This window comes from Scyliorhinus torazame, chromosome 5, assembly GCF_047496885.1.
Source record: "Scyliorhinus torazame isolate Kashiwa2021f chromosome 5, sScyTor2.1, whole genome shotgun sequence".
In the NCBI taxonomy this organism is placed as follows: Eukaryota; Metazoa; Chordata; class Chondrichthyes; order Carcharhiniformes; family Scyliorhinidae; genus Scyliorhinus; species Scyliorhinus torazame.
Window position 1 is genome coordinate 93264810 of NC_092711.1, and position 72089 is coordinate 93336898.

At 48.3% G+C, this 72089-nt stretch overlaps 2 protein-coding genes across 10 annotated transcripts; one reads left to right on the plus strand and one right to left on the minus strand.

The window, feature by feature from the left end:
• Positions 1-9355: 9355 nt before the first annotated feature.
• Positions 9356-51790, minus strand: LOC140418952 (uncharacterized). Of its 8 annotated transcripts, none has more exons than XM_072502636.1 (2): positions 51357-51770; positions 9356-13305 (listed from the first exon to the last, which is right to left on the minus strand). In XM_072502636.1, exon 2 carries the CDS (start codon positions 13132-13134, stop codon positions 11794-11796), a length of 1341 nt encoding a protein of 446 aa, XP_072358737.1. In that variant the 5' UTR covers positions 13135-13305; positions 51357-51770; the 3' UTR covers positions 9356-11793. The 8 variants fall into 8 exon arrangements, 5 of the variants coding, with proteins under 5 accessions (XP_072358737.1, XP_072358733.1, XP_072358736.1 ...); XM_072502632.1 differs by lacking the exon at positions 51357-51770 and adding an exon at positions 18953-19011; XM_072502635.1 differs by lacking the exon at positions 51357-51770 and adding an exon at positions 18272-18946.
• LOC140418963 (uncharacterized) lies at positions 19191-38226 on the plus strand. Of its 2 annotated transcripts, none has more exons than XM_072502661.1 (2): positions 19191-19564; positions 35408-38226. In XM_072502661.1, exon 2 carries the CDS (start codon positions 35837-35839, stop codon positions 36608-36610), a length of 774 nt encoding a protein of 257 aa, XP_072358762.1. In that variant the 5' UTR covers positions 19191-19564; positions 35408-35836; the 3' UTR covers positions 36611-38226. The 2 variants fall into 2 exon arrangements, with proteins under 2 accessions (XP_072358762.1, XP_072358761.1); XM_072502660.1 differs by lacking the exon at positions 19191-19564 and adding an exon at positions 21037-21121.
• Positions 51791-72089: the final 20299 nt, after the last annotated feature.

The following is a 72089-nucleotide window of genomic DNA, read 5'->3' on the forward strand; positions in this document are numbered from 1 at the left end:
ATAGCAAGAAATACAAGTAAATCACTGTCACCTGGAAAGTGTGTTTGGAATCCTGGATTATGGGAAGGATGGCGATGAACTGGTGGTTGTTGCATCTGTTGTGTCTGCATGGAAATGATTTACAGTGATGTTCATAACACAAGAAATGGAAGCGGGTGGAAACCATATGGCTCATCGAGCCTCTGCATTTCTCGCTGTCTGTAACCTGCTCGTTCAGGCATCATTCTGGTACACTTTCCTGTATCTTCCCCAGTCCTTCTAGATCCATCTTATGATATGGATACATTAGCTCAACAATCCTGTGCACTAATTTAGTCTGGCCTAGTGTCACCGAGCTGAAATCCAGTCTTTCACACTATTCTTAATGCCATAACTGACTGGTTAAGAGTGGAAAAAGTCAACTGTTTAGCAGTAAGGGGAAGAGGCAAATTTGTAGATGCTCCACAGTGTTACAGACTCACTGGATCTGCTTCTTTCCCATCTTATATTCAGCTAATAGTAAAATTATTAAAATACTGCAACATACAGGCATTTGGGGGCAATTGTGAGTTTGCTGCTCAGATTAGTTAAAGTCTCTATATTGTAAAATGGATCTGGAATGATTAGAGAAGATTCAGGAAAAGATATTTAAATTATGCCTGAACTGGCAGGTTATACCTGGCAAGAGGGATTGGACAGGATGTAAACCTTTTCTCTGGAAAAAGGAAATGAAGGATGGCCTGATCCTTTAAGATTATAAAAAGGTTTGACATGATCGACAAGTGGAAGATGTTTCCATTGGAAGAGAATAAATATGAGTTAGTCATTAGTTAATGTAATGTGCAGTTCAGAGGGAGATCACTCTCACACTTCATGTGTGCAAAGGGATTTCCTCAGTTTTCCCACCAGTTAACAACTTTAAAAGCTCAAACTATTTGACCCAATTTGACCCATCCCTAATTGCCCTTGAACTGAGTATATCTCAGAGAGAATTTTAAGAGTCAACCAGCTGACTGGATCTGGAATCACATGTAGGCCAGACCAGGTAAGGATAGAAGATTTCCTTCACTGAAGGACATGAGTGAACCAGATGGGTCTTTACAACAATCAGCAATGGTTTCATGGTCATCAGTAGACTTTCAATGAATTCAAATTTTACCTTCTACCTTGATGAGATTCATGTCTGGGAAATCATTAGGACAGTAAAAAAGATTTCTTGAGTCCTTTTGCTTCCCAATTGGCCGAGGAAGGCAGAGTGTCACTCGGAAGGATGTGTTGGCCGATTAATGGCTGGAGGATGGGGGCTGGGTCATGTGATCAAACCTCCAGGAATACATTTAATCAAAGTTGGTGAGGAGAGAATGTTCTGAATTTCTATCCTAAACTGACAGTGAGGTTTCTGTAAATTTACAGGATACTGGAAGTGGAGGTTTAACAGACGGGGAACACAAACCAAACGTCACATCGCGATCTGACAGTCACTCGATTCATTAGAAACTGAATTTCAGCAGCATCTGGGTGTGGAAGGTAAAAGGTTTGTCTGTTCTGTCTGTGAGGGAAGATTTCAGGTCTCAGTGTGACTGGAAAAGCCCCAAGATTCACAAACCCTGGTTTGGCCAAACCTGGAGAACTGTGTTCAGTTCTGGGCAACAAACCCGAGAAAGGATAGAATGGCCTCGGAGGGAGTGTAGCACAGATTTACCTGAGTGATATCTGAACCTCTAGGGTTAAATTGCAAGGTGAGATTACACAAAAAAGTTAGAGTCAGCTGACACAAAAAAGGGCATTCGGCTCATTGAGTCCATGATAGCTCGGTAGCACAGTGGTTAGGACTATTGCTCACAGCGCCAGAGACCCAAGTTCGATTCCCAGGTTGGGTCACTGTCTGTGCGGAGTCTGCACCTTCTCCGTGTCTGCGCGGTTTCCTCCGGGTGCTCCAGTTTCCTCCCACAATTCCACTCCACCCGATCAAAGGCCTTCTCATTCTGAGGGCATCATGATAACTTTTAAGAGCCTTCTAACATTAGCCGTGAGTACCTAGCCCGTTACAAATCCCGTCTGGTCTTCCCCTACCACCCCCGGGACACAGTCTTCTGTCTATTGGCCAATATCTTAGCCAGCAGTTTGGCGTCCACATTCAATAGAGAGATTGGTCTGTATGACCCGCATAGCTCAGGGTCCTTCTCCCGTTTCAGAATCAATGAGATTGAGGCCTGCGACATTGTTGGGGGAAGGACTCCCTCTCCCTTGCCTCATTAAATGCCCTCACCAGCTGTGGGCCCAATATCTCCGAGAACTTCATGTAGAATTCCACCGGGTAGCTGTCAGGCCTTGCCCGACTGCATGACCTCCAGCCCCTCCATTATGTCCTCAATTTCAATTGGGGCTCCCAGCCCTTCCACCAGATCCTCATCAACCCTCGGGAACCTCAACTGCCTCATCCCCTCCACCCCAGCCGGGGTTCTGACTCGTATAAACTTGCTATAAAAGTCCTTAAACACCTCATTCACCCCCACTGGGTCCAGGGCCACATTCCTACCTCTGTTCTTTACTCTCCCTATCTCCCTGGCTGCCTCCCTTTTCCTCAGCTGGTGCGCTAACATTCTGTTGGCCTTTTCCCCAAACTCATACACCGCTCCCCTTGCCTTTCTCAGTTGTTCCACCGGTTTCCCTGTAGATAACAGCCCAAACTCCATCTGTAACCTCCGCCGCTCCTTCAATAACCCCCCGTCCGGGGCTTCCGCATAAATCCTATCCACCTGGAGTATCTCCCTAACCAACTTATCCCTCTCTGCTCGTTCCACCTTTTCTCTATGGGCCTGTATCAAAATGAATTCCCACTAACCACTGCCTTCAGAGCTTCCCACACCGCTGCTGCCGAAACTTCCCCTGTATCGTTTATTTCCAGATCGACTTGCTCACCCGCCCACAGACTTCCTCATCTGCGAATAGTCCCACATCCAACCTCCGTAATGGACGCTGCCCTCTCTCCATACTAACCCGTAGATCCAGCCAATGTGGGGCTGATCTTACAGAGCAGAAGGAGGCCATTCGGCCCATCACATCTGCACTGATTCTCTGAAAGGGCACCCTGCCTAGGCCCACACCCCAACCCTGTCCCTGTAACCCCATAGCCCCACCGAACCTGCACATCCCTGGACACTAAGGGGCAATTTATCAAGGCCAATCCACCTAACCTGCTCTTCTTTGGACTGTTGGAGGAAACCGGAGCACCGGGTGGAAACCCACACAGACACGGGAAGAAAGTGCAAACTCCACACAGACAGTCACCAAGGCCGGAATTGAACCCGGGTCCCTGGCGCTGTGAGGCAGCAGTGCTAATCACTGTGCCACCAGAAGCATAGTTTCAGTATCAATATTACTGTTTATGAAGCTCAAGATCGAATTTGCTTTGCCTACTACTCTCTTAATATGTCTTGTAGATATACAAAATCCCTCTTCACCTCTTTCTCTCTCCTCCCAAAGACGCCAGTTGGGTTTTTGTGACAATCCGGCAGTTTTCATGGTCACTTCTTCCCAGTGCCGGTCCCACAAATGACCAGAATAATTCAGCTCAATTTCACAACCTGCCTTTGTATTTTTGTGGGTTCTCTCTCACTCCCTATTTTCTGTTTTCAATCAGTTTCACAGGGTGTTCGAAGGGGAGGCTTCAAAATCCGGGAACTCAAACCAAGCATCACATCAGGATCTGACAGAGCCCTCAATTTATCATATCCTGAATATCAGCAGATTTTGAACATGGAAGGAAAAAGCATCGTTCAAAGTGGGGAGAAACCGTACACGTGTTGTGTGTGTGGACGAGGATTCAGTCGATCATCAGGCCTCCGAAGCCACAAATGCAGTCACACTGAAGGGAAACCGTGGAAATGTGCAGACTGTGGCAAAGGATTCACTTCCCCATCCCAGCTGGAAACTCATCGACGCGTTCACACTGGGGAGAGACCATTCACGTGCTCCGAGTGTGGCAAGGGATTCACTCAATTATCCGACCTGCTGAGACACCAGCAAGTTCACACTGATGAGAGACTGTTTCAATGTCCAGACTGCGGGAAGTGCTATAAACGTTCTGGGGATCTGATGAGCCATCAACGTGTTCACACTGAGGAGAGACCGTTCAGGTGCTCTCACTGTGGGACTGGGTTCAGACACTCATCTTACCTCACTGTACATCAGCGAATTCACACTGGGGAGAGACCATTCACCTGCGCCCAGTGTGGGAAGGGATTCACTCAGTCATCCGACCTGCGGAAGCACCAGCGAATTCACACTGGGGAGAAGCCATTCGCATGCTCCAAGTGTGGGAAGGGATTCACCACTTCATCCCACCTGCTGAGACACCAACGAGGCCACAAGTAACCATAGTGATTGGATTTTGCTGTTACTCACATTCAGGACTGAACCATGTTCATTTGGGTCTCTTTCTGCTGATAACAAACTCCAGCCCATTTACAGGGGCTAATATTCTGGCTAAAAGTCTAATAAATCAGATTTGTGTGAAATACGCAGTGTGTTGAAACTTTTTAATATCTCTGACACAGGTTAGATCCTTTTGAAGTTCTCTCGCTCTCCCCTGTCTCTTCCATCCTCACCTCCAACAAGACATGTGAGGAGCTTGTGGAGCTTCTTTGTGACTGAGATTGAGTAAATCCAATTGGCTGCATCTGCTGCTTCCCTCCCTTCCACGAGCCCACCAGACCAAACTGTCTCTAAATGTCATCCTTTCCCGAGCCCTGAACCCACATCTTTCTCTAGTTTCTCTCCCCTCTCCCCTCATGCCCTCTCAGAGCTCATCTTGTCCATGAGACCCAGCTCCTGCTCCATCGACCCTATTCCCACTGAGCTACTGATCAGCCAACTACCCTGTGTCCATGGATATTGTCAACATTTCTCTCTCTTCAAGTACTGTCCCTCTGTCCTTCAAATCTGCCATCATCACCCCCTCCTCAATAAAACAAACCCTTGATCCTGCCATCCTTACAAATTTTTGCCCCATCTTCAACCTCCCTCTCCTCTCAACTTTTTGAACATGTTGTCACCTCCCAAATCATTGCCCATCTTTTCCAGGCCTCCCAAGGGCAGCACAGTGGTTAGCACAGTTGCTTCACAGCTCCAGGGGCTCAGGTTAGATTCCCGACTTGGGTCACCGTGTGGAGTCAGCACGTTCTCCCAGTGTCTGCTTGAGTTTCCTCCCACAGTCCAAAAATGTGCAGGTCAGGTAGATTGGCCATGTTAAATTTCCCTTAGTGTCCAAAAAGGTGGGGTAGGGTTAACTGGGTTACGGAAATTGGGTGGAAGTTTGGGCTTGGGTATGCTGCTCTTTCTCGGGGTGTTGCAGACTTGATGGGCTGAATGGCCTCCTTCTGCACTGTAAATTCTATGAATCCCTTCAATCAGGTCTCTGCCCTGTCACAGTGAAATACAAGGGACAAACAGAATCTTACCTGGAGAGAAAGACAGACAATCTGGGAGCTTGGATGCAACACGGATATGTTCATAAGACCAGAAGACAAGGGTAGCAGCACAGTCATTATCGATAGACAACTATACCTGCTGGAGACAGACAGACAATAGAACAACACTAATCACAACACCAAGCTACCTCGACCCATCTACCCAAGACAGGAAGGAAATTTGGAGATGGGCTGGAAGAACTCAGACTCCAGACACATAAAACAGATGGAATATATGAGGGGACAACAGTTAGAACCAAGGAAATTCTACCTGCTCCTTAAAATACCCACACACATAATAATCTTTATTATTGTCACAAGTAGGCTTACATTAGCACTGCAATGAATTTACTGTGAAAATCTCCTAGTCGCCATATTCTGGCGCCTGAGCGGGTACACAAGAGGGAGAATTCAGAATGTCCAATTCACCTGACAAGCTCGTCTTTCAGGACTTGTGGGAGGTAACCCACGCAGACATGGGGAGAATGTGCAGACTCTGCGTAGACAGTAACCCAAATGGGAATTGAACTGGGGACCCAGGTACTGTGAAGCAACAGTGCTAACCACTGTGCTACCGTCACGGAATTACCACCAGACAGAGCAATCGGATGAGAATGTGAGATAGAAAATTCGACTGAATGATACAACTAACAGTGCAAAAGGAGATTATTCAGCCCATTAAGCCTGCACTAGCCCTTGGAAAGAGCCCCCCACTCAAACCCATGACTCCACCCTATCCCCATAATACAGTAACCCCACCGATCCTTTTTTTGGACACTAAGGGCAACTTAGCATGGTCAATCCACCTAACCTGCACATCTTTGGACGGTGGGAGAAAACTAGAGCACCCAGAAGGAACCCACACAGGCACGGGGAGAATGTGCAAACTCCACACAGTCACCCAAGGTCAGAATAGCTGAAACATCAACACACTGCTCCTGGTAGCGATGGTACAGTGGTTCAATAAATATAATTAGTGGATTAAAAAGGTGTGTTATGTAGAGTAAAAACAGAAAATGGGAGATTAACTAAACAGAAAATGGGAGATTAACTTAACAGATCTGGCAGCATCACAGAATCCCTACAGTGCAGAAGGAGGAATCGTCCCATCGAGTTTGCACCAACCCGACAAAAGCGCACCCCACCCAGGGCACCTCCCCCGCCCTCTCCCCCTAATCCAACTTCACCTTTGGTCACTAAGGGGCAATTTAGCTTGGCCAATCCACCAAACCTGTATATCTTTGGATGGTGGGAGAAAACTGGAGCATCCGGAGGGAACCCACGCAGACATGGGGAGAATGTGCAAACTCCACAGTTACACCAGGCTGGAATTGAACCCAGGTCGCTAGTGCGGCAGTGCTAACCACTGTGTGATGCAGCAGTGCTAACCACTGTGCCACCATGCCACATCTATGGCAAGTGAAACAGAGTTAACGTTTGTTGTTCCTTGTTGTGACAGTTCTGTAGAAGGCTCAATGGACTCTTAAAAACGTCCACTGAAGTGGAAAGAAATTATTCAAGTTTGACTCAGGAAGCAGTTTCAGTCTGTGTGAAGCTCAATCTTCAATCACACAAAACCTGCAGTCTGATTGGCTGGAGGACCAGAGTCCACCCGGTCCTCCCACGTCTTCCAGTTGGTCAACAATTCTCAGGCAGGAAATGAGAATCTGGAAACCACACCCACGTGGCCAATGGGAAGATAAAATGATCCAGAATCTCAGCCAATGAGGGAGATCCACAATCAGGGCCGCCCCTCATTCACTCCGAATGGTTGGCGAACCGGCCTCGCCCGCTCGGTCCTCCCCCTCTTTCCATTGGTCCAGAACTGCCGTCAATCACTCCCCGAGCATTGTGATGTGGCGCATGCGCAGTGCGGCTCATGTCCAGGGACAGACACTTGTTTGTCTCATCTTCCCGTAACAGCCTCCCCGAACAGGCGCCGGAATGTAGCGACTAGGGGCTTTTCACAGTAACTTCATTGAAGTCTACTTGTGACAATAAGCGATTTTCATTTCATTCATTCAGGCGGGAAGGAGGTGGATAAGCGGAGGCAGCGTTAGATGCAGTGGGTGGGAGGGGAGGCTTCACAAAGACCCAGTGGAGGCCTCAAAGCTAAAACAAGAAATTACCGCTCCCGAGTTTGCACCGAGTGGGAAGGTTTTACTGCAGAGCCTTTCCCCAGTTAACCACCAGCATCCTCATAGGGGGCAGTGTGCAGCAGGGCGCATGCGCGGTGAGCCCTGTCCACTCAGCAGGACTGACAGTGATGGATTCTGGAAACTCCTTTTACAGGGGGTTACAAGGAGAGGATTTAAACACAGCAAAGTGAAATCAAATGAGACATTAAGACCTGAACTTCTGCTTTGAACCAGATGTATTGACAATTTTCATATGATGCAGTGCAAGGCCAGCAGTGTGGGCAGCGTGGTAGCACAGTGGTTAGCATTGTTGCTTCACAGCGCCTGGCTTGGGTCACTGTCTGTGCAGTGTCTTCATATTCTCCCTGTGTCTGTGTGGGTTTCCTCCGGGTGCTCCGGTTTCCTCCACAAGCCCCAAAAGATATGCTGTTAGGTAATTTGGACATTCTGCATTCTCCCTCAGTGTACCCGAACAGGCCCGGAATGTGGCGGATTAGGGGCTTTTCACAGTAAACTCATGTAAGCCGACTTGTGACAATAAAGATTATTATTATAAATAAATCAAATCCTGGGTGACGGTCACATTCAGGAGAAGTTATTAAAATGGAACCACATACAGATAAACTATATCAGGATTTACTGATATTTCCATTTTAATCACTGCTCCTGGTACCTGACACCGCTTAATCCATCACATCAACACTTGGCGGAACTGATTGCGCCGAGGTCTGTCTTGGATAAAAACCCGAGGATCACTTGTCATCACAGAATCCTAGACATTTACAGCACAGAGGCCATTCAGCCCATTGTGTCTGTGTTGGCTGAAAATTCCTTATCCAGTCTAATCCCACTTTCCACTTCTTGGTCTGTAGCCTGCAGGTCACAGAAACTCCACATCAGGGTGTCTTTAAATGTGATGAGGGTTTCTGTCTCTACCTCCCTTTCATTCAGAGTTCCAGATCCCCACCACACCCCTGGGTGAAGAAAATCCTCAATTCCCCTCTAATCCTTCCTACAGATACTTAAATCGCTGCCTCCAGGTTACTGATCTGTCTGTTAATGAAATAGGTCCTTCTGCCGTCTGATCCACTATATCTGGGACCCTCATAATTTTATGCACCTCAATTAAATGCCCACTCAGCCTCCTCTGTTCCACAGAAAACAATCCCAGTCAATCCAATCTTTCCTCAGTTAAAATTCCCCAATCCTGGAAACATCCAGATAAATCTCTTCCGTACTCTCTCCAGTACAATCACATTCTTCCTGTAATGTGGTGACCAGAACTGTACTCAGTAGTCTAGCTGTGATATAACTCGTGTTTTTTAGTTCCAGAATAACCATTCTCTAACCTTTCATTGGCATCAATGTGATGGAAACTGACAGCTGCAACCTGTCAGCATTTGAAAGATATTTACAAATGATTTGAGTTACTTACAGCTGGGATCTTAGCACAGGGCTAAATTGCTGGCTTTGAAAGCAGACCAAGGCAGGCCAGCAGCACGGTTCAATTCCCGTAACAGCCTCCCCGAACAGGCGCTGGAATGTGGCGACTAGGGGCTTTTCACAGTAACTTCATTTGAAGCCTACTTGTGACAATAAGCGATTTTCATTTCATTTCATTCATTCGAGGTGTTTGATAACAGACTTTCTCCTGTGAATATCCAGCTGGAGTTTTGCGCCTTGATGTGTTTCCTTGTTCATCTTGTTGCCTCTAAACATTGAATCTTGTGGTTTCAGACACCAGAGAATCAAACTCCCAACAACAGATTGTCTTTTACTGATTTTATTAATAGCTCTGCAATAAAACAGACAGAGTCAAATCCTTACATAGTTCCTGGTCCTCAGTGAAATACTTAAATAATGAGTTTTACATGTACTTCATATGTTCCACAGGAAACTAAGGACATTTGGTATGTCCACATTGACTCTTGCCAATTTTTACAGATGCACCATAGAAAGCTTTCTGCTGCATCACAGCTTGGTATGGTAACTGATCGGCCCAAGACCGTTCCTTCATAGGTGGATTAACCATGCTCAATTGTCCCTCAGTTTCCAGAAAAGATGCTTAGGTTAGGAGTTATTAAGATAGAGAAGGGGAGTGGGCTTGGGCTGAGTGTTATTCCAGAGGGTCGGTGCAAACTCGATGGGCTGAATGGCCTCCATTTGCACTGGAGCGATTTTAACTAGAGAGAGACGTGAACACAGCCCAGGACGTCACGTGAACCTGCCTCCCACCCACTGACTCTGTCTACACCTCCCGCTGCCTTGGGAAAGTGGGCAGCATAGGGGCTTTTCACAGTAAGTTCATACTTGTGACAATAAAGGATCATAATCAAAGACCCCTCCCATCTGGGATATTCTCTCTTCCATCAGGCAGAAGATACAAAAGTTTGAGATCACGCACCAACAGATTCATAAACAGCTTCTTACCCGCTGCTGCCAGACTCCTAAACGACCCTCTTACGGACTGAACTCATCTCTTCACACATCTTCTCTGGTGTAGCACCATACTCTATACGGTTCACCCGATGTCTGTGTATTTACATTGTATCTATTGTATGCCCAACGTTTTTCATGTATGGACGATCTGACTGGACTGTATGCAGAACAATAATTTTCATTGTACCTTGGTACATGTGACAATAAATGTAAATCTATTTCTGAGCCTGTAATATAGGAATGGTGTATAGGTCTGTAACTGTAATATAATTTTCTTTTTTTAAATTTAGAGTACCCAATTCATTTTTTCCAATTAAGGGGCAATTTTGCGTTGCCAATCCACCTACCTTGAGCATCTTTGGGTTGTGGGGGTGAGACGCATGCAAACACAGGGAGAATGTACAAACTCCAATTGTAATATAATTTTAATTCAATATTCCTTCTTTTAATATCCCGTCCACCATTTCCCTGTCACCTAATTAATTTATTAACTGTTGTTATCACAGGATTGTCTCAGATTTCCATTGTTTTAGCTGGATTCCTTCGTCCAAATCTGAATTTTATGTACCTTACACTGCAATTCTGCCTTTAGGCTGTGAACTCGATGCCCCATCCAATGAAGGTAAGCATTATATATGTTTTCTTGACTACCTTGTCCACTTGTGTTGCCACCTTCAAAGATTTTAAGGTGATTGGAGGAAGGTATAGGGGAGATGTCAGAGGTAGGTTCTTTACGCAGAGAGTGGTGGGTGTGTGGAGTGCACTGCCAGCAGAGGTGGTAGTCAGAGTCATTAGGGACATTTAAGGGACTCTTAGACAGGCACATGGACAGCAGTAAATTGAAGGGGTAAAGGTTAGGATAAATGGGCGGCACAACATCGTGAGCTGAAGGGCCTGTATTGTCCTGTACTGTTCTATGTTCTATCTGTGGACCTGCACGCCCAGATCTCTCTGACTTTCTATATTCCTAAGAGTTTTGCAATTTACGGTCCCCTCGATGTTAGACTTACCAAAATGCATTACCTGACATTTGTCCAGATTAAATTCCATTTGCCATTTCTCTGCGAGATGCTCTGAGACACCAGTCAGTCTTACAACACCAAATTGAAGCCTACTTGTGACAATAAGCGATTATTGAAAGAGGCCCCTTCGGCCCATCGTGCCTGTGCCAGCCATCAAGCACCGATTATTCTAATCCCATTTTCCAGCACTTGATCCATAGTATTGTATGTGCTGACGTTTTAAGTGCTGACCTAAATGCTTCTTAAATGTTGTGAGGGTTCCCGCCTCGAGCACCCTTTCAGGTAGTGAGTTCCAGATTCCCACCACCCTCTGTGTGAAAACGTTTCTCCTCAAATCCCCTCAATCTCCTGCTCCTTACCATAAAAATCTGCTTCGTGGTTACTGACTCCTCTATTAAGGGAAAAGGTTTCTTTCTATCCACTCTATGTTCCTCATAATTTTGGACACTTTAATAAAATTCCCCCCCCCAGTCGCACAGCCTTCTCTGCTGTAAGGAAAACAACCCCAACCTGACCAGCCTCTCTTCACAGCTGAAGCGCTCCAGTCCATGCAATGAGTTCAGTATCTGAAAGTGATTAACAGACAGGGTTTTGTTTTATTGATCACTGGGAATGTTAGTGATACTTCTGTGGATCCCAAGGCCAGGAGAGGCACTCTGGAAGGTATGGGGAGCTGGGACTTATCCATGAGAGTAACTGGAAGATTGAGACTGAAATAATCTAGAGTTAGAAAGTAGAAAAGGTTCAATCCTGGGTGTGATTCGCAACAGGAACAACAGAATTCAACTTTTCTGGTAACGTGTGAAGTTTCTGGTGTCTCAGCAGGTTGGATGACTGAGTAAATCTCTTCTCACACACAGAGCAGGTGAGCAGCTTCTTCCTGGTGTGAACTCTCCGGTGTTTCAGCAGATCGAATGACTGAATAAATCTCTTCCCACAAACAGAGCAGGTGAACGGCCTCTTCCCAGTGTGGATGTGGTCGTGTCTCCGGAGGCTGGACAACTCAGGGAAAGCCTTCCCACACACGGAGCAGATAAACGGCTTCTCCCCGGTGTGAACAAGCTGGTGTCTCTGCAGGTGGTGTAAACTAGTAAATCCCTTCCCACATACGTGACAAAGATACCGCCTCTCCCCGGTGTGAACTTGCTCATGTATCAAAACCTGGGACAAACGAGAGAAACTCTTCCCACACACAAAGCAGGTGAATGGCCTCTCCCCGGTGTGAACTCGCTTGTGTGCGCGCAGGGCAGCTGACTGAGTAAATCTCTTCGCACACACAGAGCAAGAGAATGGCCTCTCCCCGGTGTGAACCGTTTTGTGCATCAAAAGGTAGGCTGAACGAGTGAATCCCTTCCCACACTCGGAGCAGGTGTATGGCCTCTCTCCAGTGTGAGTCCTTTTGTGTATCACAAGGTCAGATGAGCAACTGTATGCCTTCCCACACATGGAACAGGTGAATGGTCTCTCCCCAGTGTGAACTTGCTTGTGTCTCCGAAGGTGGAATGAATGAGCAAATCTCTTCCCACACACAGAGCAGGGAAACGGCCTCTCCCCGGTGTGAGTGCGCTGGTGTCTCAGCAGATTAAAGTTTCTTTTAAAAGTCTTCTCACACTCTGAGCATTTCAAAGGTCTCTTGTTGGAGTGAATGAGCTGGTGCTCAGTGTAGTGGGAGGACTGAGTGAATCTCTTTCCATACTGAGAGCTGCTGAATGGCCTGTCCTTGTTGTGAACTTGCTGGTGCTCAATGAGATGCACTGACTCAGTGAATAACTCCCCACAGTGGGAGCAGCTGAATGGTCTCTCATGTGTGTGAAGGAGCTGGTGCTCCGCGAGGCGGGAGGACTGGCTGAATCTCTTCTGACAGTGTGAGCAGCTGAATGGTCTGGCATCAGTGTGAACTCGCTGGTATTGGACCAGTTCCTTGGAGGTATCAGAGCCATCCCCAGAATCAGAGCTTTGAAGAGGCTCCTCATCAATATGATCGAGTTGGTGAGCCAGCAGGTTGGACGAACACATGAATTTCTTCCCACACACGGAGCAGGTGAACGGACTCTCGCTATTGCGAGCTCGCTGTCGTGTCAGCATGTTTACAGCTGTATCAATCCCTTCCCACACACGGAGCAGGCGAACGGACTCTTACCAATTTCCAGCTGAGACATCAATTAAATTCCTTCAGATCCCGATGAATCGATTGACTCCGTCAGACCTGACAACTGGTTTGATTTTCCGGACTGCAAATCCTCCTCTTCTATTACCCTGTAAAATAATTTACAATTAATTACAAAGAATATATGATACATAATTGGCCATTCGGCCCATCTGGTATGTACTAGTTTCTGCTCCACACAAGACTCCCCTCATTCTGCTGACCTCATCTCAGCTTGAGAGTTTCGCATTCTGATCCCATTTCTCTCTCAGGTCCTCATTTAGTTTCCTGGTAAAAGCAACTCAGTTATTTATGTCAACCACTTCCAGCCTTAGTGAACTACACATTTTAGCAACTGTTTGAAGAAAGGATTATTTCCTATTTTTCTTTGGGATTTATTAGTCTCTATTGTGTTCCAGAGACGTTGTAGTGCAGCAGTAGATTACCCTGACTCTGAACCAGAAGCTCTGGGTTCCAGTCCCACTCTAGGAGTTGATGACCAAGGAAAGCGTGTTCATAACTTGGCCAAACAGACTGAATATCAAGAAAAGTAAAATCCTGTGGATGCTGGAATCTGAAACAGAGACAGAGAATACTGGAAAACTCAACAGGTCTGGCAGCATCTGTGGAGAGTGAAAATAGAGTTATCGTTTTGAGTCTGTATGACTCTTCTTCATAGCATCAGCCTGTAAATCTTTCCAACAGACACCAACAGCAGATGACAGGAGTGAGAGAGGTTCCTGGTCAGCCACATGATGGAATGAAGTTGGAGCCTCCCCATCTCAATCCTCAGCTCCAACCCAGTTAAAGACCTATATCAGAAGAGACAAACAATTCTCTTGGTTTCAGTTTGCTGTGTTTAAATCCTCCCCTTCTAACCCCCTGCAAAAGGAGTTTCCAGAATCCATCCCTGTTCATCCAGGATAGAAATTCACAACATTCTCTCCTCCTGATGACAGGACAGAGAGCACCACACATGCGCCCTGCTGCACATTGCCCCCTATAAAGATGGCGGCTGTGCATGCACACGATTATCATTGCCTCCCATAAAGATGGTGGCCGTTCACTCGGGCCTGGTGAATCGCTATTTGTTCTCAGACATGTTGGGCCAAAGGGCCTCTTTCTGTGCTGTAAAACTCTATCACTCTCTGATGTTGCCTGGGCAGTGGCGGTCCCAGCACTGATCCTTATGGCGCATCACTCAATAAATCTTGCCAATCTCAAAAAGACGCATTGTGCCTAATCTCTGCTTTCTGTCATAGTGTCAGAGTTTTACAGCATACGAAGAGGCTCTTCAGCCCATTGTGTCTGTGCTGGCCATCAAACACCTATTTATTCCAATCCCATTTTCCTGTACTTCGTCCGCAGCCTTGTAGCTACGGCATTTCAAGTGCTCATTTAAACACTTCTTAAATGTGGAGGGTTCCTGTCTCTATCACCCTTTCACACAGAGTTCCAGATTCCCACATTCCTCTGGGTGATAAAGATTTTCCTCAAATCCCCACAAAATGTTCTGCACCTGACCTTAAATCTGTGCCGCTGGCTATTGATCCCTCTAAGGGGAAAATGTTCTTATTATTCTCATAATATGGTATTTTCACATCAGTGACAGAAGTCAATGCTCAGTTTGGAGATAACTCCCATATCTCCGGTTCTCAAACACTTGGTTAACAAATGAGATAAAGCCAAATCTTTAAACGGCAAAGTCGTTAATTCAAATTGTCACCGTGCCATCTGTGGGCTAACTTACGTCTTCTACATAATTTATATTCCTGCCTATCTTTGTGTCATCAGCAAATTTGATAACCATCCCAGCCGTCCAAGTCATTTGTTAGTTTTCTAACACGATACTCTGATTGTTCGTGATGATTTCATGGTTCTCACCGTTACCCGGGTTCATTTTGTACCCATTCCCGTCCATCACTGACCTTGAGGCACTTTACCCCCACCCTGATTCTCCATCCCATCAGAGAGAACTTAGTGACAGACTTCAGATTCAGTCATTCAATGTCAGGTCTGACGGGCCAACATGTACCAAGAGGCACAATCAACCCCATCTAATAAACGTTATGTAATAAGCATTGATGTTAATAACTGGGAAGAGTTTTCTCCTAATCAGTTACTATAGCAACAACTTGTCCATCGAGCTTGAACACATTTGAGTTCCAAAACCTTAATGAAGAGGCAAAGAGGGAGCAAATCCAGTTCACTGAATCCCACTGTGCATGGGTCATCCTGCCCCACAGTTCCAAGATCTGTGGGTTGAGAATCACCTTCTCCAGTCACATGAAGACAAATAAGAGAAATACGTGACTCTCAGCAGTTATCACCCTCGAAAGGAGGAGCAGCCGACAACCTCACAACAGAGACGGAGGCAGTCAGGAAGGTGTGACAGTCGATGGGACTTTGTGTTTGAACAGTTCAACTGGAATTCCATCCTTGCCGGGTGCCTTTCTGCTTGCTCAGCAAACAATGGGCTTTTCCAACTCAAATGATGAGGGTTCCTTGTGCAACTCAACCATGACGGGAAGCTGTAGGAGAATCAAACAGAGACTGGGAGATGTCTGTCTCACAGGGATACAGCTCACAGTCATGTTCAACCCAGTGGGACATCTGTTTACTTCTGTCAGTAAGAACTTCACAATCTGACAATTTCAGGGCAGCAACTTTGGTGACTGTAGGACAAAGCGCCCTTAGTCACATCAGACTCAGCACATCTATTTCCATTGTCACAGGCAGTTTGGAATTATTGATGTCGGCTGATCCAATGTTTATTTCCACAGTATCCCCCTGCTTTTTACACATCCATCCTGGTTATTTTCAAGTGTTCTAGCTGTCGGGTTTATGTTGTACATCAGGTACAGATGTCATCTCTGCTGAGTACGTCTCAAAACCGGTCTTTGTTGTGGGTTCCACCTTTACCAAATGTTGCTGCTGCTGTGTCAGAAATGATTCAACTCAGCGACTTCCAAACTTCATCAGTAACAATGTTGATGTGCCTGTTCGGAATTTCATTGCATAATGGATATGCCACTCTGAAGAAGGCAGTAAGAATGATCAGGAAAGATTAATCAAGAGTTTCCCATCGGAGATGTTAATTAGCAGAACATTTCAGAAACTGAACTGTAGATTTTGCATCACAGACAAATTTAGGATTCAAGTAAAAAGTTGATATTTATTCTCAACAAGTTTCTGTTGAGAGTTCTTGAATGAAAAAGAAAGATCACAGGTGGTGCTTTTAAAAAGGGGCATTGCAGCCCAAACATCTCTAGAATATAAAACTGCAGCCAGTTAAAGGGATAGTCAACATCAACAGAATCAAACCAGATATTGTCAGACTATCAATCCTGGATGTGATTAGCAGCAGCAAAACAGCAGATTCCAGTCCCTGCACTCACTTGTGAACTCGCTGGTGTCTCAGCAGGTGTTGTGACTGAGAGAATCCTGCTCCACACAAGGAGCAGGTGAACCGTCTCCCTCTAGTGTGATCCCACTGATGTGTCAGCAGTTGGGATGACCAAGGGAATCCCTTCCCACACACGGAGCAGGTGAACGGCTTCTCCCCAGTGTGAGTACGTTGGTGCTCACTGAGGTCAGCTGACTGACTGAAACCTTCTCCACAGGTGGTGCACCTGAATGGATCCTCATTTGTGTGCATTTGGTGGTGTGACTGGAGGGTGAATATCTGAGTGAATCCCTCCCCACACACAAAGCAAATGAATGGTTTCTGACCCGTGTGAATTCGCTGGTGTTCAGTGAGCATGGATAAGGACTTGAATTTCTCTTCACAGGTTGTGCAGCTGAATGGCTTCTTCTCAGTGTGAATGCGCTGGTGTAACCGAACATAAGAACTAGGAACAGGAGTAGGCCATCTTGCCCCTCGAGCCTGCTCCGCCATTTAATGAGATCATGGCTGATCTTTGTGGACTCAGTTCCACTCTCCGGCCCGTACACCATATCCCTGAATCCCTTTATTCTTTAGAAAGGTATCTATCTTTTTCTTAAAAACGTTTAAAGAAGGAGCCTCCACTGCTTCACTGGGCAAGGAATTCCAGAGATTCACAACTCTTTGGGTGAAGAAGTTCCTCCTACACTCTGTCCTAAAGGCCAGATAACCGGCCAGATAACTGAGTGAATCCTCTCTCACATATTGAACAGCTGAATGGCCTTTCCCTAGTGTGAACGCATCGATGGATTTCCAACCGGGATGAAGAATCAAATCCTCTATCACATTTCCACGGTTTCTCCATGTACCAGTTTCCCTGTTTCTCTCAAGTTTGGACAATCAGTTGAAGCTTTGTCCACACACACAGAACATGTGCACGGTTTGTCCCTGCTGTGATGTTTTTTTTTTTTAAAAACAGGCTGTTTCACTGGTTAAAGCTCTTTCTACAGCCAGTGTACTGGAACACTCCCACTCCAGTGTGTGTCTTGATGTTTTTCCAGTCACACTGATGGTTGAAAATGAAATGAAAGAAATGAAAATCGCTTATTGTCACAAGTAGGCTTCAATGAAGTTACTGTGAAAAGCCCCTAGTCACCACATTCCGGCGCCTGTTCGGGGAGGCTGTTACAGGAATTGAACCGTGCTGCTGGCCTACCTTGGTCTGCTTTCAAAACCAGTGATTTAGCCCAGTGTGCTAAACAGCCCTATTGAATTGGTGTTACACTGACACAACATGCAAACATTTCTCCTTCCAAATTCAAAGACTGATGATATTCACACCGTGGTGAATCAGTGACTCTGTAAGATCATGCTGTGATGTTCAGTTTGAGCTTCCTGTTTGTAAATCCACCCATTATAATGCCCCGGAAAAGGAGTTTACAAAACTTTAAATACAGGAAAGAAATTCTGAACATGCAATTTTATTTTCCATGAAGCATGTTTTCCTCACTTGTGCCTGCAAAATAATAAATCCTAATCCCATGCATTCTCCCGGTGCTGGAATGCAGATCTCCGGGTGATTAATCATACCATATTTTAGACGATAGTCCTGTATTTGAGTCCACTGTCCCAGGCTGCTTGGATGCTATTTGTCCAACACATTGGACCTTTGTCAAGGCATAGAAATTTACCCTTTACTGTTTGTGTTTCAGCAGGTCTGGCCTCCGCTCTGGCAGAATCCCATCCGCCACTCACATGGTCTTCCAGGACAGGTTGTGCCTTCATTTTCACCATGAGATTGGACAGCCCACCAAACCCAGCACACCATGGTCTCTATTCCAATCCTTACAATTTATCCCCTTCATTCTGGCTGGGTTCAGTTCTCAACTCCCTCTGTGCAGAGTGCGGATAAAACCAATTCATCACCATTTTCCCTCCTGGTCATTGGAACCCTGAAACCCCGCCCACTCCGGGCTGTTCCACCAAGAAGATCGCATGTGAAGCAAACAAGGGTTCTGAAGGGTTTACTCCAGCTCACAATGCCCAAGGACTGATTGACGGCAGGTACCGACCAATAGGAAGAGGGGGCGGATCTGGAGGACCGAACACGAGCGGCTGATCCTCCAACCAATCAGAGTGAATGGATGGGGCAGAGCCTTGGGCTCTGTCTGCGCATGCGCCAGGCTAAACACATGCTCCCGAGAAAATGGCGGCCGTTAAGTCGGGCCTGTTTCGGGGAAAAGCCCGAGCAGCTTTCGCCGGTTCAAATGCCGTATCTGAGCTTCGTAAATGGGGGTTTCAGGCCTATGCGGTGTGTTTATGAAGCCGCCGGAACAACCCACCGCCGGCTTTAATCATCCCTCAGGACTCACCCGGCGGTACCGCACAGCCAAAACTTTCAACACAACCTCTTCAATGCTGAGCAATGAACGAAACTGCGCATGCTCCAGTTTATAATGAGGGACGTCCGTGTCTAGCCCCGCCCCTCACTTACTCCGATTGGTTGGAGGTGTAGCCGCTCCACTAGGTCCTCCAGACTCGCCCATTGCACCCTATTGGTCTAGAGCTACCGTCAATCATTCTCGGCCATTGTGAATTGGAGCATGCGCAGTGCTGATGCTGGACTAGGTCAGGAGGTTTCACTGAAACCCGGTGGAGGCCCAAACTCCGAGAAGTTTCCGGGCCCGGGTTTGCATCGAGTGCCCCGGGTCAACAGCTGCGGGGTGCTCCTGGTGACAGGCCTGAGCTAACGGCCGCTGCAAACCCGCAGGGGAATATAATCAGAGATAGAGTTTGTTGTGAAACCAATCGATTATTGTAAAACAGGAGGTCAGGGTTACAGTCAACAACAACAACTCTTTATATAACACCTTTAACATCATAAATCATCCCAGTCAACTTTACAGGAACATTATAAAACACAGTGAGACACCGAGACACAAAAGGAGATATTAGGGCAGGTGACCAAAAACCTGATTAAAGAGGTAACTTTTAAGTTGAGTATTAAAATAGGGACATGAGGTGGAGGCGGCAAGGTTCAGGGAGGGAATCCAGTGCTTGGGGCCCAGGGAACTGAAAACATATTTGTTCCTTTTCACCTTGTCCTCCTTTCATTGTCTAATAATAATAGTAAAAGAGTAACACACCCAGAATTGGAATCACAGACAGGTTATTGTCTAATTGTAATTGTGACAGAGTAACACACACCAGAATTGGAATAACACAGGTTAGTGTCTAGTAATAACAGTGACAGAGTAACACACACCGGAATTGGAATAACAGGCAGGTTATTGTCCAATAATAACTGACAGAATAACGCATAACAGAATTGGAATAACAGGCAGGTTATTGTCTAATAACTGACAAAGTAACAGGGTGGCACAGTGGTTAGCCTCACAGCACCAGGGACCTGGGTTCAATTCTGACCTTGGGTCACTGTGTGGAGTTTGTACATTCTTCCTGTGTCTGCACAGATTTCCTGTTGGTGCTCTTGTTTCCTCCCACACAGTCCAAAGATGTGCAGGCTAGATGGATTGGCTATGCTAAATTTGTCCCTGGGAGGGGTTATGAGGATAGGGTGGGGCATTGAATTCAATGATCATAGAATTGTGGGCAGCATGGTAGCATAGTGGTTAGCACAATTGCTTCACAGCTCCAGGATCCCAGGTTCGATTCCCGGCTTGGGTCATTTTCTGTGCAGAGTCTGCACGTTGACCTGTGTGCGCATGGGTTTCCTCCGGGTGCTCCGGTTTCCTCCCACAGTCCAAAGATGTGCAGGTTAGGTAGATTGGCCATGCTAAATTGCCCTTGGTGTCCAAAATTGCCCTTAGTGTTGGGTGGGGTTACTGGGTGATGGGGATAGTGTGGAGGTATGGGCTTGGGTAGGGTGCTCTTTCAAAGAGCTGGTGCAGACTCGATGGGCTGAATGGCCTCCTTCTGCACTGTAAATTCTATGACACTATGACTAATTGCTACAGTGCAGAAGGAGGCCATTCGTCCCATGAGTCTGCACCGTCCCTCTGAAAGATCACACTGCCTGGGCCAATCTCCCACCCTATCCTCATAACCCCTCCCAGGGACAATTTAGCATAGCCAATCCACCTAACCTGCACATCTTTGTGTGGGCGGAAACAAGAGCACCAACAGGAAATCTGTGCAGACACAGATGTGTTCACTCACACACACTTTTATTATTGGAACAGACACTTTGTTTGTTACTCTCAAAGTGAGTGAACACTTTGCTGTTTATCCTCTGGGCCCCATCTCCACTATTATTGTCTCATTGTCCCACTGAGACTCTCACTTATTGGGCAATCAGCGAGTCAGCCTGAACCTGTGGCCGCTCTCACCAACTGTCCCGTCACAATGCCCGGGTGATTGACGGCGACTCCCGACCAATAGGAAGCGAGGGGCGGGACCGTAGCACTGGCAGCGGCTGATCCTCCAACGAAGAGAATAAGGGGCGGGGCCCGCTGTGATTGAAGCATGCGCAGTGTGGGTAATGGCGATGTAGAAACACGTTTTCTTCAGATCTGACATTGGTAAGAGGCGTTTATCAATATGGAGGGAGCGAGAGATCGCGGGAGTGGACGGAAACGTTGTGTAAAGCTGTTGCAATCGCAAACCTCGGAAAAGTTTACGGGACCCAGTTTGCACTGAGCGGAGCTGCAGCTCCTCATATTGGGCTCGGATTAACGGCCGCCATCTTTATTGGATGTGCATCAGGGCGCATGCGCGTTTGTCATCTTTGTTTCAATGAGTGGGAGGAGCTTGTTTCCCATTGTTCAGATTGGAGACAACTTGTCCATCAAACTGGATTAGTCTTTGAGTCCCAATGTCTTATTAAAAATTTTTTTTTTTAATTTAGAGTACCCAATTCATTTTTTCCAATTAAGGGGCAATTTAGTGTGTCCAATCCACCTAATCTGCACATCTTTTGGGTTGTGGGGGCGAAACCCACGCAAACACGGGAGAATGTGCAAACTCCACACGGACAGTGACCCAGAGCCGGGATCGAACCTGGGACCTAGGCGCCGTGTGACTGCAGTGCTACCACTGCTCTACCGTGCTGCCCTCTCAATGTCTTATTGATGATGCAAAGCGGTGGCAGAGATGGGAAGAAAAGGAAGCAAATCCTGCTCTCCAGATTTCACTGCCTTATGAGATATCCTGTCCCATGTGTCCAAAGCTCTGCGGCTCTGTTCAGTCACATGAAGACCCGGGGCAGAAGCTCACAACCCTGAGTCAACATCACCCTCAAATCGAGGGACTGCTGATGACAACGAGGGTCAGTGCAGCGGGGGGCATGAGCGGTCATCCTGGATCAGGGAGCAGGAGGAGGACTGACTGCGATGGATTTTGGAAACTCCTTTTACAGGATTAGACCTAAAGACATTGGAGCAGAATTAGACCATTCGGGATCATTCTTGTGAACCTCCTCTAGACCCTTTCCAAGACCAGCACATCCTTCCTTAGGTACGGGGCCCAAAACTGCTCACAAAACTCCAAATGGTGTCTGACCAGAGCCATTTGTATTAGTGAGAGGCAGCACGGTTTTGTGAAGGGGAGGTCGTGTCTCACTAACTTGATAGAGTTTTTCGAGGAGGTCACTAAGATGATTGATGCAGGTAGGGCAGTAGATGTTGTCTATATGGACTTCAGTAAGGCCTTTGACAAGGTCCCTCATGGTAGACTAGTACAAAAGGTGAAGTCACACGGGATCAGGGGTGAACTGGCAAGGTGGATACAGAACTGGCTAGGCCATAGAAGGCAGAGGGTAGCAATGGAGGGATGCTTTTCTAATTGGAGGGCTGTGACCAGTGGTGTTCCACAGGGATCAGTGCTGGGACCTTTGCTCTTTGTAGTATATATAAATGATTTGGAGGAAAATGTAACTGGTCTGATTAGTAAGTTTGCAGACGACACAAAGGTTGGTGGAATTGCGGATAGCGATGAGGACTGTCTGAGGATACAGCAGGATTTAGATTGTCTGGAGACTTGGGCGGAGAGATGGCAGATTGAGTTTAACCTGGACAAATGTGAGGTAATGCATTTTGGAAGGGCTAATGCAGGTAGGGAATATACGGTGAATGGTAGAACCCTCAAGAGTATTGAAAGTCAAAGAGATCTAGGAGTACAGGTCCACAGATCACTGAAAGGGGCTACACAGGTGGAGAAGGTAGTCAAGAAGGCATACGGCATGCTTGCCTTCATTGGCCGGGGCATTGAGTATAAGAATTGGCAAGTCATGTTGCAGCTGTATAGAACCTTAGTTAGGCCACACTTGGAGTATAGTGTTCAATTCTGGTCGCCACACTACCAGAAGGATATGGAGGCTTTAGAGAGGGTGCAGAAGAGATTTACCAGAATGTTGCCTGGTATGGAGGGCATAAGCTATGAGGAGCGATTGAATAAACTCGGTTTGTTCTCACTGGAACGAAGGAGGTTGAGGGGCGACCTGATAGAGGTATACAAAATTATGAGGGGCATAGACAGAGTGGATAGTCAGAGGCTTTTCCCCAGGGTAGAGGGGTCAATTACTAGGGGGCATAGGTTTAAGGTGAGAGGGGCAAAGTTTAGAGTAGATGTACGAGGCAAGTTTTTTACGCAGAGGGTAGTGGGTGCCTGGAACTCACTACCGGAGGAGGTAGTGGAGGCAGGGACGATAGGGACATTTAAGGGGCATCTTGACAAATATATGAATAGGATGGGAATAGAAGGATACGGACCCAGGAAGTGTAGAAGATTGTAGTTTAGTCGGGCAGTATGGTCGGCACGGGCTTGGAGGGCCGAAGGGCCTGTTCCTGTGCTGTACATTTCTTTGTTCTTTGTTCTTATACAGCCTCTGAAGCACATCCCTGGTCTTGCATTCGAGCCCTCTTGACATGAATGCTAACATTGCATTTGCCTTCTTAACTGCCGCATGAACTTGCACATTAACCTTAAGAGAATCATGAACTAGGATTCCCAAGTCCTTTTGTGCTTTTGATTTCCGAAGCATTTCCCCACTTAGAAAATAGTCTGTGCCTAAATTCCTCCTTCCAAAGTGCACAACCTCACACTTTTCCACATTGTATTTATTGTATTTTATGGAGTTTAATCCGGACAAATGTGAGGTAATGTATTTTGGAAGGTATAATGCAGGTAGGGAATATACAGTGAATGGTAGAACCCTCAAGAGTATTGTTAGTCAGAGAGATCTAGGTATACAGGTCCACAGGTCACTGAACCGGGCAACACAGGTGGAGGAGGTTGTCAAGAAGGCATAAGGCATGCTTGACTTCATTGGACGGGGCATTGAGTATAAGAATTGGCAGGTCATGTTGCAGCTGCATAGAACCTTAGTTAGGCCACACTTGGAGTATAGTGTTCAATTCTGGTCGCCACACTACCAGAAGGATGTGGAGGCTTTAGAGAGGGTGCAGAAGAGATTTACCAGGATGTTGCCTGGTATGGAGGGCATTAGCTATGAGGAGCGGTTGAATAAACTTGGTTTGTTCTCACTGGAACGACGGAGGTTGAGGGGTGACCAGATAGTGATCTACAAAATTATGAGGGGCATAGACAGAGTGGATTTTCCCCAGAGTCGAAGGGTCAACTACTCGGGGGCATTGGTTTAAGGTGCGAGGGGCAAGGTTTAGAGGAGATCTACGAGGCAAGTTTTTTTACACAGTGGGTAGTGGGTGCCTGGAACTCGCTGCCGGAGGAGGTGGTGGAAGTAGGGACGATAGTGACATTTAAGGGGCATAGAACATATAGAACATAGAACAATACAGCGCAGTACAGGCCCTTCGGCCCACGATGTTGCACCGAAACAAAAGCCATCTAACCTACACTATGCCATTATCATCCATATGTTTATCCAATAAACTTTTAAATGCCCTCAATGTTGGCGAGTTCACTACTGTAGCAGGTAGGGCATTCCACGGCCTCACTACTCTTTGCGTAAAGAACCTACCTCTGACCTCTGTCCTATATCTATTACCCCTCAGTTTAAAGTTATGTCCCCTCGTGCCAGCCATATCCATCCGCGGGAGAAGGCTCTCACTGTCCACCCTATCCAACCCCCTGATCATTTTGTATGCCTCTATTAAGTCTCCTCTTAACCTTCTTCTCTCCAACGAAAACAACCTCAAGTCCGTCAGCCTTTCCTCATAAGATTTTCCCTCCATACCAGGCAACATCCTGGTAAATCTCCTCTGCACCCGCTCCAAAGCCTCCACGTCCTTCCTATAATGCGGTGACCAGAACTGTACGCAATACTCCAAATGCGGCCGGACCAGAGTTCTGTACAGCTGCAACATGACCTCTCGACTCCGGAACTCAATCCCTCTACCAATAAAGGCCAACACTCCATAGGCCTTCTTCACAACCCTATCAACCTGGGTGGCCACTTTCAGGGATCTATGTACATGGACACCTAGATCCCTCTGCTCAGCCACACTTTCAAGAACTTTACCATTAGCCAAATATTCCGCATTCCTGTTATTCCTTCCAAAGTGAATCACCTCACACTTCTCTACATTAAACTCCATTTGCCACCTCTCAGCCCAGCTCTGCAGCTTATCTATATCCCTCTGTAACCTGCTACATCCTTCCACACTATCGACAACACCACCGACTTTAGTATCATCTGCAAATTTACTCACCCACCCTTCTGTGCCTTCCTCTAGGTCATTGATAAAAATGACAAACAGCAACGGCCCCAGAACAGATCCTTGTGGTACTCCACTTGTGACTGTACTCCATTCTGAACATTTCCCATCAACCACCACCCTCTGTCTTCTTTCAGCTAGCCAATTTCTGATCCACATCTCTAAATCACCCTCAATCCCCAGCCTCCGTATTTTTTGCAATAGCCTACCGTGGGGAACCTTATCAAACGCTTGGCTGAAATCCATATACACCACATCAACTGCTCTACCCTCGTCTACCTGTTCAGTCACCTTCTCAAAGAACTCAATAAGGTTTGTGAGGCATGACCTACCCTTCACAAAGCCATGCTGACTATCCCTGATCATATCATTCCTATCTAGATGATTATAAATCTTGTCCCTTATAATCCCCTCCAAGACTTTACCCACTACAGACGTGAGGCTCACCGGTCTATAGTTGCCGGGGTTGTCTCTGCTCCCCTTTTTGAACAAAGGGACCACATTTGCTGTCCTCCAGTCCTCTGGCACTATTCCTGTAGCCAATGATGACATAAAAATCAAAGCCAAAGGTCCAGAAATCTCTTCCCTGGCCTCCCAGAGAATCCTAGGATAAATCCCATCAGGTCCCGGGGACTTATCTATTTTCAGCCTGTCCAGAATTGCCAACACCTCTTCCCTACGTACCTCAATGCCATCTATTCTATTAGCCTGGGACTCAGCATTCTCCTCCACAACATTATCTTTTTCCTGAGTGAATACTGACGAAAAATATTCATTTAGTATCTCGCCTATCTCTTCAGACTCCACACACAATTTCCCATCCCTGTCCTTGACTGGTCCTACTCTTTCCCTAGTCATTCGCTTATTCCTGACATACCTATAGAAAGCTTTTGGGTTTTCCTTGATCCTTCCTGCCAAATACTTCTCATGTCCCCTCCTTGCTCGTCTTAGCTCTCTCTTTAGATCCTTCCTCGCTACCTTGTAACTATCCATCGCCCCAACCGAAACTTCACACTTCATCTTCACATAGGCCTCCTTCTTCCTCTTAACAAGAGATTCCACTTCCCTGGTAAACCACGGTTCCCTCGCTCGACGCCTTCCTCCCTGTCTGACCGGTACATACTTATCAAGAACACGCAGTAGCTGATCCTTGAACAAGCCCCACTTATCCAGTGTGCCCAACACTTGCAGCCTACTTCTCCACCTTATCCCCCCCAAGTCACGTCTAATGGCATCATAATTGCCCTTCCCCCAGCTATAACTCTTGCCCTGCGGTGTATACTTATCCCTTTCCATCATTAACGTAAACGTCACCGAATTGTGGTCACTGTCCCCAAAGTGCTCTCCTACCTCCAAATCCAACACCTGGCCTGGTTCATTACCCAAAACCAAATCCAACGTGGCCTTGCATCTTGTTGGCCTGTCAACATATTGTTTCAGGAAACCCTCCTGCACACACTGTACAAAAAACGACCCATCTATTGTACTCGAACTATATCTTTTCCATTCAATATTTGGAAAGTTAAAGTCTCCCATAATAACTACCCTGTTACTTTCGCTCATATCCAGAATCATCTTCGCCATCCTTTCCTCTACATCCCTAGAACTATTAGGAGGCCTATAAAAAACTCCCAACAGGGTGACCTCTCCTTTCCTGTTTCTAACTTCAGCCAATACTACCTCGGAAGAAGAGTCCCCATCTAGCATCCTCTCCGCCACCGTAATACTGCTCTTGACTAGCAGCGCCACACCTGCCCCTCTTTTGCCTCCTTCTCTGAGCTTACTAAAACACCTAAACCCCGGAACCTGCAACATCCATTCCTGTCCCTGCTCTATCCATGTCTCCGAAATGGCCACAACATCGAAGTCCCAGGTACCAACCCACGCTGCCAGTTCCCCTACCTTGTTTCGTATACTCCTGGCATTGAAGTAGACACACTTCAAACCACCTACCTGAACGCTGGCCCCCTCCTGCGACGTCAAATCTGTGCTCCTGACCTCTATACTCTCATTCTCCCTTACCCTAAAACTACAATCCAGGTTCCCATGCCCCTGCTGCATTAGTTTAAACCCCCCCAAAGAGCACTAACAAATCTCCCCCCCAGGATATTTGTGCCCCTCAGGTTCAGATGTAGACCATCCTGTCTGTAGAGGTCCCACCTTCCCCAGAAAGAGCCCCAGTTATCCAAAAATCTGAAACCCTCCCTCCTGCACCATCCCTGTAGCCACGTGTTTAAATGCTCTCTCTCCCTATTCCTCATGTCACTTATCACGTGGCACGGGCAACAACCCAGAGATAACAACTCTGTTTGTTCTAGTTCTGAGCTTCCATCCTAGCTCCCTGAAAGCCTGCCTGACATCCTTGTCCCCTTTCCTACCTATGTCGTTGGTGCCAATGTGGACCACGACTTGGGGCTGCTCCCCCTCCCCCCTAAGGACCCGGAAAACACGATCGAGACATCACGTACCCTTGCACCTGGGAGGCAACATACCAAACGTGAGTCTCTCACGCTCCCACAAAATCTCCTATCTGTGCCCCTGACTATAGAGTCCCCAATTACTAATGCTCTGCTCCTCTCCCCCCTTCCCTTCTGAGCAACAGGGACAGACTCCGTGCCAGAGGCCCGTACCCCATGGCTTACCCCTGGTAAGTCCCCCCCCCCACAAGTATCCAAAGCGGTATACTTGTTTCTCAGGGGAACGACCGCAGGGGATCCCTGCACTGACTGTTTTTTCCCAGTCCCTCTTACAGTTACCCACCTATCTCCAATCTTTGGTGTAACTAATTCCCTGAAGCTGCTATCTATGACCCCTTCTGCCTCCCGAATGATCCGAAGTTCTTCCAACTCCAGCTCCAGTTCCCTAACTCGGTCTTGGAGGAGCTGGAGATGGCAGCACTTCCTGCAGGTAAAATCAGCAGGGACACTAACTGCATCCCTCACCTCAAACATCCTGCAGGAGGAACATTGTACTCCCTTCCCTGCCATTCCTCTAACTTTCTACCAAGATCTGGCTAACAACTAAATTAAATTTTTATAAAAAATAATAATAATATAATAAAAATATGGTACTTACCTCAGACCAATGGGTTTTATTATTAGGTTAGAGGAGGAGGGCGGGTGGGAGACACTACACGTGTAGTGTCTCGGGTTTCCTCTCCACCAGAATTTATTGGTGAGGGTCTTCCCAGACGTCCGCGGGTCGACTTCCTGATCCCGCCTAAAAAACTAATTTAAAGAAAAGAGAAAAAGTCTCAGCTCCTGCTGAAACTGACTCACCACTCACCAGCTGCTCTCACGCCGCCGAAATCGACTGGCCTGCCCCTGCAAAGAGAAGTGCTTTTAAAGGTTGACTTACCTCCCAGCACCCTCCTTCCGCAATGCTCCCGCTGAAACTGACTAACCAGCTGCTCTCACGCCGCCGAAATCGACTGGCCTGCCCCTGCAAAGAGAAGTGCTTTTAAAGGTTGACTTACCTCCCAGCACCCTCCTTCCGCAATGCTCCCGCTGAAACTGACTAACCAGCTGCTCTCACGCCACCGAAATCGACTGGCCTGCCCCTGCAAAGAGAAGTGCTTTTAAAGGTTGACTTACCTCCCAGCACCCTCCTTCCGCAATGCTCCCGCTGAAACTGACTAACCAGCTGCTCTCACGCCGCCGAAATCGACTGGCCTGCCCCTGCAAAGAGAAGTACTTTTAAAGGTTGACTTACCTCCCAGCACCCTCCTTCCGCAATGCTCCCGCTGAAACTGACTAACCAGCTGCTCTCACGCCGCCGAAATCGACTGGCCTGCCCCTGCAAAGAGAAGTGCTTTTAAAGGTTGACTTACCTCCCAGCACCCTCCTTCCGCAATGCTCCCGCTGAAACTGACTAACCAGCTGCTCTCACGCCGCCGAAATCGACTGGCCTGCCCCTGCAAAGAGAAGTACTTTTAAAGGTTGACTTACCTCCCAGCACCCTCCTTCCGCAATGCTCCCGCTGAAACTGACTAACCAGCTGCTCTCACGCCACCGAAATCGACTGGCCTGCCCCTGCAAAGAGAAGTGCTTTTAAAGGTTGACTTACCTCCCAGCACCCTCCTTCCGCAATGCTCCCGCTGAAACTGACTAACCAGCTGCTCTCACGCCGCCGAAATCGACTGGCCTGCCCCTGCAAAGAGAAGTGCTTTTAAAGGTTGACTTACCTCCCAGCACCCTCCTTCCGCAATGCTCCCGCTGAAACTGACTAACCAGCTGCTCTCACGCCACCGAAATCGACTGGCCTGCCCCTGCAAAGAGAAGTGCTTTTAAAGGTTGACTTACCTCCCAGCACCCTCCTTCCGCAATGCTCCCGCTGAAACTGACTAACCAGCTGCTCTCACGCCGCCGAAATCGACTGGCCTGCCCCTGCAAAGAGAAGTGCTTTTAAAGGTTGACTTACCTCCCAGCACCCTCCTTCCGCAATGCTCCCGCTGAAACTGACTAACCAGCTGCTCTCACGCCACCGAAATCGACTGGCCTGCCCCTGCAAAGAGAAGTGCTTTTAAAGGTTGACTTACCTCCCAGCACCCTCCTTCCGCAATGCTCCCGCTGAAACTGACTAACCAGCTGCTCTCACGCCGCCGAAATCGACTGGCCTGCCCCTGCAAAGAGAAGTACTTTTAAAGGTTGACTTACCTCCCAGCACCCTCCTTCCGCAATGCTCCCGCTGAAACTGACTAACCAGCTGCTCTCACGCCACCGAAATCGACTGGCCTGCCCCTGCAAAGAGAAGTGCTTTTAAAGGTTGACTTACCTCCCAGCACCCTCCTTCCGCAATGCTCCCGCTGAAACTGACTAACCAGCTGCTCTCACGCCGCCGAAATCGACTGGCCTGCCCCTGCAAAGAGAAGTACTTTTAAAGGTTGACTTACCTCCCAGCACCCTCCTTCCGCAATGCTCCCGCTGAAACTGACTAACCAGCTGCTCTCACGCCACCGAAATCGACTGGCCTGCCCCTGCAAAGAGAAGTGCTTTTAAAGGTTGACTTACCTCCCAGCACCCTCCTTCCGCAATGCTCCCGCAGAAACTGACTAACCAGCTGCTCTAACGCCGCCGAAATCGACTCAAATACATGAATAGGATGGGAATAGAGGGATACGGACTCAGAAAGTGTAGAAGATTTTAGTTTAGACAGGCAGCATGTTTGGCACAGGCTTGGATGGCCGAAGGGCCTGTTCCTGTGCTGTACTTTTCTTTGTTCTTTATTTCATTTGCCACTTCATTGCCCACTCTCCTAGCTTGTCCAAGTCCTTCTGCAGCCCTCTTGCTTCCTCAATACTACCTGTCCCTCCACAGATCTTTGTATCATGTGCAAACTTAGCAACAGTGCCTTCAGTACCTTCTTCCAGATCATTCATGTATATTGTGAAAAGTTGTGATCCCAGCACAGACACCTGAGGTACATCACTAGTCACCGGCTGTCATCCTGAAAAAGACCCCTTTATCCCCACTCTCTGCCTTCTGCCGGTCAGCCAATCCTCTATCTTACTCTTAACACCATGAACTCTTAACATATTTAACAGTCTCCTCTGCGGCACCTTGTCAAAGGCCTTCTGGAAATCTAAATAAATCACGTCCTTTGTCTAAGTTCCTTGTTACTTCCTCAAAGAACTCTAACAGATTTGTCAGACATGACCTCCCTTTGACAAAGCTGTGCTGACTCAGACCTACTTTACCATGCACTTCCAAGTACTCCGCGATCTCGTCTTTAATAACGGACTCTAAAATCTTACCAATGACCGAAGTCAGGCTAACTGGCCCATAACTTCCCATCTTTTCCCTCCCTCCCTTCTTAAACAGCAGTGTTACATTAGCCACTTTCCAGTCCTCTGGGACCCTTCCTGCCTCCAGTGATTTCTGAAAGATCACCACCAATGCCTCCACAATTTTCTCAGCTATCTCTTTTAGAACCCTGGGGTGTAGTCCATCCGGTCCAGGTGGTTTATCCACCTTCAGACCTTTCAGTTTCCCCAGAACCTTTCACCTTATTGATGGCCGCTGCACTCACCTTGGCCCCCTGATTCTCCTGGATCTCTGGCATCCCACTGGTGTCTTCCACCGTGAAGACTGATGAAATGTAACTGTTCAGTTGCTCTGCCAATTCTTTGTTTCCTATTATTACTTCTCCAGCCACATTTTCCAGTGGTCCAATGTCTATTTTTGCCTCTCTCTTACCTTTTATATATTGAAAAAAACTCTTCACATCTTCACTTATTACTAGCTGGTTTGCACTCATATTTCATCTTCCTTTATTGCTTTTATAGATGTCCTCTGATCACTTTTAAAGGCTTCCCAATCCTCTGGTTTCCCACTAAAACTCGCCAATTTGTATGCTTTTTCTTTTATGCTGTCCTTGACTTCCCTCGTCAACCATGGATGCCTTGTCCTCCCCTTTAACACGTTTCCTCCTGCTTGGGATGAATTTCTGTTGTGAATTGGACATTTTGAAATCTCTCTCAGTGTACCCGAACAGGGGCCGGAATGTGGCGACTAGGGGCTTTTCACAGTAACTTGATTGCAGTGTTAATGTAAGCTTGTGACAATAAAAATTATTATATTATAATTGGGGGATAAAATTCATGCAGATTTGCGGCTCCACAAAGTGTTTCCAACTCCTCCCACACATCTCCTTAACAGGTTGGCACATTTATTTGTCTTAACTAAAAGGATGCTCACTGGTGGCATGGTGGCGCAGCGGTTAACACTGCTGTCTCACGGCACCGAGGACTGGGTTCGATCCCAGCCCCGGGTCACGATCCATGGGGATTTTGCACATCTCTGCACATTCTCCCCATGTCTAGGTGGATTGGCCACGCTAAATTGCCCCTGAATTGGAAAAAAATAATTGACGTTGAAGGGGCATCGTGACAAATACATGATAGGATGGGAATAGAGGGATACGGACCCCGGAAGTGTCGAAGATTTTAGTTTAGGCCGTCAGCATGGTCGGCGCAGGCTTAGAGGGCCGAAGGGCCTGTTCCTGCGCTGTACTTTTCTTTGTTCTTTGTTATTCTAAATTTATTTTAAAAAAGGATGGTCTCTTTCCTAATGTTCACAATTAAAGGGGTGGGTTCCCCAGGAGATGGCTGACATTTCAGGGGACATTAAATTAATAATGGTGGTCACGAATGGACGGGGATCTGCATATTTTCGGCTCCATAGAGGGACAAGGCAGGGATGCCCTCTGTCCCCATTATTGTTTGCACTGGCGATTGAGCCCCTGGCGATAGCGTTGAGGGGTTCCAAGAAGTGGAGGGGAGTACTTAGAGGAGGAGGAGAAGAACACCGGGTATCTTTGTATGCGGACGATTTGTTACTATATGTGGCAGACCCGGCGGAGGGGATGCCAGAAATAATGCGGATACTTGGGAGTTTGGGGATTTTTCAGGGTATAAATTGAACATGGGGAAAAGTGAGTTGTTTGTGGTGCATCCAGGGGAGCAGAGTAGAGAAATAGAGGACCTACCATTGAGGAAGGTAACAAGGGACTTTTGTTACCTGGGGATCCAGATAGCCAAGAATTGGGGCGCATTGCATAGGTTAAATTTAACGCGGTTGGTGGAACAAATGGAGAAGGATTTCAAGAGATGGGATATGGTATCCCTGTCACTGGCAGGGAGGGTGCAGGCGGTTAAGATGGTGGTCCTCCCGAGATTCCTCTTTGTGTTTCAGTGCCTCCCGGTGGTGATCACGAAGGCTTTTTTTTAAAGGATCGAAAAGAGCATCATGGGTTTTGTGTGGGCCGGGAAGACCCCGAGGGTGAGGAAGGGATTCTTACAGCGTAGCAGGGATAGGGGGGGGCTGGCAATACCGAGCCTAAGTGAGTATTATTGGGCCGCTAATATTTCAATGGTGAGTAAGTGGATGGGAGAGGAGGAGGGAGCGGCGTGGAAGAGATTAGAGAGGGCGTCCTGTAGGGGGACTAGCCTACAGGCTATGGTGACAGCCCCATTGCCGTTCTCACCGAGGAACTACACCACAAGCCCGGTGGTGGTGGCTACACTGAAGATTTGGGGACAGTGGAGACGGCATAGGGGAAAGACTGGAGCCTTGGGGGGGTCCCCGATAAGAAACAACCATAGGTTTGCCCCGGGGAGAATGGATGGGGGATATGGAATGTGGCAAAGAGCAGGAATAACGCAACTGAAAGATCTGTTTGTGGATGGGAAGTTTGCGAGTCTGGGAGCGCTGACCGAGAAATATGGGTTGCCCCAAGGGAATGCATTCAGGTATATGCAACTGAGGGCTTTTGTGAGGCAACAGGTGAGGGAATTCCCGCAGCTCCCGACACAAGAGGTGCAGGACAGAGTGATCTCAAAGACATGGGTGGGGGATGGTAAGGTGTCAGATATATATAGGGAAATGAGGGACGAAGGGGAGACTATGGTAGATGAACTAAAAGGGAAATGGGAAGAAGAGCTGGGGGAGGAGATCGAGGAGGGGCTGTGGGCAGATGCCCTAAGCAGGGTAAACTCGTCGTCCTCGTGTGCCAGGCTAAGCCTGATTCAGTTTAAGGTATTATACAGGGCGCATATGACTGGAGCACGGCTCAGTAAATTTTTGGGGGTTGAGGATAGGTGTGCGAGGTGCTCGAGAAGCCCAGCGAATCATACCCATATGTTTTGGTCATGCCCGGCACTACAGGGGTTTTGGATGGGGGTGACAAAGGTGCTTTCAAAAGTAGTAGGGGTCCGGGTCGAACCAAGCTGGGGGTTGGCTATATTTGGGGTTGCACAAGAGCCGGGAGTGCAGGAGGCGAGAGAGGCCGATGTTTTGGCCTTTGCGTCCCTAGTAGCCCGGCGTAGGATATTGCTAATGTGGAAAGAAGCCAAGCCCCCGGGGGTGGAGACCTGGATAAATAACATGGCAGGGTTTATAAAGCTAGAGCGGATTAAGTTCGTCCTAAGGGGGTCGGCTCAAGGGTTCACCAGGCGGTGGCAACCGTTCGTCGAATACCTCGCAGAAAGATAGATGGAATGGAAAAAAGAAGGCAGCAGCAGCAGCCCAGGGTGGGGATGGGGGGGGGGGGGGGGGGGGAGGTGGGAGAGGGGGGGGGGGGGAGGAGGAACCAGAAGGACTCTCAGGGTTGTTAATATATATACTGTATAATATGTATAGGTCGTTGCTACAGATAATTATATATTGGACTGTTAAATTATATTTTTGGAGAGTGTTACTTGTGATAAGGCAGTTGCCAATTAGGGTTAGTTTTCATTTTTGTTATTTATTATTTATTCATTTTCTGTTTATAAAATAGGTCATTGTTATTTGTGTTGTTATAATATTGTGTAAAGGATGCACAATGTACTGTGTTGGTTGACCAAAAATTTTCAATAAAATATTTTTTTTTTTTTAAATTAATAATGAACAGAGATATGTCTAGTGTTGTTACATGGTACAGATTAGATATATTATTTACAGTTTGTAATAAAGTAAATGTATTATTATTTCTCATCTTGTAATATAAGACTGCAGCGACATTATAGATTTCCAGTCATCTCTTCCCTCAGAGGGTTGTTAGTCTTTGGATTTCTCTTCCACAGGGACCAGTTGTATCTGGGGGTCATTGAATATATTGAAGCACAAGTTGGACAGATATTTTATTAACAATGGAGTTAAGGGTTATGGGGATCAGGTCGGAAAATAGAGAGAAAGCAGAGATGAGGAGGAATTTCTTCACTCGAGGATGTGGGAAAGCTTTGGAATTCTCTACCCAGAGGAATGTGGAGCCTCAGTCATCGGGTATGTTCAAGACAAATATTGACAGGTTTCTAGATATTGAAGATATCGAGGGATATGTGGATCGTGTGGGAAAATGGTGCTGAGGTAGATCGGCCATGGATCTCAATGAATAGTTGAGCAGAGCCGCTGGGCTGAATGGTCTACTCTTGCTCCTATTCTAATCTCTGTGTCCTGGTCAGGAAGCAATGAGCTGAGCTTGGATCTGTCAATCACCATGAATCAGCACCTTCAGGAGAATTGGGAGGGTGAATATTAGATACAGCAGAGTGAGAATGGAGGCAGATTGTGTGGGATGGAGATTTATAGCTTTTGGAGAACGAGAGAGGAAATAATGTTCCACAGGAACTAGAATTGTCTGTTCTGAATTTTTATCCTGTATTAACAATGATGATTTTGTAAATTGTTTTCAAAGGATATTGGAAGAGGAGGAATTACAGACAGAAATCTCAAACATCACGTCTCGATGTGACAAACTCACTCGATTCCTTCTGATCTGAATATCATCGGCGAGAAGGAGAAATGTTTGTCCGAACTGTCAACTTCCAAAGAATTTTAAACGTGAGTGTGACTGGAAAAGCACTGCGACCCACACAACCCACACCCGAGTGAGAGTGTTCCAGTGAACTGACTGTGGAAACATCAGTGTGACTGGAAAAGCACCGAGACCCACACCCGAGTGAGAGAGTTCCAGTGAACTGACTGTGGAAAGAGTTTCAACCAGATACACAGCCTGAAAAAACATCACACCATTCAGAGTGAGGAGAGACAGTGCACATGTTCTGTGTGTAGACAAAACTTCCACTGATTGTCCAATCTGGAGAGACACGAGGAGGCCCAAAACATGGAGAAACTGTGGAAATGTGGTGACTCTGGGAAGCGATACAGAGTCCCATCTCAGCTGGAGGTTCACACTGGGGAGAGGCCATTCACCTGCTCTCAGTGTGGGAAGGGATTCACTCGGTTATCAAGTCTGCAGAGACACCAGCGAGTTCACACTGGGGAGAGGCCATTCACCTGCTCTCAATGTGGAAAGGAATTCAGTCATTCATCCACCTTGCAGACACATCAGCGAGTTCACACTGGGGAGAGGCCGTTCATCTGCTCTCAGTGTGAGAAGGGGTTCATTGATTCATCCAGCCTGCAGAAACATCAGCGAGTTCACACTGGGGAGAGGCCATTCACCTGCTCTCAATGCGGGAAGGGATTCACTCAGTTACCCAGCCTGCAGTCACACCAACGAGTTCACACTGGGGAGAAGCCATTCACTTGCTCTCGGTGTGGGCAGAGATTCTGTACTTCATTCACCCTGCGGAGACATCAGCGAATTCACACTGGGGAGAGGCCATTCTCCTGCTCTCAATGCGGGAAGGGATTCACTCAGTTATCCACCCTGCAGTCACACCAGCGAATTCACACTGGGGAGAAGCCATTCACCTGTTCTCAGTGTGAGAAGGGATTCATTGATTCATCCACTCTGCGGAGACATCAGCGAGTTCACACTGGGGAGACGTCATTCATCTGCTCTCAGTGTGGGAAGGGATTCTGTGATTTTTCCATCCTGGAGAGACACCAGCAAGTTCACACTGAGGAGAGGCCATTCGCCTGCTTTCAGTGAGGGAAGGGATTTATTGCTTCATCCCCTTGCGGAAACATAAGCGGATTCACACTCGGGAGAACCATTCATCTGCTCCCTCTGTGGGAATGGATTCACACAGTTATCCAGTCTGCAGACACACCAGCGAGTTCACACTGGGAGAGGCCATTCACCTGCTCTCAGTGTGGGAAGGGATTACATAGAAAATAGGAGCAGGAAGAGGCAATTTGGCCCTTCGAGCCTGCTCCACCATTCATGATGATCGTGGCTTGTCTCCAACTCAATAGCCCAATCCCGCTTTCCCCTCCATATCCTTTGATCTCCTTCGCCGTAAGTGCTATATCTAACTGCTTCTGCTGTGTGGGCAGCACAGTGGTTAGCACTGTGGCTTTACAGCGCCAGGGTCTCCGGTTCAATTCCCGGCTGGGTCACTGTCTGGAGTCTGCACGTTCTCCCTGCGTCTGCGTGGGTTTCCCCCGGGTGCTCCGGTTTCCTCCCACTAGTCGCGAAAGACGTGCTGTTAGGTAATTTGGACATTCTAAATTCTCCCTCCGTGTACCCGAACAGGCGCCGGAATGTGGCGACTTGGGGCTTTTCACAGTAACTTCATTGCAATGTAAGCCTACTTGTGACAATAAAGAATATTATTATTCTTGAAAACATACAATGCAATGGCCTCAACTATTTCAACGAACAAAGAAGAACAATACAGCGCAGGAACATGCCCTTTGGTCATTGAATATATTGAAGCTCAAGTTTGACAGATACTTTATTGGCCCTCTAAGCCTGTGCCGGTCATGATACAGATCTTTGCCAAAACCCTCAGCACTTCCTTGTGCCGAATCCCTCTATACCCATCCTATCCACGTGTTTGTCAAGATGCCTTTTGAACGCCGTTAATGTATCTGTTTCCATAACCTCCCCTGGCAATGTGTTCCAGGCACTCACCACCCTCTGCGTAAAATAACCTGCCTCGCACATCTCCTCTAAACTTTGCCCCAGGGACCTTAAACCTGTGCACCCTGATGACTGACCCCTCCAACGTGGGAAAGAGTGCTTGCACATCAACTCTATAATCTTGTGGACTCTATCAGGTCATCCCTCAACCTCCGTCTTTCTAATGAAAACAGTCCGAGTCTATTCAGTCTCTCCACATAGCTAACACCGTCAAGACCAGGCAACATCCTGGTAAACCTCCTCTTCACCCTCTCCAAAGCCTGCACATCCTTCTGGTAGGGTGGCGACCAGAATTGTGCGCAATATTCCAAGTGTGGCCTTAACAAGGTTCTATAGAACTGTAGCATGACTTGCTAGTTTTTATACCCCCGTCCAAGGAAGGCAAGCATTCCTAAGCTTGTGTTGCCACCTTCAAAGATCTGTGAACCTGTGCGCCCAGATCTCTCTGACTTTCTATATTCCTAAGAGTTTTCCCATTTACGGAATATGTCCCCTCTACGTTAGACCTACCAAAATGCATTACCTCACATTTGTCCGGATTAAACTCTATTTGCCATTTCTCTGCCCAAGTCTCCAACCTATCTAGGTCCTGCTGTATCTTCTGACGATCCTCAACACCAACCTGGTGTTAATGTAAGCCTACTTGTGATAAGAATAAAGATTATTATTATTAACCTGCACTGCCACTTCACTGCCTTTTCCTTTTTGTCTGTCCTTCCGAAACACTGAATATATTCAGTTCCCATCCCTGGTCATCCTGCTGCCATGTCTCCATAATCCCGATTATCTCACACCTGGGACTTCATACTGGGAGAGGCCATTCACCTGCTGTCAATGTGTGAAGGGATTTTGTAATTCATCACAATTTCTGAGACACCAACAGGTTCACAACTGATTACAGGAATTGGATTCTGCTGTTATTGTTTCTGTTCTCAATTACATCCAGGACTGCATTTTGTTCATTCTGTTGGTCAATGGAGATGGTCAGAGGGTTTCTGCTGGACTGGCCGGTCTCACGACTTCGCCTCCACTGGGATCAATCTCACTCAGCCTTCTCGCGAATATCTGGTTGCACATTTCACAATGATCAAAGTGTAAAAGGCTGTTTGGATGTTAGAAGATGTTTCGTTACCATTTCTGTTTGGAAACCCCCCAAATCATGCCTCATTGCCATGAAGATGGGCTATGGTGGTTACATGGTTCTTATGTTGAATTTATCTTGCTATTTCTCACGGAAGAAAACTATCAGGGAATGAGGGGCAAGTTGTCTGAGGTGCACTGACAAACGACATTAAATCGTATGGTGCGAGACAGGCAATCACAAATATTCAAGGAATTATTACAGATTTACAAGGGGATCGGTTAACTCAGTTGACTGGATGGCTGGTTCGTGCTGAGTGACACCAACAGCACAGGTTAAATTCCCATACCGGCTGAGGTTAGCCATGGTCTGTGTCAGTATTTATGATCCTCCACCCACCCCTCTACATCTCCCCCATCAGCATCTCCCTCTATTCCTTTCCCTTATGTATGTATCTAGCTTTCCGTTCAATGGATTCACGCTGTTCACCTCAACCACTCGCTGTGGTAGCGAGTTCCACATGCTGGGTACAGAGGTTTCTGTTGAAATTCCTTTTGGATAATTGAATCCCTTCATAATTAAAAAAAAAAAATTTTAATGACTCAATTGACTTATTCCAATTAAGAGGAAATTTACCGTGGCCAATCCACCTACTCTGCTGTGGGGGCGACACCCACGCAAACATGGGGAGAATGTGCAAACTCCACACAGACAGTGACCCAGAGCTGGGATCGAACCTGGGACCTCAGCGCCGTGAGGCTGCAGGGCTAACCACTGCACCACCGTGCTGCTCCCCTTCATATTCTTAAAGATTTCCATCAGTCTCCTCTTTTCCAGAAAAAAGCAGCCCCAGCCTTTCCTGAGTGTTAAATGCTCTCAGTTCTGTATATTATTAATCTTTATTGCACCTTATCCAGTGCCTCTATTTCCTTTTTCGAAATGGAGATCACCAATGTCGACAATGCTCCCGGTGCAGTCTAACCCTGGTTCTAAACAAGTTGAACATTTCCCCTGTGCTTTTCAATACTATCCCTCCAGAATGGAACCCTATATATGGGCCCAACACTTTAGGAAACCTTGAGACCATGTTGGTTCTCTGGAGCAAGCCAGTCTGCCCATTGCCCCGTTCTATCCTCCAATCCCTCTGGTTTATTTCTCTCAGTGCCTGTCCAATTTCCTACTGAAATACTTCCCTCATCTCTGCATATCCCACCCTCATAGGCAGTAGGTTCCAGGTTGTTACCACTCCCTTTACATGTACACAAGGCTCTGAGAGCACAGAGGAGTCTATTTGGCCCATTTTGTCTTGCCAGCTTTGCACAACGACCATTTAATCCTGTAGTTCGACTTTTCTTTTTTTTTCAGAATGCACCAAATTCCCTTTTGGAAGTTACAGTCCAATTAAATTCCAGAACTATTTTTAGACAGTGCATTGCAAATCACAACAACTCGCTGTGTTTTACAACAAATAATTGTGCATATGGAGTTTCACAGAGTATTCAAAATGGTGTCCACATCGTGGTTATTACACAAAATTAAGGCTCAATCTTTATCAATGATTTTGGTGAGGACACCGAGTGTAATCCTAGTTTGAGGACAATTAGCAGAAATGTGCATTTCTATAAAACCTCTCATGACCACTGGACCTCCTGAAGTGTTTGAAAGGCACTGGAGTACTTTTGAAATGTATTCACTGTTACAGAAACAATGCGGTGCACGGAGCTGAACGGCCCACAGTGTTAAACCTTGCAGTCTCATTCTGCTTCACATCTTTCTTTGTGGAAGTACAATTCATCTGAAAAACAGAGTCACATGGCAGAAAAATTGATCGAATAATGATGTCACAAAATGTCAGACCAGATTAGGGGGTCATTAAACAATTCACTGCAATGTGTCCAATTTTAATTCAAGCTTTCTAATGGGTTGGGTTTAAATACATGGTCTGTCATTTTGATTTTTTTAAAAAACATATTAATTCAGTACGATTAGTGTGGGAACTCACCGGACATCATTAGTTCTCATTATTTTGGGGATTTCATGAAGTTTAAGTGCCCATTGATAACCTGGAACTGTGACAATGAATACTGACAGGGAGAAAAATAATGAGAGCTTCGCTCTGGATGGTCGCAAACCATCAAGCTTTCTCTTAATAGCTGACCAATTGCACCAAAGTGATTGAGACTTACCAGTCGATTCATCAGCCACTTTTAGCAATTTTTCAAACATTACTTTATCTCCCATTAAACAGTGTGTAACGGGTTGAGTGGTTTTCTTTGGAGGTGTTGAGATAGGCAGCACAGTAGCACAGTGGCAAGCACAATTGCTTCACAGCTCCAGGGTCCCAGGTTCGATTCCTGGCTTGGATCACTGGCTGTGTGGAGTTTGCACGTTCTCCCTATGGATGCATGGGTTTCCTCCGGGTGCTCTGGTTTCCTCCCACAGTCCAAAGATGTGCAGGCTAGGTGGATTGGCCATGCTAAATTGCACTTAGTGTCCAAAATTGCCCTTAGTGTTGGGTGGGGTTACTGGGTTATGGGGATAGGGTGGAGGTGTGGGCTTGGGTCGGCTGCTCTTTCCAAGAGCCGATGCAGACTCGATGGGCCGAATGGCCGCCTTCTGCACTGTAAATTCTATGATAAGGGGCTGGTTTAGCACACTGGGCTAAATCGCTGGCTTTTACAGCAGACCATGCAGGCTAGCAGCACGGTTCAATTCCTGTACCAGCCTCCCCGGACAGCCGCCGGAATGTGGCGACTAGAGGCTTTTCACAGTAACTTCATTGAAGCCTACTTGTGACAATAAGCGATTTTCATTTCATTTCAAATCTCCACTGCCTGTAACAGAGAGGATGCTACATCAATCATCTACTCGATCACACCAGGAATAACCCCTTAATTTGCGCCGATACTGGCAATAGTTTATCTGTTGAGTTTATTAATTAATTTTAATTGCGTGACAAAATTAGATTCCTTCTGTTTGGATACTTCGATGGCGCTACTGTTACCCAGCATTCCCTGCGGGTATGAATGTGCCCTATTCACTCTGCGAGAGGTCAGTGCGCAGGCGCAGTGCCGAACTCTCCGGAACATGCGCAGTGTCACCTTGCTCAGAGGCGGGTGAGTGCGGGAGGGAGGAATGGAGCCGGGTGGGGAGGCTTCATAAACATCCGGTGTAGGCCTCAAGCTCAAATATGACTTCGCAGGTTCGGAGTTTGTAGCTCGGAGGCTTTTTTTCCTGAGAATAGTCCCAGGTTTAAAAACATCATGTTTCCGCAGGAGCAGTGCGCATGCGGCACTGTATTGTTTACGCAGAGGGGCGGGGCTTCAGGGTCCCAGTGACCAGGAGAGAAAATCGCGGAGCCTTGATTTTCATCTCACTCTGCACACAGCAGCTCCGACCTAACAGACCTGAGTTAGGGATGGACAATGTGCGGTGGGGCGAATGCACAGCCGGCCGGTGAACAAAAAACGTAAGATTAGAATTACAATTAGGACATTCACCTCATTAAGTCTGCTTCCTATTTGATTATTTGATTCCCATTCACCTCTCTGCCATTGTCTAACTTCCTCTGTCTCTAATAGTAGATTTATTCCAACCATTTTTTGGAATTTAACTATGATGTGGAGATGCCGGCATTGGACTGGGGTGAGCTCAGTAAGAAGTCTTGCACACCAGGTTAAAGTCAAACAGGTTTGTTTCAAATCACTAGCTTTTGGAGCGCAGCACCTTCCTCAGGTGAATGAAGAGGTAGGTTCTGGAAACATTTATACAGACAAAGGTGCAAGATGATACTTTGAATACGAGCATTTGCAGGTAATTAAAATTTACAGAGCCAGAGAGAGGTGTGAATTGTCTCAAGCCAGGACAGTTGGTAGGATTTCACAAGCCCAGGCCAGATGGTGGGGAATGTAATGCGACATGAATCCAAGGACTGGTTGAGGCCGTACTCCTGTGTGCGGAACTTGGCTATAAGTTTCTGCTCGGCGATTCTGCGTCGTCACACGTCCTGAAGGCCGCCTTGGAGAACGCTTTCCCGAAGATCAGAGGCTGAATGCCCTCGACTGCTGAAGTGTTCCCCGACTGGAAGGGAACATTCCTGCCTGGCGATTGTCGCAGCGTCGGCATGGTCTCGCCAATGTACCACGCTTCGGGACATCCTTTCCTGCAGCGTATGAGGTAGACAATGTTGGCTGAGTCACACGAGTATGTACCGCCTACCTGGTGGGTGCTGTATCGTCTCACATCTTTGACTTTGCCTATATAAATGTTTCTGGAACCTACCTCTTCATTCACCTGAGGAAGGAGCAGTGCTCCGAAAGCTAGTGATTCGAAACAAACCTGTTGGACTTTAACCTGGTGTTGTAAGACTTCTTACTGGTATTTAACTGTGTTTCTGCCAACTGTTTCTAAATTAGGTTTCCATTGCTGCCCATCAATGTGCTGCTGATTTACCAGCTTGATCTTCCCATGGTCAGGAATTACATTTTTTGCACTAGATATCATTTCCCTTCCAATTCTGAGTTTATATTAACATACAAATTCTGTACCACTTCTATTCCACGTAATTAATTCTGCACACCCTTCAACATTAACTCTGTTTCTCGCTCCGCAGATACTGCCTAACCTGCTGTGTTTTTCCAGCATTTTCTCTTCTTAGTTCACATTTCCAGCAACTGCAATATTTTTTCAGGAGTTTCATACGAAACTAATCGAGGAACAGAGATGGGCCAATTAAGAAACGGCCTGTATGGGTTAGGTGTTGGTGGCAGAGAACGGACCCTTTCCTTCAGTGCAATGATAGAATGATTGCATCACAGAGAGGGGCCATTTAGGACATGCAGTTGCAAACTCACCTTGGGGTGAAATATAGTACCACGGTATGAACAATCATTTTGAGCCTCAGATAGTTACCATGGAGAGAAATGGAATCAGTGGCTAGGGATTGGCAAGGACTGAAGGCAATGGCTTCAGTCTTTTCAATATATTAAACTTCTGTTTGTCCAGCACTGGATGTCAGACAAGTCAGGATGGTGTGTGACTTGGACGGATACTTGGAGGTGATGGCTTTCATGTTTACGTGTGATCCTGCTCCTTCTAGGTGGGAGAGTTTGAGGGTGTGGGAGATTCTGTGAAAGTTCTCGATGAGTTTAAGAAAGGTAAAATCCTTCTCATTCTCCCACCACCTGTGCCCCCTGCAGCTACAACCTTAGCTCTCCCACTACTCCTCTTCTCCTCACCCTATCTTGTTCTCTCCTCAAGTAGAGGTCCAGGTCTGTGTAGGCCCAGAGATTGGGAGGCAGGATACCTTCCCTGAAGGACATTACAAAGAACAAAGAAATGTACAGCACAGGAACAGGCCCTCCAAGCCCGTGCCGACCATGCTGCCCGACTAAACTACAATCATCTACACTTCCTGGGTCCGTATCCCTCTATTCCCATCCTATTCATGTATTTGTCAAGATGCCCCTTAAATGTCACTATCGTCCCTGCTTCCACCACCTCCTCCGGTAGCGAGTTCCAGGCACCCACTACCCTCTGTGTAAAAAAACTTGCCTCATACATCTACTCTAAACCTTGCCCCTCTCACCTTAAACCTATGCCCCCTAGTAATTGACCCCTCTACCCTGGGGAAAAGCCTCTTACTATCCACTCTGTCTATGCCCCTCATAATTTTGTAGACCTCTATCAGGTCGCCCCTCAACCTCCGTCGTTCCAGTGAGAACAAATCGAGTTTATTCAACCGCTCCTCATAGCTAATGCCCTCCATACCAGGCAACATTCTGGTAAATCTCTTCTGCACCCTCTTGAAAGCCTCCACATCCTTCTGGTAGTGTGGCGACCAGAATTAAACACGATACTCCAAGTGTGGCCTAACTAAGGTTCTATACAGCTGCAACATGACTTGCCAATTCTTATACTCAATGCTCCGGCCAATGAAGGCAAGCATGCCGTATGCCTTCTTGACTACCTTCTCCACCTGTGTTGCCCCTGTCAGTGACCTGTGGACCTGTACACCTAGATCTCTCTGACTTTCAATACTCTTGAGGGTTCTACCATTCACTGTATATTCCCTACCTGCATTAGACCTTCCAAAATGCATTACCTCACATTTGTCCGAATTAAACTCCATCTGCCATCTCTCCAAACAATCTAAATCCTGCTGTATCCTCTGACAGTCCTCATCACTATCCGCAATTCCACCAACTTTTGTGTCGTCTGCAAACTTACTAACCAGACCAATTACATTTTCCTCCAAATCATTTATATATACTACGAACAGCAAAAGTCCCAGCACTGATCCCTGCGGAACACCACTGGTCACAGCCCTCCAATTAGAAAAGCATCCTTCCATTGCTACTCTCTGCCTTCTATGACCTAGCCAGTTCTGTATCCACCTTGCCAGCTCACCCCTGATCCCGTGTGACTTCACCTTTTGTACTAGTCTACCATGAAAGACCTTGTCAAAGGTCTTACTGAAGTCCATATAGACAACATCCACTGCCCTACCTGCATCAATCATCTTTGTGACCTCCTCTAAAAACTCTATCAAGTTAGTGAGACACGACCTCCCCTTCACAAAACCATGCTGCCTCTCACTAATACGTCCACTTGCTTCCAAATGGGAGTAGATCCTGTCTCGAAGAATTCTCTCCAGTAATTTCCCTACCACTGAAGTAAGGCTCACCGGCCTGTAGTTCCCTGGATTATCCTTGCTACCCTTCTTAAACAGAGGAACAACATTGGCTATTCTCCAGTCCTCCGGGACATCACCTGAAGACAGTGAGGATCCAAAGATTTCTGTCAAGGCCTCAGCAATTTCCTCTCCAGCCTCCTTCAGTATTCTGGGATAGATCCCATCAGGCCCTGGGGACTTATTTACCTTAATATTTTTTAAGACGCCCAACACCTCGTCTTTTTGGATCTCAATGTGACCCAGGCTATCTACACACCCTTCTCCAGACTCAACATCTACCAATTTCTTCTCTTTGGTGAATACTGATGCAAAGTATTCATTTAGTACCTCGCCCATTTCCTCTGGCTCCACACATATATTCCCTTGCCTATCCTTCAGTGGGCCAACACTTTCCCTGGCTACCCTCTGGCTTTTTATGTACGTGTAAAAAGCCTTGGGATTTTCCTTAACCCTATTTGCCAATGACTTATCGTGACCCCTTCTAACCCTCCTGACTCCTTGCTTAAGTTCCTTCCTGCTTTCCTTATATTCCACACAGGCTTCGTCTGTTCCCAGCCTTTTAGCCCTGACAAATGCCTCCTTTTTCTTTTTGACGAGGCCTACAATATCTCTCGTTATCCAAGGTTCCCGAAAATTGCCATATTTACCCTTCTTCCCCACAGGAACATGCCGGTCCTGAATTCCTTTCAACTGACACTTGAAAGCCTCCCACATGTCAGATGTTGATTTGCCCTCAAACATCCGCTCCCAATCTAGGTTCTTCAGTTCGCACCTAATATTGTTATAATTAGCCTTCCCCCAATTTAGCACATTCATCCTAGGACCACTCTTATCCTTGTCCACCAGCACTTTAAAACTTACTGAATTGTGGTCACTGTTCACGAAATGCTTCCCTACTGAACCTTCTACCACCTCGCCGGGCTCATTCCCCAATACCAGGTCCAGTACCGCCCCTTCCCTAGTTGGAGTGTCTACATATTGTTTTAAGAAGCCCTCCTGGATGCTCCTTACAAACTCTGCCCCCTCTAAGCCCCTGGCACTAAGTGAGTCCCAGTCAATATTGGGGAAGTTGAAGTCTCCCATCACCACAACCCTGTTGTTTTTACTCTTTTCCAAAATCTGTCTACCTATCTCCCGCTGGCTGTTGGGAGGCCTGTAGTAAACCCCCAACATTGTGACTGCACCCTTCTTATTCCTGATCTCTACCCATATAGCCTCACTGCCCTCTGAGGTGTCCTCCCGTAGTACAGCTGTGATATTCTCCCTAACCAGTAGCGCAACTCCGCCACCCCTTTTACATCTCCCTCTATCCCACCTGAAACATCTAAATCCTGGAACGTTTAGCTGCCAATCCTGTCCTTCCCTCAACCAGGTCTCTGTAATGGCAACAGCATCATAGTTCCAAGTACTAATCCAAGCTCTAAGTTCATCTGCCTTACCCGTAATACTCTTGCATTAAAACATATGCACTTCAGGCCACCAGACCCGCTGTGTTCAGCAACTTCTCCCTGTCTGCTCTGCCTCAGAGCCACACTGTCCCTATTCCCTAGTTCTCCCTCAATGCTCTCACCTTCTGACCTATTGCTCCCATGCCCACCCCCCTGCCATACTAGTTTAAACCCTCCCGTGTGACACTAGCAAACCTCGCGGCCAGGATATTTATGCCTCTCCAGTTTAGATGCAACCCGTCCTTATATAGGTCACACCTGTCCCGGAAGAGCTCCCAGTGGTCCAGATAACGGAAACCCTCCCTCCTCCACAAGCTGTTAAGCCACGTGTTTAGCTGCTCTATCTTCCTATTTCTAGCCTCACTGGCACGTGGCACAGGGAGTAATCCCGAGATTACAACCCTAGAGGTCCTGTCTTTTAACTTTCTGCCTAGCTCCCTGAACTCCTGCTGCAGGACCTCATGCCCCTTCCTGCCTATGTCGTTAGTACCAATATGTACAACGACCTCTGCCTGTTTGCCCTCCCCCTTCAGGATGCCCTCTACCCATTCGGAGACATCCTGGACCCTGGCACCAATTGGGTTTTTAATGACAATCCAGCAATTTTCATGGTCACTTTTCCCCAGTGCTGGCCTCACAAATTAGCAAAATCATTCAGCTTAATTTCACAACCTGCCTTTGTGTGTTTGTGGGTTCTCTTTCACTCACTTTGTTACCGTTTTAAATCAATTTCACAGGGTTTGCAGTTGGGAAACACAAACCAAACATGACAGAAGGATCTGACAGAGTCATACAGTATATCATAACTTGAATATCATCAGATTTTGAACATGGAAGGAAAAAGCACTTGTCACAGCGAGGAGAAACCATATATGTGTTGTGTGTGTGGTCGAGTCGTCAGTCGATCTTTGGGCCTTTCGAGACACAAGCGTAGACACACTGGGGATAATCCATGGAAATGTTAGGACTGTGGGAAGGCATTTAGTTGCCCATTTGACCTGGAAATCAATCGACGCAGTCACACCGGGGAGAGATCATTCACCTGCCCTCAGTGTGGGAAGGGATTTACTCAGTCATCCAGCCTGCTGAGACATCAGAGAGTTTACAATGGGGAGAGGCCGCTCACAGTGTGGGAGAAGATTCACTCTGTTGTCCAATCTGTTAGGACACCAAAGTGGTCACACAGGTAAGAGGCCGTTCACTTGCTCTGTGTGTGGGAAGAGATTCACTCGGTTATCCCACTTGATGGCACATCAGCGAGTTCACACTGGGGAGAAACCATTTACCTGCTCTGTGTGTGGGAAAGGATTCACTCAAGTCATCCCACCTGCTGAAACACCAACGGGTTCACACTGAGGAGAGACCTTTTAAATGCCTGATCTGTGAGAAGTGCTTTAAAAGTTCTGCGGAACTGACATCCCATCAATGGGTTCACTCTGACGAGTGACGAGATCATTTAAATGCTTGGACTGCGGAAAGTGATCTAAAAGTACTGGAGACCCATCAACGTGTTCACATGGAGGAGAGACCGTTCAGATGCTCCCACTGTGGGACTGGGTTCAGGAAATTAGCTCAATTCACCCAACACCAGAGAATTCACACTGGGGAGAGGCCACTCACCTGATCGGAGGGTGGGAAGGGATTGAATCATTCATCCAACCTGCTGGCTGGCACATCAACCCATACACACAGGGGAGAAGCCGTTCTCCTGCTCCAAGTGTGGGAAGGGATTCACTCAGTCATCCAATCTGTTGAGACACAGGCGAGGTCACAGTGATTACAGTGATTGGATTTTGGGTGGCATAGTGGCGCAGTGATTAGCACTGCTGCCTCATGGTGCTGAGGACCCGGGTTCGATCCTGGCCCCGTGTGGGTTTGCACATTCTCCTCGAGTCTGCGTGGACCTCACGCCCACAACCCAAAGATGTGGAGGGTAGGTGGATTGGCCACACTAAGTTGCCCCTTAATTGGAAACAAAAGTAGAATTGGGTACTCTTTTTAAAAAAAATAAAAAATAAAAATTTAAATCACATGAAGGACTGAAGATGATTCATTGGAGTCTCTCCTGTTGATAATAAACACCAGCCCAGTTATAGGAATTAATATTCTGCATAAAATTCTAATAAAACCAGCCTAGTGTTAAATACGGTGTGTTGTCTTTTTAATATCTCGAACCTTTGTTCTCCCTCCCCTGTCTCCTCCATCCTCACCCCCAACAAATGTGAGGAGCTCATGGAGCTTCTTTGTCACTCAAAGGGTTTTCCGGTTCTCCCGTGACTTGCTTTCCGGTGGGGGAGGAAACTCGCCTTGGCTGCCGGCGGGATATTCTGGTCCTGTCAAAGTCTATGGTCTATTTGTGTGGTTCACCCATCCCGCCGTGGGAACCGCCGCGAGGGGGTGGCCTCTGGCAGGTCTGGAAGGTCCAGCCAGCAGGAAGGGCTGGAAAATCCCATCAATTGAAACAATCCGATCAGCTGATTCTGCTGGTCCTCCACTAAACCACTCAGTAAATCTGCCTCGAAAGTCGTTTCTTTTCCAAGTTCTGAACTCACATCTTTCCCCTCTTTTTCTGTTATCTGCCATCATGCCCTCTCAGAGATCATCTTGTCTGTGAGACTTACCCTTTGCTCCTTTGACCCGATTCTCACTAAACTGCTGAACATCCAGCTTCCACAATCTCCACGTTTCTATGGTATCTCCATGGAGTCATTGTCTTTGTGCCTCTCTTTACACAATCAAGTGAAGTTTCGTCCTCACACAGAACACATGGAAGCACAAGTAGATAGCACTGTGGCTTCACAACGCCAGGGTCTCAGATTAGATTCCCCGCTGGGTCACTGTCTGTGCGGAGTCTGTACGTTCTCCCCCTTTCCGCGTGGGTTTCCTCTGGGCGCTCCGGTTTCCTCCCACAGTCCAAAGATGTGCAGGTTAGGTGGACTGGCCATGATAAGTTACCCTTAGGTGACCAAAAGGTTTAGGAGGGGTTATTGGGTTACGGGGATAGGGTGGAAGTGAGGGCTTAAGTGGGTCGGTGCAGCCTCGATGGGCCGAATGGGCTGCTGCACAGTATATTCTGCTTCTTCCCGCTGTGAATGGTGTGATGTTTTTTCAGGCTGTAACTGGTTAAAGCTCTTTCCAGTCAGTTCACTGGAACACTCTCACTCGGGTGTGTGTTGTGTGTGTCTCTGTGCTTTTCCAGTCACACTGATGTTTGAAATATTTTCCCACAGACAGAGCAAACATTTTTCATTCCACATTCATAGTCTGAGGATATTCAGGTCCAGATCAATTGAGTGACACTGTCAGATCGTAATGTGATATTTGGTTTGTGTTTCCTGTCTGAAAATCCTCTCCTAATGCCCTGGAAAAGGAGTTTACAAAGGTCACACGATCAGTACAAGATAGAAATTCAGAACAGACAATTCCAGTTGCTGGGGAACCTTTCTTTTCTTTCTTTCCCCTCTTTCCCCAAAGCTGCAAATCCCCCTCCCACACACCCTCTCCCCGGGCTGAAATCTAAATGAAGTATTAGATCATTATTTCCGTATCTTTCCAAAGTTATATAATTAGAGGTAAGAATATGCTTTATAAGTCACTTCATCCATGACTTGTGACAGACATTAATCTGAATCACCCTGACTGAGCACGCAGAATAACATATGTGAACCTTGTGTCCAGAACTGACAGATTTGATGAGCAATCACGATGGTCGTTTCTCCAAATCTTCCCGGTTTCCTTCGTTCTTCCTCTCCCTCTCGAACTAATTTATACTGGACATCAGACTCAGGGCTCATTCTGGTTCTCTTCCTGCTGACTAAATAACTTCAATCAAATAGAAGACTGAATCCACTGTTCGGTCCCTGCTCCAATCCTGACATACTGACCTCTCCCTGGCAACAGTTTCAGACTTACCTCGTCTCTTTGCAACCTTGGTTTCATATTTGATCCCAATATGAGCTTCTGACCTCATATCTGTGCCATCACCAAGACTGTTTCCACTTGCGTTACATTATCCGGCTTCTCTCCTATGTCTGTGCGTCTGGTGCTAAACCTTGGTCATGTCATCCTCACCTCCTGCTTCAACTATTCCACTACACACCTGGCTGCTCTCTCACATTCTCATAGATTATCATAGAATTTACAGTGCAGAAGGAGGCCATTCGGCCCATCGAGTCTGCACCGGCTCCTGGAAAGAGCACCCTACCCAAGGTCAACACCTCCACCCTATCCCCACAATCCAGCAACCCCACCCAACACTAAGGGCAATATTGGACACTAAGGGCAATTTATCACGGCCAATCCACCTAACCTGCACATCTTTGGACTGTGGGAGGAAACCGGAGCACCCGGAGGAAACCCACGCACACACGGGGAGGATGTGCAGACTCCGCACAGACAGTGACCCAAGCCGGAATCGAACCTGTCGATTCCCCCCCCCCCCGGAGATATCTGTACAGCTCTATTCTGGACTCTTGTACACCCCCGATTATAATTAGTCCGCCATGGTTTTAAGTTCCCTCGGCCCCAAGCACTGAATTCCCTCTCTCTAGCTCCCTTTCGTCCTTTAAGACTCTCTTTAAAACTCACCTCTTTCAGTGAAACCTCCTGGTCGAGTCCAGCATTGGCACTGCGCTTGCTCCAGCTCCCAATGACCGGTTAATGATTGACGGCTGCTCTGGACCAATAGGGGGAGTGGAGGACCAAGCGGAGTAGCTGCTCCTCCAACCAATCGGAATGAATAAGGGGCGGGCTGTCCCCAATCGCCATCGTGAGTTGGAGCATGCGCAGTACAGAGGATGATTCAGGCGGTCGGGTGGAAACCCTCATCAGGTCAAATTCAGCCGAGTGAGTCATGAGGGAGGGATGGAGGCGGCGGATGGGTCGGGAAGCTTCATAAACACTCCGTGTGGGCCCCAACCCCGAATACGAAGCTCGGATACAGCAGCTGAACCGGCGAACACTGCTCAGGCTTTTCCCCGAGACAGGCCCGGCTGTTGTGCGGCAGGGCGCATGCGGAGGGAGCGAGAGCCCCGGCTTTGTTCCGCCTCTCATTCACTCTGATTGGTTGGAGGTTCCCCCCCCCTCTTCCTATTGGTCCGAACCTGCCGTTAATCAGTCCCCATTCAATGGGTGATTCACAAACACCCGCTGGAGGCCCCAACCCCCCAATAGGACCCATTGGTTTTATTGTCAGTCTGCAGACAGGAGCTGGAGAACTGAACCCAGGCAGAGGAGAGGGAGGGAGAAAACTGGGAGTGGAGGAAAGAAATGGTGCAGATGGTGAGATGGGTTTGGATTTCAGCCCAGGGAGGAGGGAGAGTGCGTGGGACTGGGATTGACAGCTTTGGGGGAACAAGAAAGGAAAAAACGTTCCAGAGAAACTAGAATTGCCTGTTCAGAATTTCTATCCTGGACTGACAGTGATGGCTTTTGAAACATGAGAGATTACAGCTCTCAGGAAAGATTAAATAGAGTGGGACCTTTTTGTAGCGACAACAACAAATTAAGCAGTGACCTTCTATAAATCTTTTAAATTATCAATAGTTTGGAGAGGGGCGATGTGAGAGAGTCCAAAATCAGGAACCATCAATAAACAACAAGTCAGAAATACAAGATAGTTACGAATAAATCCAAGAGGGCAATACGGACACATTTATTTATCACAGGTTTAGAATGTGCAACACATTACCATGGAAATGAGCTGAGGAAAGTGCTGAGATGTTTCCAAAAGGAAACTGGACAAGCACATGAGAGAAAATGGAACCGAAGATGTGTGCCGAGTATTGATAGAATCTGTGACAGAATGGACTGTTTGTGTCTTATATATTCACAGTAATTCAATGTAATTTCATTTTACAGAATATTTGCAGATGCAAACATCATGTTGAGATCTGACAGTCACTTGATTCATCAGGACCGCCCTTTCAACGTGGAAGGAGAAATGTTTGTCTGTTTTGTCTTTCGGAAAAAATGTCAAAAATCACTGTGATTGGGAAAGCACCGAGACACAGACATCGAAGTAATTTTCCACAGTTAGCTGGAACTGAGCTTTAACCAATCACACAGCATGAAATTAAATTGCACCATTTACATCAAGGAGAAACTGTACTCTGGCTTCAACTGATGATCCAAGTTGGAGAAACATAAGGAAATTCGAGCCAGAGGAATCAAGAAGCAGCAATAGGACATTCAGCCCCGTGACCACGTTCCACCATTTAATAACATCATGGCTGATCTGATAGTGACCTCAAATCTTCATCCCACCTACACCAGATAACCTATCAATAACCATGGAGAAACCGTGGAAATGTGGGGACTGTGGGATGGGATTCAATTACCCATCTGAATTGGAAACTCACCGACGTATTCACACTGGGGAAAGACCATTCACCTGCTCCGTGTGTCGGAAGGGATTTTCTAAATCATCCAACCTCATCGCACACCAGCATGTTCATACTGACCAGAGACCGTTTAAATGTGCTGACTGTGAGAAGAGCTTTAAAAGCAGAAATAATTTACTGTTGCACCAACGCACTCACTCTGGGGAGAGGCCATTCACCTGCTCCGTGTGTGGCAAGGGATTCACTCAGTCATCAATCCTCCTGAGACACCAACTTGTTCATACTGATCAGAGACCTTTTAAATGTGCTGACTGTGAGAAGAACTTTAAAAGCAGAAAGGATTTACTGTTACATCAACGCACTCACACTGGGGAGAGGCCATTCATGTGCTCCATGTGTTGGCAGGGATTCAAATGTTCATCCAACCTTCTGCAACACCAGCGAGTTCACACTGGGCAGAGACCGTACACTTGCCCCGTGTGTGACAAGAAATTCACTCAGTCATCCAACCTGAATAGACACCAACTTGTTCACACTGATCAGAAATCTTTTAAATGTTCCGACGAAAAAAAGATTTAAAAGTAAACCGAATCTGCTGAAACACCAGCGAGTTCACACTGAAACAGAATCATAGAATTTACAGTGCAGAAGGAGGCCATTCGGCCCATCGAGTGCACCAGCCCTTGGAAAGAGCACCCGACTTAAGCCCATACCTCCAACCTAACCCATAACCCTACCTCACCTTTTTGGAAACTTCAAGGGCAATTTAGCATGGCAAATCCATATATCTTTGGACAGTGGGGGGAAACCGGAGCACCCGGAGGAAACCCACGCAGACACTGGGGCAATGCGCAGACAGTGACCCAAGCCGGGAATCAAACCTGGGAACCTGGAGCTGTGAAGCAACAGTGCGGACCACTGTGCTACCGTGTGGCCCACACGTGGGAGCGGTACTGGGGAGAGGCTGTTTAACTGCTCCGTGTGTGGGAGGAGATTCACTCAGTCAAACAACCTGCACAGACATCAGCAAGTTCACTGGGCAACAGCAGGGTTCGGATTCAGCTGTTGTTGCTGCTGTTAGTCACATTCAGGACGGAATGATGCCTGGACATCTGTTTCCAGTGGGGCTCTACAGTTTTCCGGTATATATCAATGATTTAGACTTAAATGTATGCACCAAGATTATACAAAAGTTGCTGATGTGTTTTAGACGATGAGGGAGAAAGCCATGGACTGGGTCAGGTGGACAGAAAAATGGTGAATGGAAATTTAGATAACGAGGGGTTAGGAACACACTTCACTTAACTCCCTATAAAAATAAGGTTACTTCAGGATAATGGAAAAAACTGATTGGTGAGGACATGATGAATCTTTATTTGTTTTATTCTTTTTTGATATAAATTTAGAGTACCCAATTTATTTTTTCCAATTCAGGAACAGTTTAGCGTGGCCAATCCACCTAGCCTGCGCATCTTTGGGTGTGGGGACGAAACGCACGCAAACACGGGGAGAATGTGCAAACTTCACACGGAGAGTGACCCAGAGCCGGGATCGAACCTGGGACTTCAACGCCGTGAGGCCGCAGTGCTAACTGCTGCGTTACTGTACGGCCCTATTTGTTTGAATCTTATGTTTATTTACTTAAGTCAGTTAATGATGAAATAACTAATGCACATCCAGTTCCATGTGGGAAAACCAGGGGACTTCCATTACGCTGGAAATGTCATCAGCTGGAGCAGCAGGAAGCAAAGGGGAATGACTGGAAGACTTTCCAGTGGATTTCTGGATTGTTCAGGACAAGATTCCATGCTTTGTGTGTTATATATGAATGATTTAGACTTTTTATTTAATAAACATTTTATTGAGGTATTTTTTGGTTTTACAACAACGCCAAAATAAACAATATACATAAGTCTATAAACATAGTGCAAAATAAAGTCTGTTACCCCCTTGCAGGTCCCACCTGTATTAACCCCCTACTCTAAACTAAACTAACTCTTTTTCCCCCCCCCTCCCCCCACTTCCCCTTCTGCTGACGATTAATTTTCTGCAAAGAAGTCAATGAACGGTTGCCACCTCCGGGCGAACCCTAACAGTGACCCTCTCAAGGCAAACTTGATTTTCTCCAGACAGAGAAAGCTCGCCATGTCCGATAGCCAGGTCTCCAATTTCGGGGGCTTTGAGTCCCTCCAAGCTAATAGTATCCGTCTCCGGGCTACCAGGTAAGCAAAGGCCAGAACATCTGCCTCTTTCTCCTCCTGGATTCCCGGATCTTCCGACACCCCTAAAATCGTCACCTCTGGACTCATCACCATCCTTGTTTTCAATGCTTTGGACATGACGTCTGCAAACTCCTGCCAGAATCCCCTGAGCTTTGGGCATGTCCAGAACATATGGACATGGTTCGCTGCCCCCACCCCCCGCACACCTTGCACACCTGTCTTCTACACCAAAGAACTTGCTCATTCGGGCCACTGTCATTTGAGCACGGTGAACGACCTTGTACTGTCTCAGGCTGAGCCTGGCACATGTTGTGGTCGCATTGACTCTACTCAATACATCCGCCCAGAGACCATCCTCTATCTCTCCTCCTAACTCCTCCTCCCATTTGCGCTTCAGCTCCTCGGTCTGCATGTTCTCTGACCCCCATGAGCTCCTTATAGATGTTGGAGACCTTCACTTCTCCCACCCTCACTCTGGAAACTACCTTGTCCTGAATCCCCTTTGGTGGTAGGAGCGGGAAGGTTGAGACCTGCCTAGGCAGGAAGTCCCGCACCTGCAGATACCTTTATTTGTTTCCCCTCGCCAATCCAAATTTCTCCTCCAGCTCCCTCAAGCTAGGAAAGTTCCCCTCTGTAAACATATCCCCCATCATCTCAATTCCTGCTCTCAGCCATCTCCGAAACCCCAGGTCCATCTTTCCCGAGGCAAACCGGCGGTTATTACAGATTGGGGCCCAGACCCGATGCACCCTCCGCTCCCACATGCCTCCTCCACTGTGCCCAGACTCTCAGGGCTGCCACCACCACAGGGCTGGTGGAGTGCCGTGCCGGCGGGAGCGGCAGAGGTGCGTTATCAGTGCCCCCAAACTGGTGCCTCCATACGCGCCATGCCGACCCTCCCCCACCACCACCCACCTCCTGATCATGGCTATATTCGCCGCCCAATAATAGTTCCTGAAGTTTGGCAGCACCTGCCCTCCCCGGCTCCGCTCAATCATCCCCTTTTTTACTCACGGTGTCTTGCCCGCCCATACAAAATGAAATGAAAATTGCTTAGTGTCACAAGGCGGCTTCAAATGAAGTTACTGTGAAAAACCCCTAGTTGCCACATTCCGGCGCCCGTTCGGGGAGGCTGGTATGGGAATTGAACCGTGCTGCTAGCCTGCCTTGGTTTGCTTTAAAAGCCAGTGATTTAGCCCAGTGTGCTAAACCAGCCCCATACAAAGCCGGTGGTAACTTTGTTAACCCGTTTGTAGAAGGAGCGCGGAATAAAGATGGGGAGACACTGGAACACAAACAGGAATCTCGGAAGGACCGTCATCTTCACCGTCTGTACCCTCCCAGCTAGTGACAGCGGGAGCACGTCCCACCTCCGAAAACCGTCCTTTGTTTGGTACACCAGACGGGCGAGATTAAGTTTGTGTAACTGTTCCCATTCCCGCGCCACTTGGATGCCTAGATACCTAAAACTTCCCCAATCGCCTCTCCTGTCCCCTTGCCTGGATCGCAAACATCTCGCTTTTCCCCATATTTAGTTTGTACCTTGAGAACCGGCCAAATTCCCCTAGAATCCTCATGATTTCTTCCATAACCCCCACTGGGTCTGACACATAGAGAAGCAGGTCGTCTGCATAAAGTGAGACTCTGTGTTCCACTCCCCCCCCCCCCCCCCCCCCCCCCCCGGATCAACCCCTTCCAGCCCCTTGAGGCTCTCAGCGCAATTGCCAGCGGCTCTATAGCTGGCGCGAATAACAGTGGGGAGAGGGGACACCCCTGCCTCGTCTCCCGGTGTAGCCTAAAATAGTCCGATGTCGTCCTATTCGTCCGTACGCTCGCCACAGGAGCCTGAAATGGAAACCTGACCCAGTCAATAATGCCCCGTCCATATCCGAACCGTCCCAGCACCTCCCACAATATTCCCATTCTACTCGATCAAAAGTTTTTTCTGCATCCATTGCGACCACTACCTCCACCTCCCTACCTTCTGGGGGCATCACAATCGCAATTAGCAACCTTCTTACATTGGACACCAATTGCCTTCATAGATTATCCTAGAATTTACAGTGCAGAAGGAGGCCATTCGGCCCATCGTGTCTGCACCGGCTCTTGGAAAGAGCACCCTACCCAAGGTCAACACCGCCACCCGATCCCCATAACCTAGTAACCCCATCCAACACGAAGGGCAATTTTGGACACTAAGGGCAATTTATCATGGCCAATCCACCTAACCTGCACACCTTTGGACTGTGGGAGGAAACCGGAGCACCCGGAGGAAACCCACGCACACACGGGGAGGATGTGCAGACTCCGCACAGACAGTGACCCAAGCTGGAATCGAACCTGGGACCCTGGAGCTGTGAAGCAATTGTGCTATCCACAAGGCTACCGTGCTGCCCCAAGTGGTGCCGTGGTGCCTTCCCTTAACAAACCCCGGAACACAATCTTCAATCCTAGAGGAGAAAATTTTGGCCAGCAGTTTGGCGTCCACATTCAACAGGGATATCGGCCTGTATGACCCACACAGCTCTGGATCCTTATCCCACTTCAGAATCAGTGAGATCGTGGCCTGTGACATCGTCGGGGGAAGCACCCCTCCCTCCCTTGCCTCATTGAATGTCCTCACCAACAGCGGCCCCAAAATCCCAGACAACTTTTTCATGAACTCCGCTGGGAACCCGTCTGCATGGCCTTCAGACCCTATCTCTTCGATCGAAGCCCCCAGCCCTTCTACCAGCTCCCCGTCCACCTTCGGGAAATTCAGCCCCCTAGGAAATGCCTCATCCCCTCTGGCCCCGGTGGGGGTCCCGACCCGTGCAGCCTACGATAAAAATCCTTAAACGCCTTGTTCAACCCTGCTGAATCTCCCACCAGGTTTAGGCCCAATCCTTTACTTTCCCTATCTCCCTGGCTACCTTCCTCCTAAGCTGCTGTGCAAGCATTCTGCTGTCCTCTCCGTGCTCATAGATCGCCCCCCCTCACCTTTCTCAGCTGCTCCACCGCCCTCCCTGTGGTTAGCAAGCCAACTCTGCCTGTAGCCTCTGCCGTTCCCTTAGAAGCCCTGCCTCTGGGGTCTCCGCATACCTCCTGTCGACCTGTAGTATCTCCTTTATAGTCGGTCCGTCTCTGTCCTGTCTACTTTCTCCCTGTGGGCCCGTATCGAGATCAGCTCCCCTCTAACCACCGCCTTCAATGACTCCCAGACCACCGCTGCTGAAATTTCCCCCATGTCATTGACCTCCAGGTAATTCTGAATACATTTCCTCAACCGCCCACACACCTCGTCCGCTAAGAGCCCCATGTCTAACCTCCAGTGTGGGCGCTGGTTACTGTCTTTACTAACCTGTAGGTCAACCCAGTGCGGGGCATGGACTGAGATTGTAATCGCCGAGCACCCTGTGTCTACCACCCCCGTCAGTAAAGCCCTGCTCAGAATGAGGAAATCGATCTGGGAGTACACCTTATGCACGTATGAGTAGAAGGAGAACTCCTTTACTCTTGGCTGCCCAAATCTCCATGGGTCCAACCCCCCCCCCCCCCCCCCCCCCCGCGCGCGCCATCTTCTCCATGAACACTTGTAGCTCCTTAGCCATTGCTGGCACCCTGCCTGTTTTTGAGCTTGACCGGTCTAAACCAGGGTCAATAACTGTACTGAAGTCCCCTCCCATGACCAGCTTATGCGAATCCAGGTCCGGTATCTTCCTCAGCATCCTCTTTATAAACTCCACATCGTCCCAGTACTGGCCTCCCCCATCTGAAACTATTCTTCCCGCCTCAAACACCACTCAATTGGTCTTTGAGAACAGCCCCGAGTGAAAAACCTGTCCGGCCCAACGTTTCCTTAACCTAATCTGGTCAGCTACTCTAAGGTGTGTCTCCTGCAGCATTACCACGCCTGCCTTCAGTCCTCTCATATGCACGAACACGCGTGCCCCTTTTTAAAAATAAATTTAGAGTACCCAATTAATTTTTTCCAATTAAGGGGCAATTTAGCGTGGCCAATCCACCTAACCTGCACATCTTTGGGTTGTGGGGCGAAACCCACACAAACACGGGGAGAATGTGCAAACTCCACACGGACAGTGACCCACGGCCGGGATCGAACCTGGGACCTCGCGTGCTCTCTTGACCGGCCCATTGAGCCCTCTTACATTCCAGGTAGTCAGTCTAGTTGGTGGGCTCATCGACCCCCTTCGCCGATCAGCCATCCATTCTCTTGGACCAGTCGCCAACCCGCGCCCCACACATCCACCGGCCCGACCCCAGGCAGCCTCAGCCCCTGACCCCCTCTCTGTCCCTCAGTAACAGTCCCTCCCTCATCAGCAGAACATTTTTTCCCCCTCCCCCCCAGTAACAGCACAAAATAAATCAACCCCTTTGATAAGCCTAACATCTGTTCACCCCCCCCCCCCCAACTACGCTTCCATAAGCTAGTCCGCCCAGCTAGCTTGGTGGCTCTCGCCCCTGGTGCCAGACAATCACCCACCTATTGGTCCCCCCCCCCCGTCCCCCCCCTCTGCTCATACATACATATTCAACTGGAAGGCAATCCCAACACAATTGTACAACAGAGATTTAAAAAAACCCAGGTTGGACTCCAACAGAACATAAGATCAAGCAAAAGATCCAGCATCTGTACAAACACACCTCCATCCCCAACAGTGCAAATGCAAACTTTACGTCACTCAGCTCTGCAGCTGACCACAGATCCATACAGCAGGCATTACAAATAATGACCAAAAAAGCGAGAAACAAGAAACTTCTTTTGAAAAACATAAACGCAACAGCAAGATTCAAAGTTCTCAGTCCAACACCAGTCCTTTCCTTTTTGCAAAGTCCAGCGCTTCCTCAGGCGACTCGAAATAGAAATGTTGTTCCTCGTATGTGACCCAGAGGCTGGCCAGGAACAACAGTCCGAACTTCACCTTTTTCTTGAAAAGGGTCGCCTGATCTGGTTAAACACCTCTCTTCTCCTGATCTGGTTAAACCTCTCTCTTCTCCTGGCTACCTCCGCACTCAGGTCTTGATAGATCCGCAGGATACTGTTGTCCCATTTGCAGCACCATGCCTGCTTGGCCCACTGTAAAACGTGCTCCTTATTCAGATATCTGTGGAATCTCACCACCATTGCCCTCAGGGGGGTCTCCCATTCGCGGCTTCCTCGCAAGCGCTCTGTGAACCCTGTCCACCTCCAAGGGTCGTGGGAATGCCCATCCCCCAGCAGCTTCTCGAACATGGCCGCTATATATGCCCCAGCGCCCGCTCCTTCAGATCCCTCCGGGAGCCCAACGATCCTCAAGCTCTGCCAGCGGGATCTATTCTCTAGGTCCTCCACCTTCTCCAGGAGCGTTTTCTGCTGGTCTCTTAACATCCCCACCTCCAACCGGTCCACATCAGACACCATTTCCCTGGCCCTACACTCATCCCTAGAGCATCTCGAAAACAAGGAATCCTACATTAGACTCCTATTTATTGACTGCAGCTCCGCCTTCAACACCATAATCCCAGCCAAGCTCATATCAAAGCTCCAAAACCTAGGACTTGGCTCCCCACTCTGCAACTGGATCCTCGATTTTCTGACTAACAGACCATAATCAGTAAGAATGAACAACAACACCTCCTCCACAATAGTCCACAACACCGGCGCCCCGCAAGGCTGCGTACTTAGCCCCCTACTCTACTCCCTGTACACACACGACTGCGTGGCAAAACTTGGTTCCAACTCCATCTACAAGTTTGCTGACGATATGACCATAGTGGGCCGGATCTCGAATAACGATGAGTCTGAATACAGGAGGGAGATAGAGAACCTAGTGGAGTGGTGTAGTGACAACAATCTCTCCCTCAATGCCAGCGAAACTAAAGAGCTGGTAATTGACTTCAGGAAGCAAAGTACTGTACACACCCCTGTCAGCATCAACGGGGCCGAGGTGGAGATGGTTAGCAGTTTCAAATTCCACATCTCCAAAAATCTGTCCTGGTCCACCCATGTCGACGCTACCACCAAGAAAGCACAACAGCGCCTATACTTCCTCAGGAAACTAAGGAAATTTGGCATGTCCACATTGACTCTTACCAACTTTTACAGATGCACCATAGGAAGCATCCTATCATTTTGCATCACAGCCTGGTATGGCAACTGCTCAGCCCAGGACCGCAAGAAACTTCAGAGAGTCGTGAACACCGCCCAGTCCATCACACGTACCTGCCTCCCATCCATTGACTCCATCTACACCTCCCGTTGCCTGGGGAAAGCGGGCAGTATAATCAAAGATCCCTCCCACCCGGCTTACTCACTCTTCCAACTTCTTCCATCGGGCAGGAGATACAGAAGTCTGAGAACACGCACAAACAGACTCAAAAACAGCTTCTTCCCCACTGTCACCAGACTCCTAAATGACCCTCTTATGGACTGGCTTCATCAACACTACACCCTGTATGCTTCATCCAATGCCAGTGCTTATGTAGTTACATTGTATATGTTGTGTTGCCCTATTATGTATTTTCTTTTATTCCCTTTTCTTCTCATGTACTTAATGATCTGTTGAGCTGCTCGCAGAAAAATACTTTTCACTGTACCTCAGTACACGTGACAATAAACAAATCCAATCCAATCCAATCCAACTCCACCGCTGTTTGATGTTCCTCCTGGCCTACCAGCTCCTTCTCTACTTTCTGAATCACCCGATCTTGGGCATCCAATCTAAGTTCCAGCCGCGAAATTGCCTCTTTAATTGGTTCCAAGCAGTCTTACTTCTGCTTGGCGAAGCCCTCCTGGAAAGCTTGCATCAACTGCTCCGTTGACCGCTGGGTCGACAAACCAGAGGTCCAGTCATCTGCCATGCTTACTCCCAGTGCCGCTTCAGCCCAAGTCTTCTCTGTCTTTCTGTTTCTGCACTTATGAGTACTTCTAGTCCTCCTCTCCATGCACCGATGTGGGAATTCAGTTCACAATTGCCTCTGTCATCAATTTTTCAAATCAAGTCCGGTAAAAAGTCAGGGAAAAAGGTCCAAAAGTCCGACCCGAGCGGGAGCCACCAAATGTGCGACTTACTCCTTCATCGCCGCCACAGGAAGCCCGCGGAGAAGGCTTTTGATCGGGTAGAGTGGAATTATCTGTGGGAGGCGCTGGGAAGGTTTGGGTTTGGTGAGGGCTTTATTGACTGGGTGCGGTTGCTCTATCAGGCACCAGTAGCGAGTGTGCTTACGAACCGGCTCAGGTCGGGGTATTTTGAACTACACCGAGGGACGAGGCAAGGGTGCCCCCTCTCCTTGTTACTGTTTGCTCTGGCCATAGAGCCATTGGCCATGGCATTACGAGCCTCTAGGAACTGGAAATGGCAGGTTCGAGGGAGGGGGGGGGGGGGTGGAGCACCGGGTCTCGCTTTACGCAGATGACCTGCTCTTGCATATTTCAGACCCATTGGAGGGGTTGGGTGAAGTAATGCAAATCCTGGGGGAATTTGGCAATTTTTCGGGGTATAAGTTGAACATGGGAAAAGGTGAGATGTTCACGATCCAGGCAAGAGGACAGAAGAGACTGGGAGAGCTGCCGCTTAGAATGGTAGTGTAGAGCTTTCGGTATCTGGGAATCCAGGTGGCCCGGGAATGGGAGACACTGCACAAGTTAAACCTATCCCGGCTGGTAGAGAAAATGGAAGAGGGCTTTAAGAGATGGGACATGCTCCCGCTATCCCTGGCGGAGTGGGTACAGACCGTGAAAATGGTCCTCCCCAGATTTCTGTTTGTCTTTCAGTGCCTCCCCATCAGCATCCCTGAGGCCTTTTTCAAGCGGGTGAATAAGGTTATTTCAGGCTTTGTGTGGGCGGGTAAAACCCCACGAGTGAAGAAAGTGTTGCTGGAGCGCAGTCGGGGGGAGGGTGGGTTGGCGCTGCCAAACTTCTACAATTACTACTGGGCGGCTAATATAGCCATGATCAGGAAGTGGGTAGCGGGGGGGAGGGGTTTGTGTGGGAGCGGATGGAGGTGGCGTCATGCAAAGACACAAGTTTGGGATCACTGATAACGGCACCTCTTCCGTTCTCGCCGGCCCGATACTCCACAAGTCCGGTGGTAGTGGCGACTCTGAGAATCTGTGGGCAATGGAGGAGATATAAGAGAATGGAGGGAGCATCGGTTTGGACCCCGATTTATAATAATCGTCGGTTTGTACCGGGTAGGCTGGATGGTGGGTTCTGGAGATGGCAAAGGGCAGGAATTAGAAGGATGGGGGATCTATTTATAGACTGGAGCTTTCCCAGCTTGAAAGCCTTGGAGCATAAATTTGAATTGCCAGCAGGGAACGGGTTTAGGTATTTGCAGGTGCGAATCTTCCTGAGAAAACAGGTTCCGGCCTTTCCGCTGCTGCCACCACGGGGGATACAGTAGTCTCCAGTACCTGGTAGGAGAGGGGAAGGTAGCAGATATTTACCAGGAGCTTTCGGAGACAGAGGAAATTCCAGTGAAGGAGCTTAAGGGCAAGTGGGAGGACGAGCTAGGAGAAGGGATAGAGGCGGGGCTATGGGCAGACGCCCTAAGCTGGGTTAATAGTTCCTCATCATGTGCCAGGCTTAGCCTGATACAATTTAAGGTAGTCCACCGGGCACACATGCCGGTGGCCCAGATGAGCAAGTTTTTCGGGGTAGAGGATAGGTGTGCAAGGTGCGCGGGAAGCCCAGCAAATCATGTCCACATGTTTTGGGCATGCCCGAAGCTTGGAGGGTTTTGGCAGGGTTTTGCTAAAACCAAAGGTGGTGCTGCATCCTGAGGTAGCGATCTTTGGAGTGTCGGAAGAGCCGGGGGTTCAGGGGGCGAAAGAGGCTGACGTCTTGGCCTTTGCCTCCCTGGTAGCCCGGAGACGGATCTTGCTAATGTGGAGGGACTTGAAGCTCCAGAGTGTGGAGACCTGGGTTAGTGACATGGCTGGGTTTATGTCTCGAGAAGATAAAGTTAGCCTTGGGAGGGTCAATGGTCGGGTTCACCCGGAGGTGACCGCCGTTCGTCGACTTTCTCGGGGAAAATTAAAATGTCAGCAGAAACAGTATTCCAAGGGGGGGGGGGGGGGCGCGGATTGTTGTTTTATGGTTGGGGTGTGTGACGATTGGGTTGGGGGTGGTAATGTTTATTGTACCATGTTTTTGTCATTGTTATTGTTATTATCATTAAAAATTTCAAATACCTTACGAAAAATATTTTTAAAAAGAGACACTGCAAATTTGGAAAACCAGTGACAACATCTGGGCCTCAGACAAGAAAGAAAAGTGTCCAAAATGCCTTCTTGACCACCTGATCTACCTGTCCAGCCATCTTCGGGAATTTATGGTTTTTGAATCCAAGGTCACTGTTCCTGTATAATTCTCAACATCATCCCATTTATTCTTCATTCCCTTCTCTTGTTACCCTCCAAATTCTTGATGTCACACTGCTCCAGTTGAATTCTGTTTGCCATTTTTCTGTCCATCTGAACCAGGCAATTGATATCTTCCTGCTGTCGACGGATTTATTCTGCATAATAATAATCTTTTAGTGTCACAAGTAGGCTGACATTAACGCTGCCACACTGCAGCGCCTGTTCGGGTAACTGAGGGAGAATCCAGAATGTCACCTTTAACAAGCACGTCTTCTTTCTAAGCGGAAACCGGAGCACCAGGAGGAAACCCACGCATTGTCAAACACATGAATAACTTCTGTATCTTCCACCAACTTCTTCATCATAGCCCCTACATTTAACTCAAAATCATTGATTTGTACCACAGAACTGTGGAACCCCACATGAAATAGGCATCCAAATAAATTTTAGTCCTGCATGTGGTTAACAGCAGCAATAACAGCAGAATCCAAACCAGGATGCCGCCTGTGAACTTGCTGGTGTCTGAGCAGGTTGTTTGACTGAGCAAATGCTTTTCCACACACGGGACAGTTGAATGGCCTGTCCCCAGTGTGAACTCACTGGCGTTTCAGCAGATTGTTAACTTTTAAATCCCTTCTCACAGTGCGAACATTTAAATGGTCTCTGATCAGTGTGAACAAGTTGGCATATCAGAAGATTGGAAGAAGCAATGAATTCCTGTCCACACACACAGAAGATGAATGGCCTCTCCCCAGTGTGAACTCGATAGTGTGTCAGAAGGTGAGCTAACCGAGTGACTCCCTTCCCACAGATCAGCAGGTGAATAGCCTCTCCCCAGTGTGAGTGTGTTGGTGTTTCAGAAGATCCCATTTGCTTAAAGGTTTTCTCACAGTCAGAACAATTAAATGGTCTCTAATCAGTGTGAAATAATTGGTGAATCAGAAGGTGGGAGGAATAAGTGAATCTCTTCCCACACACGGAGCAGGTGAATGGCCTCTCCCCAGTGTAAGAGCGATGATGTATCAGTAAATCCTTTTTACTTTTAAAGCTCTTCTGACAGTCAGCACATTTAAATGGTCTCTGATCAGAGTGGACCTGACGGTGGGTCCGGAGGTTTGATAAAGCATTAAATCCCTTCCCACAATCCAGACAGGTGAATGGCCTCTCACCTGTGTGAACATGAAATGAAATGAAAATCACTTATTATCACAAGTAGGCTTCAAATAAAGTTACTGTGAAAAGCCCCTAGTCGCCACATTCCGGCGCCTGTTCAGGAAGGCTGGTACGGGATGGTGTGTAGAGGCGGGATGACTGAGTGAATCCCTTCCATCAAACAGAGCAGGTGAATGACCTCTCCCCAGTGTGACTGCATCGATGAGTTTCCACTTCAGATGGATAATTGAAACCCTTCCCACAGTCCCCACATTTCCACGGTTTCTCCGTGATGCCGGTGTTCTGGTGTTCTTATGTCTGTCCAGGTTGGACGATGAGTTGAAGCCTCGTCTACACACAGCCTGAGTGCAGTTTCTTCCTGATGTGAAGCCTTGTCCACACACACAGCCTGAGTACGGTCACTTCCTGATGTGAAGTCTGGCCCACACACACAGCCTGAGTACGGTCACTTCCTGATGTGAAACCTGGGCCACACACACAGCCTGAGTACGGTCTCTTCCTGATGTGAAACCTGGTCCACACACACAGCCTGAGTACGGTCTCTTCCTGATGTGAAACCTGGTCCACACACACAGCCTGAGTACGGTCTCTTCCTGATGTGAAACCTGGGCCACACACACAGCCTGAGTACGGTCACTTCCTGATGTGAAGCCTGGTCCACACACACAGCCTGAGTACGGTCACTTCCTGATGTGAAGCCTGGCCCACACACACAGCCTGAGTACGGTCACTTCCTGATGTGAAGCCTGGCCCACACACAGCCTGAGTACGGTCACTTCCTGATGTGAAGCCTGGCCCACACACAGCCTGAGTACGGTCTCTTCCTGATGTGAAACCTGGTCCACACACACAGCCTGAGTACGGTCACTTCCTGATGTGAAACCTGGTCCACACACACAGTCTGAGTACGGTCACTTCCTGATGTGAAACCTGGTCCACACACACAGCCTGAGCACGGTCACTTCCTGATGTGAAGCCTGGTCCACACACACAGCCTGAGAACGGTCTCTTCCTGATGTGAAACCTGGGCCACACACACAGCCTGAGTACGGTCACTTCCTGATGTGAAACCTGGTCCACACACACAGCCTGAGCACGGTCACTTCCTGATGTGAAACCTGGTCCACACACACAGCCTGAGTACGGTCACTTCCTGATGTGAAACCTGGTCCACACACACAGCCTGAGTACGGTCTCTTCCTGATGTGAAACCTGGTCCACACACACAGCCTGAGTACGGTCACTTCCTGATGTGAAAACTGGTCCACACACACAGCCTGAGTACGGTCACTTCCTGATGTGAAACCTGGTCCACACACACAGCCTGAGTACGGTCACTTCCTGATGTGAAACCTGGTCCACACACACAGCCTGAGTACGGTCACTTCCTGATGTGAAACCTGGGCCACACACACAGCCTGAGTACGGTCACTTCCTGATGTGAAACCTGGGCCACACACACAGCCTGAGTACGGTCGCTTCCTGATGTGAAACCTGGTCCACACACACAGCCTGAGAACGGTCTCTTCCTGATGTGAAACCTGGGCCACACACACAGCCTGAGTACCGTCACTTCCTGATGTGAAACCTGGTCCACACACACAGCCTGAGTACGGTCACTTCCTGATGTGAAGCCTGGTCCACACACACAGCCTGAGAACGGTCACTTCCTGATGTGAAACCTGGGCCACACACACAGCCTGAGTACGGTCACTTCCTGATGTGAAACCTGGTCCACACACACAGCCTGAGTACGGTCGCTTCCTGATGTGAAACCTGGTCCACACACACAGCCTGAGAACGGTCTCTTCCTGATGTGAAACCTGGGCCACACACACAGCCTGAGTACGGTCTCTTCCTGATGTGAAACCTGGGCCACACACACAGCCTGAGTACGGGCACTTCCTGATGTGAAACCTGGGCCACACACACAGCCTGAGTACGGTCTCTTCCTGATGTGAAGCCTGGTCCCCACACACAGCCTGAGTACGGTCACTTCCTGATGTGAAACCTGGTCCACACACACAGCCTGAGTACGGTCACTTCCTGATGTGAAGCCTAGTCCACACACACAGCCTGAGTACGGTCACTTCCTGATGTGAAGCCTGGTCCCCACACACAGCCTGAGTACGGTCACTTCCTGATGTGAAACCTGGTCCACACACACAGCCTGAGTACGGTCACTTCCTGATGTGAAGCCTGGTCCATACACACAGCCTGAGTACGGTCTCTTCCTGATGGGAAACCTGGTCCACACACACAGCCTGAGTACGGTCACTTCCTGATGTGAAACCTGGGCCACACACACAGCCTGAGTACGGTCGCTTCCTGATGTGAAACCTGGGCCACACACACAGCCTGAGTACGGTCACTTCCTGATGTGAAACCTGGGCCACACACACAGCCTGAGTACGGTCACTTCCTGATGTGAAGCCTGGTCCACACACACAGCCTGAGTACGGTCTCTTCCTGATGTGGAGCCTGGTCCACACACACAGCCTGAGTACGGTCACTTCCTGATGTGAAACCTGGTCCACACACACAGCCTGAGTACGGTCACTTCCTGATGTGAAGCCTGGTCCACACACACAGCCTGAGAACGGTCACTTCCTGATGTGAAACCTGGGCCACACACACAGCCTGAGTACGGTCACTTCCTGATGTGAAACCTGGTCCACACACACAGCCTGAGTACGGTCGCTTCCTGATGTGAAACCTGGTCCACACACACAGCCTGAGAACGGTCTCTTCCTGATGTGAAACCTGGTCCACACACACAGCCTGAGTACGGTCTCTTCCTGATGTGAAACCTGGTCCACACACACAGCCTGAGTACGGTCACTTCCTGATGTGAAAACTGGTCCACACACACAGCCTGAGTACGGTCACTTCCTGATGTGAAACCTGGTCCACACACACAGCCTGAGTACGGTCACTTCCTGATGTGAAACCTGGTCCACACACACAGCCTGAGTACGGTCACTTCCTGATGTGAAACCTGGGCCACACACACAGCCTGAGTACGGTCACTTCCTGATGTGAAACCTGGGCCACACACACAGCCTGAGTACGGTCGCTTCCTGATGTGAAACCTGGTCCACACACACAGCCTGAGAACAGTCTCTTCCTGATGTGAAACCTGGGCCACACACACAGCCTGAGTACGGTCACTTCCTGATGTGAAACCTGGTCCACACACACAGCCTGAGTACGGTCACTTCCTGATGTGAAGCCTGGTCCACACACACAGCCTGAGAACGGTCACTTCCTGATGTGAAACCTGGGCCACACACACAGCCTGAGTACGGTCACTTCCTGATGTGAAACCTGGTCCACACACACAGCCTGAGTACGGTCGCTTCCTGATGTAAAACCTGGTCCACACACACAGCCTGAGTACGGTCACTTCCTGATGTGAAACCTGGTCCACACACACAGCCTGAGTACGGTCACTTCCTGATGTGAAACCTGGTCCACACACACAGCCTGAGAACGGTCTCTTCCTGATGTGAAACCTGGGCCACACACACAGCCTGAGTACGGTCTCTTCCTGATGTGAAACCTGGGCCACACACACAGCCTGAGTACGGGCACTTCCTGATGTGAAACCTGGGCCACACACACAGCCTGAGTACGGTCTCTTCCTGATGTGAAGCCTGGTCCCCACACACAGCCTGAGTACGGTCACTTCCTGATGTGAAACCTGGTCCACACACACAGCCTGAGTACGGTCACTTCCTGATGTGAAGCCTGGTCCACACACACAGCCTGAGTACGGTCACTTCCTGATGTGAAGCCTGGTCCCCACACACAGCCTGAGTACGGTCACTTCCTGATGTGAAACCTGGTCCACACACACAGCCTGAGTACGGTCACTTCCTGATGTGAAGCCTGGTCCATACACACAGCCTGAGTACGGTCTCTTCCTGATGGGAAACCTGGTCCACACACACAGCCTGAGTACGGTCACTTCCTGATGTGAAACCTGGGCCACACACACAGCCTGAGTACGGTCACTTCCTGATGTGAAACCTGGGCCACACACACAGCCTGAGTACGGTCACTTCCTGATGTGAAGCCTGGTCCACACACACAGCCTGAGTACGGTCTCTTCCTGATGTGGAGCCTGGTCCACACACACAGCCTGAGTATGGTCACTTCCTGATGTGAAACCTGGTCCACACACACAGCCTGAGTACGGTCACTTCCTGATGTGAAACCTGGTCCACACACACAGCCTGAGTACGATCACTTCCTGATGTGAAGCCTGGTCCACACACACAGCCTGAGTACGGTCACTTCCTGATGTGAAACCTGGTCCACACACACAGCCTGAGTACGGTCACTTCCTGATGTGAAGCCTGGTCCCCACACACAGCCTGAGTACGGTCACTTCCTGATGTGAAACCTGGGCCACACACACAGCCTGAGTACGGTCTCTTCCTGATGTGGAGCCTGGTCCACACACACAGCCTGAGTACGGTCACTTCCTGATGTGAAACCTGGTCCGCACACACAGCCTGAGTACGGTCACTTCCTGATGTGAAACCTGGGCCACACACAAAGCCTGAGTACGGTCTCTTCCTGATGTGAAACCTGGTCCACACACACAGCCTGAGTACGGTCACTTCCTGATGTGAAACCTGGTCCACACACACAGCCTGAGTACGGTCACTTCATAATGTGGAGCCTGGTCCACACACACAGCCTGAGTACGGTCTCTTCCTGATGTGGAGCCTGGTCCACACACACAGCCTGAGTACGGTAACTTCCTGATGTGAAACCTGGTCCACACACACAGCCTGAGTACGGACTCTTCCTGATGTGAAGCCTGGTCCACACACACAGCCTGAGTACGGTCTCTTCCTGATGTGAAGCCTGGTCCACACACACAGCCTGACCACGGTCACTTCCTGATGTGAAGCCTGGTCCACACACACAGCCTGAGTACGGTCACTTCCTGATGTGAAACCTGGTCCACACACACAGGCTGAGTACCGTCTCTTCCTGATGTGAAACCTGGTCCACACACACAGCCTGAGTACGGTCACTTCCTGATGTGAAACCTGGTCCACACACACAGCCTGAGTACGGTCACTTCCTGATGTGAAACCTGGGCCACACACACAGCCTGAGTACGGTCTCTTCCTGATGTGGAGCCTGGTCCACACACACAGCCTGAGTACGGTCACTTCCTGATGTGAAACCTGGTCCACACACACAGCCTGAGTACGGTCACTTCCTGATGTGAAGCCTGGTCCACACACACAGCCTGAGTACGGTCACTTCCTGATGTGAAACCTGGGCCACACACACAGCCTGAGTACGGTCTCTTCCTGATGTGGAGCCTGGTCCACACACACAGCCTGAGTACGGTCACTTCCTGATGTGAAACCTGGTCCACACACACAGCCTGAGTACGGTCTCTTCCTGATGTGAAACCTGGGCCACACACACAGCCTGAGTACGGTCTCTTCCTGATGTGAAACATGGTCCACACACACAGCCTGAGTACGGTCTCTTCCTGATGTGAAACCTGGTCCACACACACAGCCTGAGTACGGTCTATTCCTGATGTGAAACCTGGTCCACACACACAGCCTGAGTACGGTCACTTCCTGATGTGAAACCTGGGCCACACACACAGCCTGAGTACGGTCTCTTCCTGATGTGGAGCCTGGGGCACACACACAGCCTGAGTACGGTCACTTCCTGATGTGAAACCTGGTCCACACACAGCCTGAGTACGGTCAGTTCCTGATGTGAAACCTGGTCCACACACACAGCCTGAGTACGGTCTCTTCCTGATGTGAAACCTGGTCCACACACACAGCCTGAGTACGGTCACTTCCTGATGTGAAACCTGGTCCACACACACAGCCTGAGTACGGTCACTTCCTGATGTGAAACCTGATCTATACACACAGCCTGAGTACGGTCTCTTCCTGATGCGAAACCTGGTCCACACACACAGCCTGAGTACGGTCTCTTCCTGATGTGAATCCTGGTCCACACACACAGCCTGAGTACGGTCACTTCCTGATGTGTCACCTGGTCCACACACTCAGCCTGAGTACGGTCTCTTCCTGATGTGAAACCTGGTCCACACACACAGCCTGAGTACGGTCACTTCCTGATGTGAAACCTGGTCCACACACACACCCTGAGTACGGTCTCTCCCTGATGTGAAACCTGGTCCACACACACAGCCTGAGTACGGTCACTTCCTGATGTGAAA

Bases quoted from the DNA above. Each gene is read 5' to 3' on its own strand.
- LOC140418952 (XM_072502636.1), bottom strand. From the start codon at position 13,134: ATGCTGACACGACAGCGAGCTCGCAATAGCGAGAGTCCGTTCACCTGC.
- LOC140418963 (XM_072502661.1), top strand. From the start codon at position 35,837: ATGGAGAAACTGTGGAAATGTGGTGACTCTGGGAAGCGATACAGAGTC.